At 43.6% G+C, this 72,089-nt stretch overlaps 1 protein-coding gene across 1 annotated transcript; it reads right to left on the bottom strand.

The window, feature by feature from the left end:
• Window positions 1-23,393: 23,393 nt before the first annotated feature.
• Window positions 23,394-49,397, bottom strand: LOC311099352 (CMP-N-acetylneuraminate-beta-galactosamide-alpha-2,3-sialyltransferase 1-like; the record flags this gene model as incomplete). The annotated part of the gene is made up of 7 exons (XM_084140070.1): window positions 49,222-49,397; window positions 44,063-44,400; window positions 38,710-38,903; window positions 33,906-34,088; window positions 33,755-33,800; window positions 24,073-24,192; window positions 23,394-23,561 (listed from the first exon to the last, which is right to left on the bottom strand). Exons 2-7 carry the CDS (start codon window positions 44,351-44,353, stop codon window positions 23,394-23,396), a joined length of 1,002 nt encoding a protein of 333 aa, XP_083996196.1. The 5' UTR covers window positions 44,354-44,400; window positions 49,222-49,397.
• Window positions 49,398-72,089: the final 22,692 nt, after the last annotated feature.

The following is a 72,089-nucleotide window of genomic DNA, read 5'->3' as shown; positions in this document are numbered from 1 at the left end:
TCACTTTCAAACTGTTGGTTATAAAAAATACACTTATAATCACCTTGATCTTCCTGCTGGGAATTGTAAATATAGATACTGCAATCACCCTCAATCTTCATTCTTCTCTCATCATTCAGCAACGCATACTTTCTCAATGCAACTGCTCCTAACAGATCTAAACTCCTGCCATATCTATCTTCCCACTGAACTCTAAATTTCCCTTCACCACTGTTCTCTCTCGTGCACTTACATGGGAGCTGAGCTGACTGTCCCAGAGTTACTGCAACCCTAGTTTTCGTAACGTTTTGGTCTGACTTTTCTCCTAACTTTTAAAAACCATTTCACTGATTTATCCACAAAATCCTTTCCCTCTAATTTTAGAATATGTGATTGGGAAGTCCCCACCTGCTTATGATTTCTTTACACACAGACTTGGCAAACGACCGAGCATCTTTTAGCCTAATTTGACATCTTATGCACCTCTTGGTGTACGAATATAACCAAGAATAACAGTCACCCCTTTTAACATTATTTTTCAGACAGATTGTCCTATAGGAAGGAGGACAATCTTTTCAAGCAAATATGATTCCCAAAAACCCTACTCCTTTATAATCTTCTACCAGACAGCCGTCTGGTGTACATCTTATTATGCAGTTCAATTTACACAATGCATCTCTTCCCAACAATGCAATAGGTATATGTTCTGATACCAGTATGGGTATTTTAATTTTCTTGATTTTTATAGCAGATCTCAATTGGTTCCTTAAGAGTAATCAACTGTTTTACTCCCTCGAATCCCTATCCTAATTAGTTAATTTTACATAGTGAGATGTGTAACCTCTTCAGGCTGAACACAGATAAAAGCTGCTCCGCTATCCGCCATCACTTCTCATAGTCCTTTGTTTTCACTTCAATTGTTGGATATTTTCCCTAATTGGTGCTACCAGCTGACACCCCCCTTCGGATCTTCTAGGCACTCTAGAATCCTTGCTCCTTTAAGGGTTCACCTGTCCTCCAGATGATCTTCACTTGCTCCTGTATCTTCCTCTGAAATTCCCTCTTTCCAGAAACTATCTATGGATATGATAACAACTTGTACCACTAGTTGTGGCTGGTACAATTGCATTTGACCTTGTTCAGTTGAAGCTGTGGCAATGATTGTTGATTTGGTTCACCCTGATTCTGCATAACCAAAGCTTTTCTTCTCCTTCTTATTCTCCACCAGCTGTATTTGATTGAGTTTTCTGAGAGTTTCTTGGTCCTGTTCTTTCTGGTTGTGTTCCTTTTTCCTGTACAGATCCACTTGATGGGCTATATGATCTGTATAGACGCCTTTTGTCATGCTTCCAAGTCCAACCACCTCTGCCAGTTTGCTCCTTACTGGTGAGGGCAGTCCCATCTGCAATTTAGCTCTCAAAACTGACTGCTCAATTTGACTCACATCTGGATCATTACCAGTAATATTTCTCCACACTTGATGGACTCTTGACACATAGGCTCTCGGATTTTCTTGTTGTCCTAGTGGGTCAATCAGAATGTTATCAGGATGCACATTTGTTGGAAATGTATCTTTCAATGCTCTCCACAGACGATTCCTACTTGCAGCCAACAATTCAGGGTCGTTCACTGCAGTCCCCACATATCTATTGAGTCCCGCTCTCTGAAAAATTTCTTCCATACCTGGAATCCCAAGGAGATTAGCCAAAAGTCTCTTAATGTCTCCTATAGCAGACTGTGTTCCCACTGTAATTTCTTCCAATTTTGAAATCCAAGGATAGGCTCCATCTTGAAGAGTAGGCAGGTTCTCAAGTATATCTGACATATCGGTACTTTGCAAAGGCTTATATTCTAAGTTTTGACCTCGAATGATCACTGGCATCATCTTCTTACTGGTGCTCCCTTGTCTTGGCCTTAATGTATACCTCTTCTCCAATTCTTGGGATCCTTTTTTCAGCAGTTTTTTCTTCTGTATCTTCAGCTTCTTGAGTTGTTCTTCCAGTCCTTTTACTTCTTCTAAATCATTCGCTTTATCCAGGCATGATACGCATCGGTCTATATCTCTTTCTATTTCTTCTGTGCTAGTCATTGTAGGATAAAATCCTCTTGAATATGAAGCACCTTTAATCTCCAAATCTTTATCGCTGTCTCCATCTTTACTTTCATCAGAACTCAAATCTCTTGTATTCTTCTTCTTCAAACATCCATCACCCCTTCTTTCCGCTCTGGCCAACCTCCATCTGATCACAGGGTCATATCCACCCATGATCGCTTCTGAATCACTCTGATCATCATCATCATCATCATCATCATCAAGTTCCATTCTCCTGAACCTCATTCTACCCTTAGTTTCCTGACATCTCGGTTTTTTCTTACTTCTGGAGTTTGGATTCATTTTTATGGTCGTTTCTGCTTTTCCTCTCTCTATTATTCGTTCATCTTCATCTCTGATGCAATAATCACCCTCCTGAATGATCACTGGAAGCTGAGGATAGACGTCCTTAAGCTCTACTTCTTTCTCATAAGGTGGGGGTCTTTTTGCTGAATCCGTATGTGAGAAAGGTGTACTGACTTCTGTCATTAGTTTTTCTGTCACCTTCACTGCATTTATAATTTTCTCTATACCTTTGTTTCTTTTATCGCTGGCATCTTTTATCAGTTTTTGTCCTTCATTTTCAAACAACTTAAGAACACCCAGCTCTATTTGTCTCTTTTCTTTACGTTGTTCCCTTTTTTTTCCTTTCTTTTGAACTGCTTTATGAATTGACAGAAGCACTTTCATTATGTTGATGACGTCAGGGTTAAGAGTCCCTTCCACTGGCCATGGTTGTTCAATGTCAGGCCAATGTTTGTTTTGACTCCTGAGTGGCGCAGTGGTCTAAGGCACTGCATCGCAGTGCTAACTGTGCCACTAGAGATCCTGGTTCGAATCCAGGCTCTGTCGCAGCCGGCCGCGACCGGGAGACTCATGGGCGGCGCACAATTGGCCCAGCGTCGTCCAGAGTAGGGGAGGGAATGGCCGGCAGGGATGTAGCTCAGTTGATAGAGCATGGCGTTTGCAACGCCAGGGTTGTGGGTTCGATTCCCACTGGGGGCCAGTATAAAAAAAATAAAAAATGTATTCACTAACTGTAAGTCGCTCTGGATAAGAGCGTCTGCTAAAATGACTAAAATGTAAATGTAAAATGTTCAATTTTCCAGATAACCTTGCAATACCATTAACTAGAGGATTACTATTTTGTACTATATCAACAGGTGTAATTACCTTCATAGTCTTGATGTCCTTTTTCCCCATTGTAACAACTGTATTATATTCCTTTATTGTGAATTATTTCATTATTTTAGACTATATAGCTTATAGTGTCCTCCCCTTTTTTTTTTTTTTTTTTTTATTAAACAATTAATCAATACATTTATGAATAATCAAAAAAATATATATATACATATACATAAATACACATAAATACATATACATACATATGTATGCATATCCTTTTTAAAAATATATTTCCCATTATTACTTTCCAACCCCACCACCCCTCCCCTAATTGGAGTAAACTAGTGAACAACAACGCTTAGTCCTCTACTTCCAGCTTATACATACTATATACATTTTATGGACACAGTCAATTTTACAATAGTTCTATTTTGTTTGTTTTTACTCCTGAACTTCCTCTACCCTCAACCTCTCTGATCATTTTCATGATGTCCATCCGGTTTGCTTCTATATGCCATATCTTTCAAACTGTGCTCTTTCACAAAAGTTCTTAACCTATAACCTATACACTTATTATGGACACAGTATGTTCTACATTAGTTATCTTGTTGTTATTAGTCCCAACCTTCAGCTCCATTCAACCCCTCCCATCTATCTCTTAACACCATCCATATTGGATTTCAATTTGCCATATATTTTTCAACTGTACTGTGATATTTCACAAAAGTTCTGAACCATTCTATTCTCATTGTTTCTACAGATTGTAAATTGAAAATATTTTTTTAACCTAAAAGTATTATTATATTATTGATCGATTGACTATGACTTTTCAGATCACCCAGTAGTGCTATCTGCGTTGGGATTATTAGCGGCTTGTGTCTTTTTTAATATTGAGGAATATTTCTTTGGTCATAGGAGTAACAACATGAATTGGTGCATGAGGCAGAAATAATGCAGTGCGACTTGAGTTTTGCCATCAGCTCGAAGACTTTGTCCTCTTTTCTCAGCGGAAGGAGGGAGAGCGGAGGGACGGTGAGTCTGGTGATGCCGCTGCTCCCTCCCTCCCCTCTCACTGGCCATCAGATGCAGGCCATCAGTCCAGTAAAAAAAAAAAGCTAATTATCACTTAGCTGTGCCTCATAAGTAATACAACAGATGATCTATTACCAGTGTGATCATATATCTACATTTATTAAATATAATTTCTAAATGGTCTGAGAAGAAAAGCATTGTCAGGGCAATTCAAGCATAGCCAATATGCAGTGATAATGTATTGGGCTATAGCTTACTACAAATCTCATTGATACAGAACTGTTTTTAATTGGTTAATGTTGCATAGGATTATGTTTTTTAAGTCATTTTAAAAAATCTGAGCGGAAGATCTCAGATTTCATTTTGACTCAGAAAGTGATCTTGACTCAGAAAGTGATCTTGACTCAGAAAAGGTTGGTGACATGCTCAACAACATCCGTAGAGTATGACCTTTCCTCACACAGGAAGTGGCGCAGGTCCTAATCGAGGTAATTGCCATCTCCCGTCTAGACTACTGTAACTCTCTGATGGCTGGGCTCCCTGCTTGTGCCATCACACCCCTGCAACTTACCCAGAATGCCACTGCCCGCTGTCGATGGCTGAGGTTAATGTGGTGTGGGAGTCAGGCGCAGGACACCGAAGCTTAGTCCAACAAAGTTTACTAGTGCAAACCAAAGCACAATACAATGAACGGCCTCAACAATAAACAGAGGCAAGCGATTACGCAAACTGTGCGTAAACCAATAAAACAATAAACAGAGAAAAACACGCAGCACTAACGGACAGGCGAATAACAACACACAAACTAACCAACACCAAACTGGCAACTTATAGGACACACAATTAGACACAAACGGACACAGGTGCAACAGACAGACAAAAGCAATCAAACATAGAAACATTCAACGGTGGCAGCTAGTACTCCGGGGACAACGAACGCCGAAGCCTGCCCGAACAAGGAGGAGGAGCAGCCTCGGCAGAATCCGTGACAGTACCCACCCCTTGACGCGCGGCTCCAGCCGTGCGCCGACCCCGGCCTCGGGGACGGCCAGGAGGACGCGGACCCGGGCGCGTGGGATGACCACGGTGGAACTCATGGATCTAGGATGTCCCTCCTAGGCACCCAGCACTGTTCCTCCGGACCGTACCCCTCCCACTCCACGAGATACTGGAGACCACTCATCCGGCGTCTCGAGTCCAAGATGGTCCGGACCCTGTACGCCGGAGCCCCCTCGATGTCCAATGGGGGCGGAGGGGTCTCTCCTATCTCATCTTCCTGGAGTGGACCAGCTACCACCGGCCTGAGAAGAGACACATGGGACGAGGGGTTAATATTCTTATAATCAATAGGCAGTTGTAACCTGTAACACACCTCGTTCAATCTTCTCAGGACTTTAAAGGGCCCCACAAACCGCCGACCCAGCTTCCGGCAGGGCAGGCAGAGGGGTAGGTTTCGAGTCGAGAGCCAGACTCGATCTCCCGGTGCGTATACCGGTACCTCACTGCGGTGGCGATCGGCGCTCGCCTTCTGTCGACGGATGGCCCGCTGCAGATGGATGTGTGCAGCGTCCCACGTCTCCTCCGAGCGCCGAATCCACTCATCCACCGCAGGAGCCTCGATCTGGCTCTCGTGCCATGGTGCCAGAACCGGCTGATACCCTAAAACACACTGGAAAGGTGTTAGATTGGTGGAGGAGTGGCGGAGAGAGTTCTGGGCCATCTCTGCCCATGGGATATACCTTGACCACTCCTCAGGCCGGCCCTGGCAATAGGACCTCAGAAACCTACCCACATCCTGGTTGACTCGTTCTACCTGCCCATTGCTCTCTGGGTGGTAACCCGAGGTAAGGCTCACCGAGACCCCCAAGCGTTCCATGAACGCCCCCCAGACTCTGGAGGTGAACTGGGGACCTCGGTCAGACACTATATCCTCGGGCACCCCATAGTGCCGGAAAACGTGGGTAAATAGGGCCTCAGCGGTCTGTAGGGCAGTAGGGAGACCCGGCATTGGGAGGAGACGACAGGCCTTGGAAAACCGATCCACAACGACCAAAATAGTGGTATTCCCCTGGGAGGGGGGAAGGTCTGTCACAAAATCCACCGAGAGGTGGGACCATGGTCGTTGTGGAACGGGCAGGGGATGTAACTTTCCCCTGGGCAAATGTCTAGGCGCCTTACACTGGGCGCACACCGAGCAGGAGGAGACATACACCCTCACATCCCTAGCTAACGTTGGCCACCAGTATTTCACGCTAAGGCAGTGCACTGTCCGGCCAATACCTGGATGTCCAGAGGAGGGTGATGTATGAGCCCAATAAATAAGGCGGTCACGAACCTCGAGCGGAACATACGTCCGCCCCACCGGACACTCTGGGGGAGTAGGGTCAGGTACGCAGTGCCCGCTCGATCTCCGCATCTACCTCCCACACCACCGGAGCCACCAAACAAGACTCCGGCAGTATGGGAGTAGGCTCAATGGACCTCTCCTCTGTGTCATACCGCCGGGACAGGGCATCTGCCTTACCGTTCTGGGACCCTGGGATGTATGTGATCTTAAAAACAAACCGGGTTAGGAACATGTTCCACCTAGCCTGACGAGGGTTTAGTCTCCTAGCTGCCAGGATGTACTCCAGGTTACGGTGGTCAGTCAGAATGAGGAAAGGGTGTTGAGCCCCCTCAAGCCAATGCCTCCACACCTTTAGGGCCTGGACTACAGCTAACAGCTCCCTGTCCCCTACGTCATAATTACGCTCCGCCGAGCTGAGCTTCTTAGAATAGAACGCACAGGGGCGGAGTTTAGGTGGCGTGCCGGACCGTTGCGAAAGGACTGCCCCAATACCGGCCTCGGACGCGTCTACCTCAACTTGGAATGGTAAAGCGGGATCCGGATGCGCCAGCACCGGAGCCGAAGTGAACAAGTTCTTTAGTTTAACAAATGCCCTGTCCGCCTCAGCTGACCACTGCAAACGCACCGGACCCCCCTTTAGCAGGGACGTAATGGGAGCTGCCACCTGTCCAAAGCCCCGGATAAACCTCCGGTAGTAATTAGCAAAACCCAAAAACTGCTGCACCTCTTTTACAGTGGTTGGAGTTTGCCAGTTACGCACGGCCGACACACGGTCAACCTCTATCTTCACACCAGACGCGGACAATCGATAACCCAAAAAGGAGACGGACTCCTGGAAAAACAAGCATTTCTCTGCCTTGACATACAAGTCATGCTCCAACAGCCTCCTCAACACTCGGCGCACCAGGGCTACATGCTCGGCTCCTGTAGAAGAGTACACTAGGATGTCGTCGATGTATACTACCACACCCTGCCCATGCATGTCCCGGAAAATCTCGTCAACAAAGGATTGGAAGACTGAAGGAGCATTCATTAACCCGTATGGCATGACGAGATACTCGTAATGACCCGAGGGGGTGCTAAATGCTGTTTTCCATTTATCCCCCTCCCTAATGCGCACCAGATTGTACGCGCTCCTGAGATCTAACTTTGTGAAGAACCGCGCTCCGCCTAATGACTCCGTCATAGTCGCAATCAGAGGAAGAGGGTAACTGTACTTAACCGTGATCTGATTGAGACTACGGTAATCAATACACGGGCGCAAACCCCCGTCCTTCTTCTTCACAAAGAAGAAACTCGAGGAAACCGGGGAAGTGGAGGACCGTATGTATCCCTGTGCCAAGGACTCGGCTATGTAAGTCTCCATAGCCGTGGTCTCCTCTTGAGACAGGGGATACACACGGCTCCGCGGAAGTGCCGCTCCTGTTTGGAGATCTATCGCACAATCCCCCTGTCTATGAGGTGGTTGCCGTGTTGCCCTAGTTTTGCTGAACACAAGTGCTAAATCCTCATATTCAGGGGGAATGCGCATTGCGGGCACTTGGTTCGGACTCTCCACCGAGGTCGCCCCTAAGGAAACACCTAGACATCTCCCTACACACTGGGCAGACCACTCCATAAGAGCCCTCTGTTGCCACGCAATGGTAGGATCATGGGCGCTTAACCAGGGAAGCCCCAGCACCACGGGATACGCAGGAGAGTCGATCAGATAAAACTGAATGATCTCCTCATGACCCCCCTGCGTCGTCATCTTAAGTGGTGCTGTGACTTCTCTGATCAACCCCGACCCCAGCGACCGGCTGTCTAGGGCATGAACAGGAAAGGGGGCTTCTACCGGCCGAAGGGGAATTCCTAACCTATAACAAAATTCACGATCAACAAAGTTCCCAGCTGCGCCTGAATCTACTAGCGCCTTATGCTGGGAATGAGGTGCCACCTGTGGAAATCTCACAGGTATACACAAGTGACCAACAGAGAGCTCTGGGTAAGTGGGACGCCTACTCACCTGAAATGACTCCCCAGTGCATGACCTGTTGTCCCCTCTCCCAGGAGACCCTCCCCAGCACCTAGCCGCAGTGTGTCCTCCACGGCCACAGTTGGTGCAGGGGACGGCCCCCCTCGGGTTCTCTCTCCTCCTCTCCCTAGCGCCAGCACCCCCGAGTTCCATGGGAACCGGCTCGGAGGTGCTGGAGGGTGGAATGGACGACCCCCACTCGGGACGTCCGCGGGTAGCCAGCAGGGTGTCGAGACGGATGGAAATGTCCACCAACTGGTCGAAGGATAGGTTGGTGTCCCTGCAGGCCAGCTCACGACGAACGTCCTCTCGTAGGCTACACCGGTAATGGTCGATGAGGGCCCTCTCATTCCACCCCGCATCCGCCGCTAGAGTCCGGAACTCCAGGGCGAACTCCTGTGCACTCCTCTTCCCCTGTCGGAGGTGGAACAGACGCTCCCCCGCTGCCTATCCCTCAGGTGGATGATCGAACACAGCCCTGAAACGGCGGGAGAACTCCGCGTAGGTGATGGTGGCAGCGTCTATTCCCCTCCATTCGGCGTTGGCCCACTCCAACGCCTTGCCGGATAGACAGGAGATGAGGGCGGAGACGCTCTCGTATCCCGAGGGCGCCGGGTGTATGGTGGCCAGGTAGAGTTCCACCTGCAGGAGGAACCCCTGACACCCGGCTGCAGAACCATCATATGCCCTCGGGAGCGAGAGCCGAATGCCACTGGGTTCCGGTGCTGGGAGAGGAGGACTGGCCGATGGTGATGGTAAGGTGTGCGAAGGCGTGGGCACCTCTCCCGTAACCAATCGGCGCAGCGTGTTGGACACCTCGTTCATGGCGGCCCCAAGTTGCCGGATCATGGTGTCTTGGTCGCTGATCCGATCCTCCAGCGACTTGGGGGCCGCCGCTGCTCCTGCTGACTCCATAAAGGTGTGTTGTTCTGTCAATGGCTGAGGTTAATGTGGTGTGGGAGTCAGGCGCAGGACACCGAAGCTTAGTCCAACAAAGTTTACTAGTGCAAACCAAAGCACAATGCAATGAATGGCCTCAACAATAAACAGAGGCAAGCGATTACGCAAACTGTGCGTAAACCAATAAAACAATAAACAGAGAAAAACACGCAGCACTAACGGACAGGCGAATAACAACACACAAACTAACCAACACCAAACAGGCAACTTATAGGACACACAATTAGACACAAACGGACACAGGTGCAACAGACAGACAAAAGCAATCAAACATAGAAACATTCAACGGTGGCAGCTAGTACTCCGGGGATGACGAACGCCGAAGCCTGCCCGAACAAGGAGGAGGAGCAGCCTCGGCAGAATCCGTGACACCCGCCTGGTGTTCGACCTTCCTGCAGTGCCTTCAGATAGTATTCATACCCCTTGACTTATTCCACATTTAGTTGTGTTACAGCCGGAATTCGAAATGGGTTCAATATTATGTTTTCTCTCACTGATCTATACACAATACCCCATAATGACAAAGTGAAAACCTATTTTTAGATGTTTTTTCCAAATTGATTGAATGTGAAATACAAAGAGATCTCATTTACATAAGTGTTAACACCCCTGAATCAATACTTTTGTCGTGGAAATTCTTACACAGGGACACTCGAATTTAATCTTAAATGAATCACTGTTTATTGTCAGCGTGCTGGAGAGGTTCCAACAAACTTAATGCATCAAGTACACATGTCGATTAGGAGCTCTAACGGGGCAGTCCCGTTAGTTCCCTTATATACTGACAAGTTATATTTGCATGATTTAGCTTATTCATAATTCATAATTAATGTTTGCTTCATTCATGTGACGACCAATACTGGGTCATGCATGTGACAGACCAATACCTCACGAGGCTTCTTCTCTCTAAGCTGAGACCTTGAAACTGAGATATCCTTTCTCTAAACAAGGTTCTGGGCGTACTGCCAAATTGCAGATACTGATAGTGAGGATTTGTTCAATCAGTCACTTGCATGAACACAGAAATTGGTTATTAGAAAAGCACAAACATAAACATGTCCATCACACTTTGTAGAAACACCTTTGGCAGTGATTACAGCTGTGAGTATTTCTGGGTAAGTCTCTAAGAGCTTTCCACACCTGGATTGTGCAACATTTTCCCATTATTCTTTTCAAAATTCTTCAAGCTCTGTAAAATTGGTTGTTGATCATTACTAGACAACCATTTTCAGGTCTCGCTATAGATTGTCAAGTAGATTTAAGTTACTGTAACTCAGCCACTCAGGAACATTCACAGTCTTCTTGCTAAGCATCTCCAGTACATATTTGGCCTTGTGTTATAGGTTATTGTCCTGCTGAAAGGTGAATTAATCTCCCAGTCTCTGGTGGAAAGCAGACTGAACCAGGTTTTCCTCTAGGATTTCGTTCCATAGCTCTAATTGAGTTCTATGGAACTAAAGGCTAAGCAGATTGACTAAGTGTAACAGCGTAATTCAATTGTTAAATTCCTGCATAAAATGGGTATTATGCCACCTCCTGGTAGATTTGTGTGTTTACATTGTCTAATACACTCAGTGATAAAGGTATGGGATTCAGGGTAATCCACAGCAGATTTATGGAGAATTGCTGTGGGTGAGTTGAAAATTGAATGGTCCCAGGATAGAAATGTATAAAGTTGACATTACATCATAAAATCCATCTTTTACATTGTACATTAGCAATTTATGTTATTAGTAACTACTGTTGTTGGTTTGGCGTCAAATAAGCCACTCTTTATATGTTATTTGCCAAATCTCCGTTTTCCATGTGGGTTTTATGCTAGCTGAAGTTCCCTCTTTGAAGTTGGTAGCTAACTCGAAAATGCGTCTTCTTCGGGAGTGCAATTTACATCCCGTCGACTACTGATCATTCATCCATAATGTGCGTATGTCCCATCATTGCAGGTAATTCATGACAAATGTATAAAGTATATGTTTTATAAACTCTTGAGCACCAGCCAGCGTATTCGCCTGGTTTTGTTAGTTTAGGAAACTGTGGTACATTCTAGCTCTATTATATTCCTTCGCCACAAGGGGCTGACATTGAGTAATTTTTCAGGTTAATTTGGTATATTTTTATACTAAAATGGATGATAGTTTATTCTGATGTTGTAAATATGAGATTACACATGTATTTTTTTTTTATTATAGTAAATTGGGAATTATTAGAAATTGTTCAATCCACTATACGATCACAATGACTTTGATAGACATTTCGATTTTTTTTATTTATATTTTTTTATATTATGCAGCAGATTTATGGAGAATTGCTGTGGGAGTGCTATTTATATCCTGTCACTACTGGTCATTCATCCATACAGTGTGTGTCCCATGATTGCAGCTTTGGAAATAAATGAACTATCCATCCATTGCTCCTTCCTGTGTTGACTCACTGACTTGAGGGACGGGACCAGGAAGGTCACATAAGGAACATTCCATGTGGGTATTTATTTACACACATGCAGCATGGATAAGTAAACATTGCTGTTTTACGGAAACAAAAAAAAAGCTATTAAAGCAGGACTATTATTCACACAGGAGAAGTCTTAACAAGTCAGGTGCAGGGGGTCATATGTTTTACAAGAAAGAGGAAGTGAAAAAGCGATAACATACACCCATCCAGTACCGGGTCGGACCCCCTTTGCCTTCAGAATAGCCTGAATTGTTGGTCCATGCTGACGTGATGGCAACACACAGTTGCTGCAGATTGGACGGCGGTACATTCATGCTGTGAACCGCACGCTCCATCTCATCCCAAAGATGCTCTATTGGGTTGAGGTCTGCGCATAGCCGCAGGAAGTAGGGGTGCTGAGGGTGCTGCAGTACCCCCTGATAAATTTAATTTGAAAAAATCCACAAAATTAGTGAACTAGGCCTTTATTACTCCTGTATGAGCAGAGAAAAATAATCCTGTTTTTCACCTACAGGACTGCCGCTGACTGGATGTTTTTTGTTTGTCGCACCATTCTCGGTAAACCCTAGACACTGTTGTGCGTGAAAATCCCAGGAGGGCGGCCATTTCTGAGATACTGGAACCGGCGCGCTTGGCAGCGACGATCATACCACGCTCAAAGTCGCTTAGGTCACTCGTTTTGCCCATTCTAACGTTCAATCGAACAGTAACTGAATGCCTCAATGCCTGTCTGCCTGCTTCATATAGCAAGCCACGGCCACGTGACTCACTGTCTGTAGGAGCGAACCATTTTCGTGAACAGGGTAATAAACTGTCCGGTGAGTGTAAATACAGAAGTTCACTTAGTAAATATTTGATATTAAAAACAAAGGACAAGGGCACTGCGTGGGTCTGTGTGTGGAGGTGACAGTTGCTCTAGGAGATAATAATCTTTGTCTGCGGTCAATTAAACAGTGTGTCACACCCCGTTCTACATCCCAACCTCTGTTTATACTGTTTAGAAACAACGGCGCTAAACCTTATATTTTAGGTTGTGATGGGGTAAGAGAGTTGAACTAAGCTCATGAGGCAATTATACATTACATTCTTCAAAAATCAATGGCTATATATTATTAATTTAACAATCCCAGAATGCCCCCATAATAACAACCACTACTTTATGTACTGCACATTTTGTTACTGCACACAGTAAAATTGTTAGCTCCATTATTTACCTCTCCCGTTCTCACCCATCACCCTAATAAGGATGCCCTGTTAAAGGTGTCAGCATGCTTCAGTTCGAGCCCTTTGTTGTTACAGACTATCTGTATTTATCTGTTGGCGATGTAATACTGCAATACTGCATGTGTTTGTTTAATGAAGGTGTTTCTTTTCTGTCACCAGGGTCGGGATGGATTACCCATAACCGGATGTTGGCATAAGGTTTCTACAGCAACAGTACATCTATGAGGCTCTGTTTGCTTGGCCTGCTCTGGCCCAAGTGGGTGTTGGGCTGTCTTAAGGAGTCTGCATACTAGGGTCAGTTTGCTCCTAGCAGAACTCGGGTAGGCAAAGTGAACGTCTGTGCCTCGCATACTACCTTAAAAGACCTTCGCTTGAAAAACTGTCATTCATTTTGACGTTTTTTGCTGAAGAGATCTTAATTGCGCAATTTTACATCTAACTAAGATGTTTGGTGTAGTATTTTTCAATGAAAAAATTTGCATGAAACAAGTCGTCTCTCGTTGAGCGACAACAAAAACTTTATGAAATGTAGCCATTCTCAAATTCATAGACAGAATGTTTGCAATTTGTTTGCAATTATACTGTTTAGAAACCATGGTGTAAAGCCTTATATTTTAGGTTGTGATGGGGTAAGACAGTTGAACTAAGCTCTTCAAAAATCAATGGCTATATATTATGGATGTACCAATCCCAGATTGCCCCTTTAAAAACAACCACTACTTTTAATTTATTGAACACCAATTACACAAGATTTTTTGTTCTGGGTTAACCAAGATTATGAACACAGTAAAAATGTTAGCTGCAGTTTGAGGATATTTTTTAACGAAAGTAAAGGACAGTGATGTTTCGAGTGTGGTATGAAGCCCAGGCTTCGATACGCGATAAGATATTGTGTCATGAAAGCAGTGTGGATATTTGGCCTGGCAAAGCAGTTTAATGGGTTGACTGAATGGGAGCTGATAATTATGAGTTAAGACAGAGTAAAAATGTATCCGACACCGGGACAAAACCGAGACACTCAATATGTGGTATCGAGACCGGACTCGAGTACTACAACACTGCTGTACAGTACACAGTAGAACACATTAGAGTTGAGTACACTATAATGTACTGTATTGTACTTTACTGTACTAAACTCTACAGTACTGTACTGCACTGTACTGAACTACTGAACTATACTCTACTATACTCTATTGTACTCAACTCTACTCTACTGTACTGTACTGTACTTTACTCTACTGTGATGTGCCGTACTCTACTGTCCTCTACTGAGCTCTACCGTGCTATACTTTGATGTCCAAACCTGTGAAACTTAGACGTCTATGATTGGTTCATATTTGGTCCGGACCAACCAAATTTGGTCTTGTTTGGGGGCAAAGCTCATTAAAATAATACCCAGTGAGTAGAATAATACCCACAGATGCAAAGGAGGATATTGTATATTTCTACCTTTGTGTACCTGTTCAGGATACATCACCATGAAGAGCATGACTTTCATATTATCATTCAGCGTTTCTGTATAGTACAGATCAGGGACCCAAGATGACATTTCTTTACCGGGTGTAAATCTACTTCACTTACTGTACTTCAATAACCAAAATAGATTTTTTCAAACGGAGGGAAATTTTACAGTAATTCTGTTAACAAACTTTGCATCTGCACAGTTCTTCCAGTGAATGTGTTTTTGTAAAATGTTCAGTATAATTGTTTTTATTTTTTTATATTTTGGGGGGTAGATCAGCTTTAATATTGCAGATAGATTGTGGCTTCCATCAATGTAATTGTCTGCATCATTTCCAATCCCCCATATATTTCTTTGTCAATATATAAAATACAGTTGAAGTCGGAAGTTTACATACACCTTAGCCAAATACATTTAAACTCAGTTTTTCACAATTCCTGACATTTAATCCTAGTAAAAATTCCCTGTCTTAGGTCAGTTAGGATCACCGCTTTAGCCTTCCACAAGCTTCCCACAATAAATTGGGTGAATTTTGGTCCATTCCTCCTGACAGAGCTGGTGTAACTGAGTCAGATTTTGTAGGCCTCCATGTTCGCACACGCTTTTTCAGTTCTGCCCACACATATTCAATAGGATTGAGGTCAGGGCTTTGTGATGGCTACTCCAATACCTTGACTTTGTTGTCCTTAAGCCATTTTGCCACAACTTTGGAAGTATGCTTGGGGTCATTGTCCATTTGGAAGACCCATTTATGACCAAGCTTTAACTTCCTGACTGATGTCTTGAGATGTTGCTTCAATATATCCACATAATCTTCCTTCCTCATGATGCCATCTATTTTGTGAAGTGCACCAGTACCTCCTGCAGCAAAGCACCACCACAGCATGATGCTGCCCCCTCTGTGCTTTACGGTTGGGATGGTGTTCTTCGGGTTTGCAAAGTACCCCCTTTTTCCTCCAAACATAACGATGATCATTATGGCCAAACAGTTCTATTTTTGTTTAATCAGACCAGAGGACATTTCTCCAAAAAGTACGATCTTTGTCCCAATGTGCAGTTGCAAACCGTAGTCTGGCTTTTTTATGGCGGTTTTGGAGCAGTGGCTTCTTCCTTGCTGAGCGGCCTTTCAAGTTTTGTCGTTATAGGACTCGTTTTACTGTAGATATAGATACTTTTGTACCTCTTTCCTCCAGCATCTTCACAAGGTCCTTTGCTGTTGTTCTGGGATTGATTTGCACTTTTCGCACCAAAGTACGTTCATCTCTAGGAGACAGAACGCATCTCCTTCCTGAGCGGTATGACGGCTGCGTGGTCCCATGGTGTTTATACTTGCGTACTATTGTTTGTACAAATGAACGTGGTACCTTCAGGCGTTTGGAAATTGCTTCCAAGGATGAACCAGACTTGTAGAGGTCTACAATTTTTTTCCTGAGGTCTTGGCTGATTTCTTTTGATTTTCCCATGATGTCAAGCAAAGAGGCACTGAGTTTGAAGGTAGGCCTTGAAATATACACTAAGTTGACTGTGCCTTTAAACAGCTTGGAAAATTCCAGAAAATGATGTCATGGCTTTAGAAGCTTCTGATAGGCTAATTGACATCATTCGAGTCAATTGGAGGTGTACCTGTGGATGTATTTCAAGGCCTATCTTCAAACTCATTGCCTCTTCTGACCCACTGGAATTGTGATACAGTGAATTATAAGTGAAACAATCTGTCTGTAAACAATTGTTGGAAAAATTACTTGTGTCATGCAGAAAGTGAATATCCAATGGAAATTGGACATAAATATATAGAGTAACATTGTTAGGGTAGACTAAAATGCAAACAATGCCTTCCAATAAGGAGAAAGTAAAAGTGGACAATGGCATCCCGGTGAACAGACATTATCATGTTTGTTTTGTTTGTTTTTAAACCTTACAATAGGGGTAAAAGCAGAACATTGTTTCAGAGTGATCTGTGTGTATTAGCAGTAGTGATTGAGAAGGTTTGCTTATTGGGAAGAAAGTAAAGGGTCCTAGTTGAAGGAAACAGGTATGGAGGCTAGTGAAAGTAACAAAGACAGTGATAACTAAAGTAAAATGGAAAGATTCATGGTAGTCATGGTTTATCAGTTGATGTGAAATGTAATGCGTGTTGTCAGTATGTGAATGCTGATAGCAGTCTAATAATGCAAGATCTTAGTAATTTGAAGAAGCAAAGGGTTGAATACCAGTTCACATGACGAACATAGGGATTGAGCCTTGGGACTGATATTAAATTAGAGGCTGCCATCTGGTGTTTTGTTGGGTTAAAGATAAGCTTCCTGTGGACCCATAGATAAGAGTGGTACTCACTGAGCTCTGGCTGTAAGGGACACAGTGGGAAACTTTGGAACAGAGGTGTGAATAATTGAATAAGATACATTTTTGACAATTTCCAATTATTATTTCTCAATTCGATAGTGTAAATAACACCAGTGATTTAAGTAAGAAGGTAATGTCATCTAAAACAATCTGTTTCCATTACGTGGAACACTGTCCAAAATTGAAGTAGATCCAAATAAATGTTTTTAGTACCAGGTCTGTGAAACAAAATAAAGCTGATAAGCCAGCACCAACTCTTTGAAGGCCCTAGCAGATTTGTTAAACAACAGGTTTCATATTTTGACTAGTTGATGTCCCAGGGACAGAAAGTACAGAACATAAGCCATACGTAAATGCAACAGGTCTAGACGATACGATTACAAGAAAGGGGCTCTGGGATTGTTTACTTTAGAAGGTGCCCATTTCACTTAAAGTGACCCAGTATCACCAGATGTGTCTCCAGTATGATTGTGTATACACATGGTTTTATCAAGGCTTTCTGCCCAAAATGCAGAAAGCTTGATTGAAAAAGGGAAGGTGGTACATATAGGCATAGTAGTACCGAATATTGTATTCTTAGGACTGATTAAGATTGAGAATTGTTAGGACTGATTAAGATGCAGCAGAGTGAAAACTTAGTACATGTTTATTTTCTCTTCCAGGACTGATGGAATGTCCACTCCCAAGTTTCTGATTAGTTTAACACTGATTCTGTATCTCTCCCTTTGAAAGGCTTCCTTATGCAGATGCCTTGGGAGAGCAGTTAGTGAGACTCTGCAGTCCCACCCGTCTATACTTATGAATATTTGTTAGTGGTGTTAATACCGCGCCTGATTTATTGTGTGGGGTTTTTCTATTTGTGTTTAGTAGGTTCTTCACGGTTAGAAAGAATGCACTTTAAAGGGCACAAAAATGAAATGTACTGAAGTGTCTATTGTCTGAATTTTGGTTGAACACATGTAAGTTCTCCTGGTGAGAAATGTACTGAAAAACCCAATGTGAACCTGGTATAGAGAATGTTTTACAACGAGTCTGAAGTACAGGGGAAGAGAAAGGGAAAACCCCACCCCCTTCCAGAACTCACTAAAACGATCTGACCCTGGACACCGCCCTGTGTTTTATCATCTGCTATCCAAGCACATCTTATCAGGAGACAAGATAACTGCAGAAAAATGTATAGGTGGCACTTCTCTATCCCTGCAAAGTTGCACTTTGGCAGAGCCTAATAAGTTCATTGAGGTTCAGGAGTAAATGGATAAGACAGCAGCCACCTATCTCCAGCCCACATCCCTGACTGAGTCATAAGCAGTAACAAGTGATGTATGTTAAGTATTTGTAAGTGTATGTTCAGTTAAGCATGTTATGTTGTACTATTAACTGACCACATACATACTGCCCCACTCAGCGACTCCAGAGTTTACTTCTCCTGTTCTCACCAATGGACAGAAATGAGGAGGCCCCATCTCTGCGCTGAAAAAAATGCCATTGATTGCATTATACTTTGGTAAAGTAAACCTTGCTGTCTCCCTGTATTGCCTCCCACAATTCCTCCAGGGATTTGACAGGATAGGATAGAATTGACAGGGCTGTGGAACTGTGTAGTGGGGTTGGATCTGTGTATATTACAGTATATATACCTCACATGCTACCCATAATGCAATATGTTAACTAAGTATATTACAATGTATATCTGACTCCATTTAACATTATAGTAAAACCATGTGTAATCAAATATTATGCGTTTAGCTGACTAAGATCAAGGAAGGGTCATGAGAAGCTAATATCAAAGCAAGTGTTATTGAATAACTTTGTAAAATGAATGATTCACATACAAGGCATAAAGCTTAAGTTACAAGGCAATACTGATATTAACAAAACATCATTTTAGGCATATATCCCAAGGTTAACTTACAAGACAAAGCATGAACAAAGAGATGCCTACCAGGCCAGATGCCTAGGAAATAAGAAAATGTCATACAGAATAAGAGAGAGAACAACAGACCTTCATTCCATTTATAACATCAGAGGGTGTAACATTTAAAAACCAAAACCAACCACCAATCAAACGATACCAAGTTTACAGTAACCTGATCACCCAGGCCCAATCTCCACAGGGTGTCACAGCATCTAACGGCTTGTGAGACCAATGTAAATAGACAATAAAATTCCTTTGCATAGAGTAATTTAGGAGAGCATTCATGCTGTACAGATACCACAGAGATCATACATCCATATAGATGGCATGTACTTTCTCCACAGAGGACAAGTTTCAGATAGATACCAAACATGGCTGCTGTAGGATGATTATATCACACATTCCAGTAGTCAGACCCCTGGATAATGTAGAGAAAAATACATTCTGGCCCCTCAGAGGGGGGGAAGGGCGTACTGGCCCTTGGGCATTGTCTTGAGCCATTTGCCATGCGGCTGGTGGTGACAAAGAGCACATAAATTAGGGCCGAACCTACAACTGTACAGCTAAGCAGATGAAATATTGAGGAATACTCATGCTAGGATATTATGGTACCAGCACATGGACATGTAATCATAAAACGTTATTAATTGGACTTTAAAAGTTCCACTTTAAATATTGTAAAAGTTATTTCTGGCTAACTATTATTCTTTGGAACTCTATTTTCAGGACACCGTTTAAGATAGAAATGCCATTCAAACTTTAAAACGTGCAGATTGGTCTGGAATAGGTTGCTTGTATACAACTTTTTTGATAACATTTATACTTTTTAAACTATAAAACTCATCAATTTGTCTGGAAGTCCTTAAACATTCTAACGCTCCCGTTGTTATAAACTCCCATGACTTCCAACATTCTATTCACTGTAAACAATGTAACTTTTGACACAAATCAGCTACTTTGAGCACTTTCCCAACAACTTAGACAAACATTTTAGTCTACTTCTCTGCTATTCAAATCTGAACATAAATATATTCTACCAATCAAATACAGTTGTTTTAGTAACTGCATCAACAACAGTTTATCTAAACTTTTAAAAACAACTGAAATTTTGACCACTTCCTCAAAAACTTAGACAAAAACTTAGAGTTAATGAATTCTTGGTCTACTCTGCTTTTCAAATCTGAAATCAAATAACTTCTACCAATCAAATTATAGCACTGGGGGAGCACATTAGACTGAGTGTGCTAAACAGCTCACATCAACCCACTAAACTAACCCACTGTAACAGTGGTCATCAACCGGTCGATTGCAATCGACTGGTCGAGTTCCAAGGCTTTCTTAGTAGATCGCCAAACATTTCTGTAAAAAGCACAATGATAAAGCCTTCCTTGCATTTTTATAGTTTTTGGGGGGGGTCACTAAGACCTGGTTTTATGACGTTTTCGAACGAAGTATGCTTGATCTGAACTGTCTAGTTTTAGAACGTCTCATGTTGGCTGCTGGAGTTTCCAAGATTCAACATGTCAAATCTTAGCTAAATGCTAGCGATGAGACGGGTCCGTTTATCCAATCAGAGAACTGTGCGCTGACATTCTGTGTTAAGCCAAGCCGCTAGCTAGCTAGCCAAACAGACAGATAGCTAGCCATTTTTGCTGCAGTTAGCTATCCTAGCTTGCTGATATTTATCTGACAAGTCACAAAAGTGTGCCCTGTTTTTGGTGCATGTATTTCATGACACTTGTTTGCTAAATGTTGTTTCAAAGTTTCCTTCACTTAATTGTAAAGAGGCACCGTTACTGTGGAAACGGTCTCAACCATCTTTTTGATCTGAATGCCCCATCTTTAGTCAGCTGTTCTACAACACTGTTGAGGGAAACTCGTTAGAGGAATCAGGCAGATCTCATTTATCAGCAATAAGATGTTTTTTCGAGCAACTGCAAGGAAAATCACCCTCTACGGATGAACCCAGAGAGTAACTTTCAGGACAGGAATTCTCAGGATATACCGGAAAGGAACTCTCAGGCTATACCGGAGAGGGTCTCAAAGATTTTACAATCACACAGTCCTTTTATATACTTAATCTACACAAAGAGCTGCTTACCCCTCCAAGGGGGAAGCAAGCTTACAAAAGAGATAAGGGATAATTGGCTCCACTTCCTTAGAAAAATAATACAAATGAGAACAGGTTATAACCAGTTCTCACAGCCTGTACAGTGCATTCGGAAAGTATTCAGACCTCGTTTTTTTTCTCAGAATGACAAAGTGAAAACAGGTTTTTAGAATTATTTGCACATTTCTTTGAAATTAAAAACAGATACCTTATTTACATAAGTATTCAGACCCTTTGCTATGAGACTCGAAATTGAGCTCAGGTGCATCCTGTTTCCATTGATCATCCTTGCGATGTTTCTACAACTTGATTGGAGTCCACCTGTGGTAAATTCAATTGATTGGACATGATTTTGGAAAGGCACACACCTGTCTATATAAGGTCCCACAGTTGACAGTGCATGTCAAAGCAAAAACCAAGCCTTGAGGTTGAAGGAATTGTCCGTAGAGCTCCAAGACAGGATTGTGTCGAGGCACAGATCTGGGGAATGGTATCAAAAAATGTCGGCATCATTGAAGGTCCCCAAGAATACAGTGGCCTCTGTCATTCGTAAATGGAAGAAGTTTGGAATCACAAAGACTCTGGCCGCCAAGCCAAACTGAGCAATTGGGGGAGAAGGGCCTTGGTCAGGGAGGTGACAAAGAACCCGATGGTCACTCTGACAGAGTTCCAGAGTTCCTCTGTGGAGATGGGAGAACCTTCTAGAAGGACAACCATCTCTGCAGCACTCCACCAATCAGGCCTTTATGGTAGAGTGGCCAGACGGAAGCCACTCCTCAGTAAAAGGCACATGACAGACCGCTTGGAGTTTGCCAAAAGGCACCTAAACAAGATTCTCTGGTCTGATAAAACCAAGATTGAACTCTTTAGCCTGAATGCCAAGCGTCACGTCTGGAAGAAACCTGGCACCATCCCTACGGTGAAGCATTGTGGTGGTAGCATCATGCTGTGGGGATGTTTTTCAGCGGCAGGGACTGGGAGACGAGTCAGGATCGAGGGAAAGATGAACGGAGCAAAGTACAGAGAGATCCTTGATGAAAACCTGCTCCTCAGACTGGGGGCGAAGGTTCACCTTCTAACATTACAACGACCCTAAGCACACAGCCAAGACAACGCAGGAGTGGCTTCGGGACAAGTCTCTGAATGTCCTTGAGTGGCCCAGCCAGAGGCCGGACTTGAACCCGATCTAACATTTCTGGAGAGACCTGAAAATAGCTGTGCAGCGATGCTCCCCATCCAATTCGACGGAGCTTGAGAGGATCTGCAGAGAAAAATGGGAGAAACTTCCCAAATACAGGTTTGCCAAGCTTGTAGCGTCACACACAAAAAGATTTGAGGCTGTAATCGCTGCCAAAGGTGCTTCAACAAACTACTGAGTAAAGGGGTCTGAATGCTTATGTAAACGTGATAATCTTTTATAAATTTGCAAAAATGTCTACAAACCTGTTTTTGCTTTGTCATTATGGGGTATTGTGTGTAGATTGATGAGGGGGGAAAACTATTTAATCAATTTTAGAATAAGGCTGTAACGTAACAAAATGTGGAAAAAGTAAAGAGGTCTGAATACTTTCTGAATGCACTGTATGTCTAAAATAGAGGAGTGATAGGATCTTTATAGCCTAACCAGAGGAAACTAGGTTTCCTCCTGGCTATGTTTTTGCTGCCCGAAAGATAATGAACCAGTAATAAATCACTCCTCTGTGCGGTATGTAAACAGGTTACTGGACAGGTGTTGAAAATTACGAGTGACTAGTACTGTTCAACTCAAGCATTTACAAAGCATTAGACTGTAAGAAAGCCATTTTGTTACCCACAACACAACATTCTAAAACGGACTAGTTTCGTCTCTTCTCGTCTTTCCTTATGTCGGCTTTTGTATCTGAGCCGGGCTTAAAAGAGCTGTACAGTTTGATTGGTAGAACATATTTCTAATCTGATTCCAGATTTGAATAGCAGAGAAGCAGACTACGATTTCTATATGCTCTAAATGTTTGTCTAACTTGTTGAGAAAGCTCTCAAAGTAGCTGATTTGTGTTACGTTTTTGTGATTAGAATGTTGGACGTCATGGGAGTTTTTAACAATGGTAGCTTTAGAATTTTGAAGAAATCCCATAAAAGTGGATGAGTTTTTTTTAGAAGGTCAAAATGTTTAAAAAGTATAGATGTTATCAAAGCAACTTAATCCAGACCGATCTACACATTTTAAAAAGTTTGAATGCCATTTCTATCTTAAACGGTGTAAGAGGAGTAGTGCTCTAAAGAATAAAAAGTCAGAAATAAATGGTGCAATATTTAAAGTGACTGCTGAAGCAAATCCTGTTAATAATCTGGATTAATTATCACCATCCCTTATATATCTCTAGTTTGTGTATTTCTGAGAGCTTCCTGGTGACGTTGTACTCATAGTCTCCAGGGTGTGGTCCAGTCTTTAGCTTTTTATTGGTTAGTGTTTCAAAGTAGTGGTGCCAGTTCCCATTTCTGTCTTTCCCAAATCCATACACATTCACCTGCATTGGAATGAAGTGTTTAGAGAATTAATTTTATAACAGTGTTTACATTAGGTTTTATGTATGGCAATGTGGTATATTGTGTATGCAGCCTATAGGCCTACATGATTCGGGTGTTAGTGTTGTTCTTCTAGATGCATCGTGTGGTGTAGTATACAGTGTGTCTTGTAGTGAGTTGAGAAAGTACCATTCCTAGCAGAGCATGTTTTTGTATTGCTAAATACTGCACAGTTTAAACACTTTGCTCTTCAAATCCTCTTTCCCCCGACACTCGTGTAAATATTGTACTGTAAATTGTTGAGTGCCTTCCTGTATTTATTTATACTTATGAAAATGTTTATTCTATTCTATTCCATTGAGCTTAATTATTTTACTTATTTCTTATTGTTGTTGCGTTATCGAGAGGGAACCTGCAAGTAAGCAATTAATTGGACTGTGTACACCATGTGTATCCTTCGCATATGACAAATAAACTTGAACTTGATGTGTGTTGATAGGTATAATCTCTTACCTCGTCACAAATGTGTAGGGCTAATATCAAAGCCATGAATCCGGTTGAGGGGTATTTGCCGTAATAGTCAAGCCAGACTTCATGAACATATTTCATGAACACAGGATTCAGAACCAATACCTGCATGAAACATATTATACATCAACAACATGATTTAATTAGAAAAATAGGAATGATGACTATTGTGATACATCCAATTTTGAGAACTCACTTAGATTGATAGTGTCTGAGAAAAGATGTCACAATACACTGTTAGTACACTCCAGTTCTGATGCTGTCTCAAACTACATGTATGAGCCAGATCATGACTCGTAGACAGATTTGCCTTTAGGGTCTGTTTTAATCCTAATTATTTCTGACATCACCGCCTCCTTTGTTAGGAAACCCAGAGCCATTTATGATGTTCCGTTTTTGTAATTATGTATTTATTTAAATACACTGCTCAAAAAAATAAAGGGAACACTAAAATAACACATCCTAGATCTGAATGAATGAAATAATCTTATTAAATACTTTTTTTTTTACATAGTTGAATGTGCTGACAACAAAATCACACAAAAATTATCGATGGAAATCAAATGTATCAACCCATGGAGGTCTGGATTTGGAGTCACCCTCAAAATTAAAGTGGAAAACCACACTACAGGCTGATCCAACTTTGATGTAATGTCCTTAAAACAAGTCAAAATGAGGCTCAGTAGTGTGTGTGGCCTCCACGTGCCTGTATGACCTCCCTACAACGCCTGGGCATGCTCCTGATGAGATGGCGGATGGTCTCCTGAGGGATCTCCTCCCAGACCTGGACTAAAGCATCCGCCAACTCCTGGACAGTCTGTGGTGCAATGTGGCGTTGGTGGATGGAGCGAGACATGATGTCCCAGATGTGCTCAATTGGATTCAGGTCTGGGGAACGGGCGGGCCAGTCCATAGCATCAATGCCTTCCTCTTGCAGGAACTGCTGACACACTCCAGCCACATGAGGTCTAGCATTGTCTTGCATTAGGAGGAACCCAGGGCCAACCGCACCAGCATATGGTCTCACAAGGGGTCTGAGGATCTCATCTCGGTACCTAATGGCAGTCAGGCTACCTCTGGCGAGCACATGGAGGGCTGTGCGGCCCCCCAATGAAATGCCACCCCACACCATGACTGACCCACCGCCAAACCGGTCATGCTGGAGGATGTTGCAGGCAGCAGAACGTTCTCCACGGCTGTCACATCTGTTACGTGCTCAGTGTGAACCTGCTTTCATCTGTGAAGAGCACAGGGCGCCAGTGGCGAATTTGCCAATCTTGGTGTTCTCTGTCAAATGCCAAACGTCCTGCACGGTGTTGGGCTGTAAGCTCAACCCCCACCTGTGGACGTCGGGCCCTCATACCACCCTCATGGAGTCTGTTTCTGACCGTTTGAGCAGACACATGCACATTTGTGGCCTGCTGGAGGTCATTTTGCAGGGCTCTGGCAGTGCTCCTCCTGCTCCTCCTTGCACAAAGGCGGAGGTAGCAGTCCTGCTGCTGGGTTGTTGCCCTCCTACGGCCTCCTCCACGTCTCCTGATGTACTGGCCTGTCTCCTGGTAGCGCCTCCATGCTCTGGACACTACGCTGACAGACACAGCAAACCTTCTTGCCACAGCTCGCATTGATGTGCCATCCTGGATGAGCTGCACTACCTGAGCCACTTGTGTGGGTTGTAGACTCCGTCTCATGCTACCACTAGAGTGAAAGCACCGCCAGCATTCAAAAGTGACCAAAACATCAGCCAGGAAGCATAGGAACTGAGAAGTGGTCTGTGGTCACCACCTGCAAAACCAGTCCTTTATTGGGGGTGTCTTGCTAATTGCCTATAATTTCCACCTGTTGTCTATTCCATTTGCACAACAGCATGTGAAATGTATTGTCACTCAGTGTTGCTTCCTAAGTGGACATTTTGATTTCACAGAAGTGTGATTGACTTGGAGTTACATTGTGTTGTGTAAGTGTTCCCTTTATTTTTTTGAGCAGTGTATATTACTCTGCCCATACCTAGTCTCTCATGGACGGACTACGTAAACATAAATGGTACTGTAGATCTGTCAAGAAAGACTATGGTAACGAGCAGCAGTAGTTCCGGCACTTGTGTTTTTCGTCACTGGTTATTTGGATGTATCAGGATTGGGCTAAAGCAGTGCTTCTCAATTATTTTCTGTTGCCCCTAGGAAGAAGTAAACATTTCGCGCCCCCCAACTCTCCGCCGCAACTGGAAATAGTATAATTTGTCTATGAAATTGTTCTAAGTACACCTCTGCATAACATTGTATCCTTATTAACATTAAAGAAAATATAAATAAAATAAAGAAATATAGATCAACTTACAACAAAGAATAACTTTATTAACATTGTTTTTTAGTCTGTACCAGAAAAGACTTAAAGTGCATCAATTTGCCAGAAATTTACCTTATTTAAACTGTAAAAAAAAATTGACCATTTGATACTGAAAAATAAAATAAAATATAATCAATAAATAATAACAAATTAAAATTGATCAGCAACATGAACTCAGGAGCCCAATATATGAAACACTGACCTATAAAACAAAATTGAATAAAACCATTTGTGCTGATTTTTTTTTAGCAAAATGAGGAAGTCAGGATTAATGGCAAAAGGCACGTTTGTCTTTGAGTTTATCTACCAGCTGTTCTTTAAGATCGTTAGCAATGTCATTTATACGTCTGGCGACAGTGTCATTGGACAGAGGGATAGTTTTTATTTTTGCAGCACTTGCGTCATCCAGCATGACAGAGACCATATCTAATGCTGCAGGCAGTATTAGCTCCTCTGCTATGGAGTGTTTTTTTTTGCACTGAGCAATTTGGTACGCCACCTTATATGATGCTAACAGTGCTCGCTGGTTTCCTGAAGTAGCATTCACAAAGCGGGACGATTGTTGGCAATATTCGGCATGTTTTCGCTGAAAAAACTCAAGCGGCTTATCAGCGTGATTGGGGTGTAATGTATTTAAGTGACGCCTTAATTTATTTGGCTTCATGCTGTCCGCTGCCAACATTTTTAGACACAGTAAACATACTGGACATTGATCACCGGATATTCGGCCAGTCAGCACTGCGCGTTATCGACCCAGAACATATCAGTTTTTCCGCCGGCATCACTGAATCACTGGACCTTTAACTCCGGATTCATCGCTACCAGCTGGCTACAACAAAACGGACGTAGCACACGCTAGCCGTGGCCTCTTACTCACTAGCGCTTCACCACCGGACCTTATGATAACTCAGCTATACAGCTGATATCTGCTGGACTGTTCCTTTTTACGGTACTACATCCTGTTTATGTTTAGCCTCAGCCCAAACATGGTTAGTTTATTGTTGTTTCGGTTATTTCTAATTGTACTATATCACTGTAGACCCCCCAGCCTAGCTAAACCTGCCTTGGTTAGCTCCTTTGTCCCTCCACCCATACACTCAGAGACCGACTCAATTGATGCCTCTAGAGATACTATCTCTTTCAGTGTTACCCAACGCTTAGGTTTACCTCCACTTTACTCATATCCTTCCATATCCTTGTCTGTTCATAATGCCCTGAATCTTTTCTATAACACCCGGAAATCTGCCCCCTTTATTCTATGTACCCAACGCACTAGAAGACCAGTTCTTAAAGCCTTTAGCCGTATCCTTATTCTAGTCCTCCTCTGTTCCTCTGGTGATGTAGAGGCTAACCCAGGCCCTGTAGCCCCCAGTATCACTCCTAATCCCCAGGAGCTATCATTTGTTGACTTCTGTAATCGCAAAAGTCTTGGTTTCTTGCACATAAATATCAGAAGTCTACTTCCTAAGTTTGAGTTATTCACTGCGTTAGCACACTCTGCCAACCCTGATGTTCTAGCAGTGTCTGAATCCTGGCTCAGGAAGGCCACCAAAAATTCTGAAATTTCCATCCCCAACTATAACATTTTCCGTCTAGATAGAACTGCCAAAGGGGGTGGAGTTGCAATCTACTGTAGAGATAGCCTGCAGAGCTCTATCATACTATCCAGGTCTGTGCCCAAACAGTTTGAGCTTCTACTTCTAAAAATCCACCTTTCCAGAAATAAGTCTCTCACTGTTGCCGCTTGCTACAGACCCCCCTCAGCCCCCAGCTGTGCCCTGGACACCATATGTGAATTGATTGCCCCCCATTTATCCTCTGAGTTTGTACTGCTTGGTGACCTAAATTGGGATATGCTTAATACCCCAGCCATCCTACAATCCAAGCTAGATGCCCTCAACCTCACGCAAATTATCAACGAACCTACCAGGTACAACCCTAAATCCTTAAACATGGGTACCCTCATAGATATCATCCTGACTAATATACCCTCTAAATACACCTCAGCTGTCTTCAACCAGGATCTCAGCGATCACTGCCTTATTGCCTGCGTCCGTAACGGGTCCGCAGTCAAACGACCACCCCTCATCACTGTCAAACGCTCCCTAAAACACTTTAGCGAGGAGGCCTTCCTAATTGACCTGGCCCAGGTATCCTGGATGGATATAGATCTCATTCCGTCAGTAGAGGATGCCTGGTTGTTCCTTAAAAGTAATTTCCTCTCAATCTTTAATAAACATGCCCCATTCAAAAAATACAGAACTAAGAACCGATATAGCCCCTGGTTCTCCTCAGACTTGACTGCCCTTGACCAGCACAAAAACATCCTGTGGCGTACAGCATTAGCATCAAATAGCCCCCGCGATATGCAACTTTTCAGGGAAGTTAGGAACCAATATACACAAGCAGTCAGGAAAGCAAAGGCTAACTTTTTCAAACAGAAATTTGCATCCTGTAGCACTAACTCCAAAAAGTTTTGGGACACTGTAAAGTCCATGGAGAATAAGAGCACTTCCTCCCAGCTGCCCACTGCACTGAGGCTAGGAAACACTATCACCACCGATAAATCTACAATAATCGAGAATTTCAACAAGCATTTTGCTACAGCTGGCCATGCTTTCCATCTGGCTACCACTAACCCGGCCACCAACTCTGCACCCTCTGCTGCAACTTGCCCATGCCCCCCCCGCTTCTCCTTCACACAAATTCAGACAGCTGATGTTTTGAAAGCGCTGCAAAATCTGGACCCCTACAAATCAGCTGGGCTAGACAATCTGGACCCTTTCTTCCTAAAACTAGCCGCCAAAATTGTCGCAACCCCTATTACTAGTCTGTTCAACCTCTCTTTCATAACGTCTGAGATCCCCAGAGATTGGAAAGCTGCCGCGGTCATCCCCCTCTTCAAAGGGGGTGACACTCTAGATCCAAACTGCTACAGACCTATATCCATCCTGCCCTGCCTTTCGAAAGTATTCGAAAGCCAAGTTAACAAACAGATCATCGACCATTTCGAATACCACCGTACCTTCTCCGCTATGCAATCCGGTTTCCGAGCTGGTCACGGGTGCCCTTCAGCCACGCTCAAGGTCCTAAACGATATTATAACCGCGATTGATAATAGACAGTACTGTGCAGCCGTCTTCATCGACCTGGCCAAGGCTTTCGACTCTGTCAACCACCGCATTCTTATTGGCAGACTAAATAGCCTTGGTTTCTCAAATGACTGCCTCGCCTGGTTCACCAACTACTTCTCAGATAGAGTTCAGTGTGTCAAATCGGAGGGCCTGTTGTCTGGACCTATGGCAGTCTCTATGGGGGTGCCACAGGGTTCAATTCTTGGGCCGACACTTTTCTCCGTGTATATCAATGATGTCGCTCTTGCTGCTGGTGACTCTCAGATCCACCTCTACGCAGACGACACCATTTTGTATACATCTGGCCCTTCATTGGACACTGTGTTAACAAACCTCCAAACGAGCTTCAATGCCATACAACAATCCTTCAGTAGCCTTCAACTGCTCTTAAACACTAGTAAAACTAAATGCATGCTTTTCAATCGAACGCTGCTAGCACCCGCCCACCCGACTAGAATCACCACTCTCGACGGGTCTGACCTAGAGTATGTGGACAACTACAAATATCTAGGTGTCTGGTTAGACTGTAAACTCAACTTCCAGACTCACATAAAGAATCTCCAATCCAAAGTTAAATCTAGAATCGGCTTCCTATTTCGCAACAAAGCCTCCTTCACTCATGCTGCCAAACATGCCCTCGTAAAACTGACTATCCTACCGATCCTTGACTTCGGCGATGTCATTTACAAAATAGCCTCCAACACTCTACTCAGCAAATTGGATGTAGTCTATCACAGTGCCATCCGTTTTGTCTCCAAAGCCCCATACACTACCCACCACTGTGACCTGTACGCTCTTGTTGGCTGGTCCTCACTACATGTTCGTCGTCAAACCCACTGGCTCCAGGCCATCTATAAATCACTGCTAGGCAAATCCCCGCCTTATCTTAGCTCATTGGTCACCATAGCAGCACCCACCCGCAGTCTGCGCTCCAGCAGGTATATCTCACTGGTCATTCCCAAAGCCAACACCTCCTTTGGCCGCCATTCCTTCCAGTTCTCTGCTGCCAATGACTGGAACGAATTGCAAAAATCTCTGAAGCTGGAGACTCTTATCTCCCCCAATAACTTTAAGCATCAGTTGTCAGAGCACCTTACCGATCACTGCACCTGTACACAGCCCATCTGAAATTAGCCCACCCAACTACCTCATCCCTATATTGTTATTTAATTTGCTCTTTTGCACCCCAGTATCTCTATTTGCACATAATCTCTTGCACATCTAGCATTCCAGTGTTAATACTATTGTAATTATTCTGCACTATAGCCTATTTATTGCCTTACCTCCATAACTTGCTACATTTGCACAGACTGTATATATATTTTCTGTTGTATTTCTGACTTTATGTTTTTTTTTTACCCCATATGTAACTCTGTGTTGTATTTATTGCACTACTTTGCTTTATCTTGGCCAGGTCGCAGTTGTAAATGAGAACCTGTTCTCAACTGGCTTACCTGGTTAAATAAAGGTGAAATAAATAAATAAAAAAACCGGTCTTTCCTCTTCTCCCACCGTAGTCACAGTGAAGCCAAGCGCTACATACGCTTCGTCATATTTCCTCGTCTTAGCTTTCGGGAGACTTACGTTTGTCTCATTATCTCCGTCTCTCTCCGCCTTTCTTTTCATCCCTGTTAGATATGTTTCCATGGCGTCTCTTAAGGGTTTGTTATCTGCACTTCATATCTCCTACTCTGTGCTTTTGTTCGGTGCAAATAAAAACTACTCGCTGCGGCAAAAAAAAGCATGTTCCCCAGGGTCACACGCGCCCCCCCGGCATCGCTCCGAGCCCCCCCAGGGGGGCGCGCCCCACTATTTGAGAAGGACTGGGCTAAAGTGATGCTCAAACTGGGGACAGGGATTTGAAGCGTAAAGCTGTCTTGTGTGTGCAGTAGTCAACGTCAGATGTAGGTTCTTAATTTGACCAGTTTCTCACAGCAGGAAAATAATCCTGCAGCAACAGGAAATGTGAATTATTATGTGGATAGTAATTAAATGGACATTTTTGGAGGGGTTGATACGTTTTACATGTTTTTTAAGCTTCTAATACATTACAAGTTTGCTTTTCCTGCAGCGCAGGAAGATTCTCAAACAACAGGTTGATCAAATATTGTGTTGTCATGCTGTGTTGTCATTCTGTGTTGTTGTCTTAGGTCTCTCTTTATGTCGTGTTGTGATTTCTCTTTTTTCGTGATGCGTGATTTGTCCTACATTTAAATGTTTAATTCTAGCCCCCGTCCCCACAGGAGGCCTTTTGCCTCTTGCTAGGCCGTCATTGTAAATAATAATTAGTTCTTAATTGACTTGCCTGGTTAAATACAAATAAATAAAATAAAGGTTAAATAAAATAAAATTAAGATCCTACATCTGTACTGATGGGCCCCTTCTCCTATAGAATTTTCATTAAACAAACATGGCCCAACGGTCTCCAAAAAATATATATGTTGCCAATGACCCCATCCAAGGTGCTTGAATTGTGTCGAGTTTGTGGATCTACTTTCGATGCAATAAGAAAGAAATTCAATTTAATTTTAGAAAAGGTTGAACAATAACACCGGACTACGTTCAAAATCCTCACTCCAATAATAATGGGCATACAACCAAGAAAATGTTCAGAGTATGTAACATCTAGCACTCTGAATCAGGTGATTCAATCCCTGGTCCTATCACACCTAGAGTGCTGTCCAGTTATATGGTCATCTGCAGCAAAGAAATATATAAAAAATCTCAAAATCGCTTAAAACAGGGCTGCCAGATTAACTCTTCATTGCTCTATCCATATGAATATTATCCAAATGCATCAGAATCTCTCATGGCTTCACGTTGAAAACAAATTACTATCCAGTCTTCTGATTGTCTGTAGGAATGTTATATTTGTCAAAAAACACAGTGTTTTTCAGACCAGTTAGTACATACTAGCAACACGCATAACCACCAAACCAGACAGGTAAATGCAGGGCATCTAAGACAACCCAAGCCAAGGACAAATCGCCTTAAATCTGCAGTTTTATATAGAGCCATAGCTGAATGGAACTCTTTACCAATCCATATTTCTCAGGCAAAAAGTAAATCCACCTTCAAGAAAAAAATAGACCATATGACTGGACAGGAAATAGAAAGCATCAACTGAATGTGAAATGTCTTACCTGTCAGGTATTTTAATTGTCTGTATTGTCTACTTATTAAATGTTTGTAAAGTCTTAATTTGTAATTGTTTGTAAAGTCTTATTAATTGGTGTTGGACCCTAGGAAGATTAGCTAACGTTGCGGCGTTAGCTAATGGGGATCCTAGTAAAAATTCACAAATTCACAATAGAGCCCCACAGTGGAGGTGTCATAATACCCATAAAACCTAGTGGTCAAGCAGGGAAATGGTTCCAATAATTTTTCCACCATTCATTTTTCCCATAGGGGATTTTAGAAACAATTAAAATAAGGGCTGTGTTTTGTGTAGGCTTACCCTGGCGTGACATTTTGATAACCATGTAAATCTCTCTCAGACAAAGGTTACTTTTATCAATATATTCGGCTCCCATCATGTAAACCGGATTGTAAGAGACAATGTTCTTTTGGTAAAGCATGTAAACTTTTTAATTGAACTATTATATTAAAGAGGTTGAACGGGATCTTAAGCACTTACAAATTTGTAGCATATTGTACATATAAAAAAATATAAAAAATATTTAAAAAATTGCAGAAATGGATGACGCACAATTTTCAGGGAGCCATTTTGGCTCGTGGGCGCTACTTTCAAAACTACTTGCTGAAATTATACAAAACCTTTATAATGCATCTTTATTATGAGTATTCCCAATAATTGTAGTATTGTGTGCATGTAAACATACTCTGCACAATTCCATGTTGACACTCTTTCACTGCTTTGCGTGTGCCAACACGGATGATAAACACAAGTGAAATTATCAGAAGGGGGGGGGGCTTTGGCTGAGAGTGTCCGTTTACGAGACTTTGCAAATCGTGTTATCACAATTTCTAACATGTCTCACCCGGAATTTAATTGAGCATCTGACCAAATTACGCAAGATTTTAGGGTTAACCGAGATTAGCCCATACCTAACTAACAAACATCCTCAATTACCTACTATCCAAGATATAACAATATCATCAATTTATCATTGACTGTAGATGTATTATAACCATAATAAATGATCATGATCAACAATGTGACTCACCAAATCTTTGTTCGCCTTTATCTTCGCTCTAAGAGGTGCATATGAGCTGTTGAATAAAATTAGACCTACATTTTATCCAGAGTTGCTATGTGATCTTAGAAAATTGGTGTAACAGACTGGTGGACTAATCAAAAGGAGAGTGGTTACTCACAAAGTGATGTGAGATCCATTGGTGATGGCGCCGGGTAGCCACTGAAGGTCCAGAGTCTTGAAAGGGAAAAGCACGAGAGTAGTGGTGTTGTCCAGATCTATGGCACTCTCTGGGTACATGATGTGATGCGTGGTCCGGCTGCCAACATCCTGCTCATAACCAGAGGTGGGAGCCTTGTTCATTCTGGATAACACAGAAAATCCATATCACGACTGCCATAATATTCCAAAACACTTTAATTCAAAACACATAGTCATTCATACCGCCAAGACAAAAAAATTAACACACAAAACCAAACCAATATAGGCCTACATACAGTGGGGGGAAAAAGTATTTAGTCAGCCACCAATTGTGCAAGTTCTCCCACTTAAAAAGATGAGAGAGGCCTGTAATTTTCATCATAGGTACACGTCAACTATGACAGACAAATTGAGGAAATAAAATCCAGAAAATCACATTGTAGGATTTTTAATGAATTTATTTGCAAATTATGGTGGAAAATAAGTATTTGGTCACCTACAAACAAACAAGATTTCTGGCTCTCACAGACCTGTAACTTCTTCTTTAAGAGGCTCCTCTGTCCTCCACTCGTTACCTGTATTAATGGCACCTGTTTGAACTTGTTATCAGTTTAAAAGACACCTGTCCACAACCTCAAACAGTCACACTCCAAACTCCACTATGGCCAAGACCAAAGAGCTGTCAAAGGACACCAGAAACAAAATTGTAGACCTGCACCAGGCTGGGAAGACTGAATCTGCAATAGGTAAGCAGCTTGGTTTGAAGAAATCAACTGTGGGAGCAATTATTAGGAAATGGAAGACATACAAGACCACTGATAATCTCCCTCGATCTGGGGCTCCATGCAAGATCTCACCCCGTGGGGTCAAAATGATCACAAGAACGGTGAGCAAAAATCCCAGAACCACATGGGGGGACCTAGTGAATGACCTGCAGAGAGCTGGGACCAAAGTAACAAAGCCTACCATCAGAAACACACTACGCCGCCAGGTACTCAAATCCTGCAGTGCCAGACGTGTCCCCCTGCTTAAGCCAGTACATGTCCAGGCCCGTCTGAAGTTTGCTAGAGTGCATTTGGATGATCCAGAAGAGGATTGGGAGAATGTCATATGGTCAGATGAAACCAAAATAGAACTTTTTGGTAAAAACTCAACTCGTCGTGTTTGGAGGACAAAGAATGCTGAGTTGCATCCAAAGAACACCATACCTACTGTGAAGCATGGGGGTTGAAACATCATGCTTTGGGGCTGTTTTTCTGCAAAGGGACCAGGACGACTGATCCGTGTAAAGGAAAGAATGAATGGGGCCATGTATCGTGAGATTTTGAGTGAAAACCTCCTTCCATCAGCAAGGGCATTGAAGATGAAACGTGGCTGGGTCTTTCAGCATGACAATGATTCCAAACACACCGCCCTGGCAACGAAGGAGTGGCTTCCTAAGAAGCATTTCAAGGTCCTGGAGTGGCCTAGCCATTCTCCAGATCTCAACCCCATAGAAAATCTTTGGAGGGAGTTGAAAGTCTGTGTTGCCAGCGACAGCCCCAAAACATAACTGCTCTAGAGGAGATCTGCATGGAGGAATGGGCCAAAATACCAGCAACAGTGTGTGAAAACCTTGTGAAGACTTACAGAAAACGTTTGACCTGTGTCATTGCCAACAAAGGGTATATAACAAAGTATTGAGAAACTTTTGTTATTGACCAAATACTTATTTTCCACCATAATTTGCAAATAAATTCATTAAAAATCCTACAATGTGATTTTCTGGATTTCTTTTCCTCATTTTGTCTGTCATAGTTGACGTGTACCTATGATGAAAACTACAGGCCTCTCTCATCTTTTTAAGTGGGAGAACTTGCACAATTGGTGGCTGACTAAATACTTTTTTTCCCCACTGTAGATGACATTAAATCATTAAGTTGGATAAAGGCAGATCTTTACCATACTGTCTTCTGTGACACCATGGTAAAGGCCATTGTGGTCTATCTCTATTTTAAAGTAGTTGATTTCTTCTTATTCTATTTTTTAGTCATTTATTTTAGCAGACACTCTTACACAGAGCAACTTACAGTCAGTGAGTGCATACATCATTATTTTTTTCAGTATGAAAAAGCCCCCCATGGGAATCGAACACACAACCCTGGCGTTGCAAACACCATGCTCTACCATCTCAGCTACATCCCTGCCAGCCATTCCCTCCCCTACCCTGGGCCAATTGTGCGCCGCCCCATGGGTCTCCCGGTCACGGCCGGCTACGACAGAGCCTGGATTCGAACCCGGATCTCTAGTGGCACAGCTAGCACTGCTATGCAACACTAAAGTGTTGACTCTCCCGAGTGGCACAGTGGTCTACAAACTGAAAGGGTGCATATACTGCCACCTGGAGTGTGTTGTCTGAACAGGTATAAAAGCCAAGGTTGGTGATTAACTGCCACATGCAGCTATGGAATGTTCTCGTGGAGTGTGATCTCATTCACTACTTCCCACAAATCTAAAAGCATTGAACAACATTTTTTTTACATTTTTACATTTTTAGTCATTTAGCGGACGCTCTTATCCAGAGCGACTTACAGTTAGTGAGTGGATACATTATTTATTTTTTCATACCCCCCCCCCCCCCCCCCGTGGGAACAACCACGTGCAAGTGAACAAGTGCACACTGAGGTAGGTGTCACGATCGAGGTAAGGAGTAGACCAAGGCGCAGCGTGATGTACAAACATACTTTAATTAGTTAAAGTTTAAACATGAATACAAAACAAGAAACGACTCGTGACGTCCACGGTATCAATGACCGAACACGGAACAAAAACCCACAAACACAAAGGGAAAACAGACAGTTTAAATATGGCTCCCAATCAGAGACAACCAGCCAACAGCTGACACTCGTTGCCTCTGATTGGGAGTCACTCAGGCAAACATAGAATTAAACACAACAGAATTACCAACATAGAAATACACACATAGAATGAACACACCCTGGCTCAACATAATGAGTCCCAGAGCCAGGGTGTGACAGTACCCCCCCCCTAAAGGCGCGGACTGCGACCGCGCCTCAACTAAACAAAACAGGGGAGGGCTGGGCGGGCATACCTCCTCGGCGGCGGTTCTGGCTCCGGCCTTGACCACCACCCTCCAATACACCCCCCATAGCGCCCCTGGTCCAGTCTGGCCCCGCCGGCTGGAGCCGAACTGGACTTAGCAGGAGCGGTTAGCTTCAGCTCCATAGTGGAGCAGTTGACCGGTACCTTACCAGGCACCGGTGACCCAGGCACGGGTTGTGCTGGACTGACGACGCGCACCCCTGGCTTGGTGCGTGGAGGAGGAACGGGCCTTACCAGGCTGACGACGCGCACCCCTGGCTTGGTGCGTGGAGGAGGGACGGGCCTTACCAGGCTGACGACTCGCACCCCTGGCTTGGTGCGTGGAGGAGGGACGGGCCTTACCAGGCTGACGACTCGCACCCCTGGCTTGGTGCGAGTGGCAGGAACAGGCCGGGCCGGGCTGGCGACGCGCACCGTAGACTTGGTGCGAGTGGCAGGAACAGGCCGGGCCGGGCTGGCGACGCGCACCGTATACTTGGTGCGAGTGGCAGGAACAGGCCGGGCCGGGCTGTCGACGCGCACCGTAGACTTGGTGCGTGGAGCAGGGACAGGCCGGGCTGGCGACGCGCACCGTAGACTTGGTGCGAGTGGCAGGAACAGGCCGGGCCGGGCTGGCGACGCGCACCGTATACTTGGTGCGAGTGGCAGGAACAGGCCGGGCCGGGCTGGCGACGCGCACCGTAGACTTGGTGCGTGGAGCAGGGACAGGCCGGACCGGGCTGGCGACGCACACCGTAGGCTTGGTGCGTGGAGCAGGGACAGGCCGGACCGGGCTGGCGACGCACACCGTAGGCTTGGTGCGTGGAGCAGGGACAGGCCGGACCGGGCTGGCGACGCACACCGTAGGCTTGGTGCGTGGAGCAGGGACTGGCCGGACTGGGCTGGCGACGCACACCGTAGGCTTGGTGCGTGGAGCAGGGACAGGCCGAACCGGGCTGTGGAGACGGATAGGAGCCCTGGAGTGAAGAGCGGCCACAACCCGTCCTGGCTGAATGCCTACCCTCACACACTCTGTGTGAGGCATCCGCACAGGACGTACAGGGCGGTGTATCCGTAACCTGGTGGCCTCCAGAATCCGCCCCTCTTTTGCCTCCGTCAGCCCCGTCGTCCATGCCGTGTGCCCCCCCCTAAACATTTTCTGGGGTTGCCTCTCGACCGCCCGACGACGACCCTGATCACGCCGTTGCTCCTCTCTACGGCGCGCCTCCACCGTCTCTTCTCCCGGCGCTTCCTCCCATGTCCAGCCCAAGAGCTGCCCCTGGACACGCTGCTTGGTCGTTGCATGGTGGGTTTTTCTGTCACGATCGAGGTAAGGAGTAGACCAAGGCGCAGCGTGATGAACAAACATACTTTAATTAGTTAAAGTTTAAACATGAATACAAAACAAGAAACGACTCGTGACGTCCACGGTATCAATGACCGAACACGGAACAAAAACCCACAAACACAAAGGGAAAACAGACAGTTTAAATATGGCTCCCAATCAGAGACAACCAGCCAACAGCTGACACTCGTTGCCTCTGATTGGGAGTCACTCAGGCAAACATAGAATTAAACACAACAGAATTACCAACATAGAAATACACACATAGAATGAACACACCCTGGCTCAACATAATGAGTCCCAGAGCCAGGGTGTGACAGTAGGAGGGACAAATGGGACACCCTCTCAGTTGGCCTACCTTATGATGACATCACTGGAGTCGATGAGGGCTCCGTAGTGGGAGCCCTTGAGGTTCCCAGAGTTCCCCACTACAGCACAGGTCCTACAGCGCTCAGGGCCCGCGTCCATGTAAAGGTCAGCCTCAGGGATGACCTGGAACAGCTTCTCAACCACCTCGCTATAGTTGGCTTTGGTATGTTCTTCCTGCAATTTCTGGTTATTTAATTGCACCAGTCAATACATAAAACAGCAATGAATAAACAATAAATACACAACAATGGACAGACTGACACTAAAAGCAGCCTAATGCAAATTACACACCATAACATCTGAGGAAACCCTCACACTAAAGTGTTGACTCCAGAGCCACGTGCTCTTTACACTGAGGTTAGTTGGTGACTACAATAGCAAACCGTTAATCAGTTGTCAGTGACCACGCTTATATTGCAGCCTAAAAACATCAAATAAAATAGTTAATTCTGAATAAAACTCCCTCATATAAACACCAAAATACTCAAATTAAAAAAACACGCAACCACAGTAAACTATTGGAGATTCTTAAAGGGATAGTGTGAGGGTCAGATGAACTAGTGGATACCATGTTTATGTCTCTGCGTACAGTTTGACAGAAGTTTAAGGTAGTTTCTGGAGCGATTGCCAGAGGTGGGACTAAGTCACTATTATTCGAATCACAAGCAAGTCACAAGGTCCAAGTCTCAAGTCGAGTCCCAAGTAGAACCGGTCGAGTCTCGAGTCATGTCCAAGACGTGCATTCTAAGGACAAGTCGAGTCACAAGTCTCAAGTCAAGTAAAAATAATCGATAGAGGCAATCTCGTTCAACTACAAATCTTTGTCTATTTATTGAGGAACCAGACAGCCCTCTTCATTATTTTGTCTACAACACATTTTGATTATGTAATAATCCATTTTAACAACAAATTCCAAAAGCAAGTTTCATAAGTAAATGATACATTTCAAGCCATTTTGCCATACCAAATGACCAGTAGGCCTATGCTAGTAATTGTTGCTTGATGCCCCATTGCTACTGAGCTTGCAAAGTAAACGGTTCATATTCTTGATCACCAAAATGTTTTGGAACTGCATTTTTATTTATGTCAATCCTCTCTCCCTACAATTTGACGTTTGCGCTGCACCCGATCCTACAGCTGTACAGCAAATCAGAAATACAGTGGGGAGAACAAGTATTTGATACACTGCCGATTTTGCAGGTTTTCCTACTTACAAAGCATGTAGAGGTCTGTAATTGTTATCATAGGTACACTTCAACTGTGAGAGACGGAATCTAAAACAAAAATCCAGAAAATCACATTGTATGATTTTTAAGTAATTCATTTGCATTTTATTGCATGACATAAGTATTTGATCACCTACCAACCAGTAAGAATTCCGGCTCTCACAGACCTGTTAGTTTTTCTTTAAGAAGCCCTCCTGTTCTCCACTCATTACCTGTATTAACTGCACCTGTTTGAACTCGTTACCTGTATAAAAGACACCTGTCCACACACTCAATCAAACAGACTCCAACCTCTCCACAATGGCCAAGACCAGAGAGCTGTGTAAGGACATCAGGGATAAAACTGTAGACCTGCACAAGGCTGGGATGGGCTACAGGACAATAGGCAAGCAGCTTGGTGAGAAGGCAACAACTGTTGGCGCAATTATTAGAAAATGGAAGAAGTTCAAGATGACAGTCAATCACCCTCGGTCTGGGGCTCCATGCAAGATCTCACCTCGTGGGGCATCAATGATCATGAGGAAGGTGAGGGATCAGCAAAGAACTACACGGCAGGACCTGGTCAATGACCTGAAGAGAGCTGGGACCACAGTCTCAAAGAAAACCATTAGTAACACACTACGCCGTCATGGATTAAAATCCTGCAGCGCACGCAAGGTCCCCCTGCTCAAGCCAGCGCATGTCCAGGCCTGTCTGAAGTTTGCCTATGACCATCTGGATGATCCAGAGGAGGAATGGGAGAAGGTCATGTGGTCTGATGAGACAAAAATATAGCTTTTTGGTCTAAACTCCATTCGCCGTGTTTGGAAGAAGAAGAAGGATGAGTACAACCCCAAGAACACCATCCCAACCGTGAAGCATGGAGGTGGAAACATCATTCTTTGGGGATGCTTTTCTGCAAAGGGGACAGGACGACTGCACCGTATTGAGGGGAGGATGGATGGGGCCACGTATCGCGAGATCTTGGCCAACAACCTCCTTCCCTCAGTAAGCGCATTGAAGATGGGTCGTGGCTGGGTCTTCCAGCATGACAACGACCCGAAACACACAGCCAGGGCAACTAAGGAGTGGCTCCGTAAGAAGCATCTCAAGGTCCTGGAGTGGCCTAGCCAGTCTCCAGACCTGAATCCAATAGAAAATCTTTGGAGGGAGCTGAAAGTCTGTATTGCCCAGCGACAGCCCCGAAACCTGAAGGATCTGGAGAAGGTCTGTATGGAGGAGTGGGCCAAAATCCCTGCTGCAGTGTGTGCAAACCTGGTCAAGACCTACAGGAAACGTATGATCTCTGTAATTGCAAACAAAGGTTTCTGTACCAAATATTATGTTCTGCTTTTCTGATGTATCAAATACTTATGTCATGCAATAAAATGCAAATTAATTACTTAAAAATCATACAATGTGATTTTCTGGATTTTTGTTTTAGATTCAGTCTCTCACAGTTGAAGTGTACCTATGATAAAAATTACAGACCTCTACATGCTTTGTAAGTAGAAAGACCTGCAAAATCGGCAGTGTATCAAATACTTGTTCTCCCCACTGTATGTTCGCTAGCTCAGTGGTTTTCAAACTTTTTGACCCGCGATCCTTAAAAAGGAGTGGTTCAAAGCTTGTGACCCCCGCGCATGCACATGCACGCATGCACAATCGCTACGCAAATGTAACCTCCCACTGGGCACAAACATCAACTCAATGTCTATTCAACCAGTGTGTGCCCAGTGGGCTGTCATTACAGCCATAAACGGTGATGCATTTTCAAAACAAGATACAGAAATAAATGCAATTTACACCTGCATTTTGAGCTGAAAGTAATTTATGTTAGCGGTCAATATCAACTTGGGATATCATGTCACATTGTCACTTCTCTGGAGTCCAGAGCAAGCAGGATTATACGGCTCGATCGGATGGAAAGCAGGATCTGTCTGTAGCCTTTTTCTTCCTCACAACTATTGTAATAATTTGCCAGAATATGTTACATCTTCATCCCATAAATATTGAAGGTAGTTTGATGTTACAGCTATCTTTAGAAATATAGCCAGTACCACCACTGAGGTATATAATTATAACCCACCCAAGCTAGGCCGATCTGAAATATGAAAATGAAATCAGCAGGTAGCCTATTTGGAAAGGGGAATTGCGTTCAACCGAAATATGTCTTCCACATTTAACCCAACCCCTCTGAATCAGAGAGGTGCGGGGGGCTGCCTTAATCCACGTCATCGGCGCCCAGGAAGCAGTTGTTTTGGGGGCAGATTTTTCAACTTTGCCGGCTCAGGGATTCGAACAAGCAACCTTTCAGTTACTGTCTCAATGCTCTATTTTCTTTAAAATTATTTGATAAAATATAGAATTTGGCCTTTCCTACTATAGCCCATAGAAACACATTGAATGACGCATTCATAAATGGTAAAAAAAAGACAGTCCAAAAAGAAATCATAAGGAAGAAGGTTTTGACGTGTCTGTCCTATAGCTAGCAGATATACGAATGCTCAGGAAATATTTTGGGATTTTTGGACACATATTTAACTCCTTATTTTTGTTGGCAGAACACTACCTCCATACTTCCATTCATTTACATGGGTTGCCTTCAGACGAGTCCCGTGACACTTGAGGGGGTCGTAGAGCAAAACGGTATAACACCATCATGTTCGTGAGAGTCTCCATAGAGTGGGCCAAACCGTTTGGACGCTACAGACGTTTTCGTGAGAAGACCGATTTTTTTGGGATGTCTCATGGTCTGACAAACACCGCTGTAGCTCGGCCACCTTCCACCGCAGATGCAGAAGGCCGACATAGGCGGAGGCGGTAGATTGAGACGCAGCCCATATCTCTAGCTTAATGAGACGCAGCCCATATCTCTAGCTTAAATTGACGGATTTTGATGGGGATGTTTTTATTATGTTACTTAGATTGATACACGGGTGCGTCAGTAGACTCATATCCCTCCCCCCTTTCCTGCAGTCAAATGACCAAATCACCCTCTAGTGGCCTCATGAGTGGAATGTTATTAATACTTTTCATAATTTCATAATTAATCAACATTATTATTATTTTTACGCCGAAAATCTGGTTTTGATATATTTCAGTCTTCTGTGATGTATATAAAGTGTAATATTGCAATGCAAACTCAAAATGGAATACATTTCAACTCTATATCTGACAAGGTACAGGTGTCTTCTTTTTTTAAGACCATAATCGATGTAGTTGAGGTGTATACTTTTTTTTTTCAACAAACAAGAAATACTCTGTGTGACCCTGATTCAGCCCACTGCAGTAAAATATTTTAAGGATGTAAGTAGGCTACTCTGTTTTTGCCAAGAAAACTGGAGAAAATTAAACAAGTGCTCGCTGGTCACTAATCTGGAAAAGTGTGCCCGCTTTTGCATGCCAATGCTGATGACTGGTCATTGGTCAACAGTCAAGACGTGCAATTTGCTGGTTCTGAAGCACAGATTAGATGCTTTTTAAACAAGAATTTGGTGCAATGCCGTAGGCCTAAGTGACCGGATCAAATAAGCAAAGGTATAAACACAAAATACAAAATGGTAAATGATTTGTAGCCTATTAAATATGTAGCGTATTAAAATATATAAATGGTAGCCACTCCAGTTTTCTGCTGCTTTCATGAGGTCATCATTTAAAAAGCCTTACAACCTCTCATTCATTCATTTTCACACTCGCAACCCCCAAAAACTTCTCAGTGCTCTAGCTCACCCGACCTGTGTTGATTGAGGGCCGATCAGAGGGCCTTTGTTTCACTAGCCAATCTGCTTTTTTGCAAGTGTGATACTGTTTCTGGCTGCATGCAGAACAATCCACAGATAATCTGTGCCACAAAATGAGTGACAAAACGTTACAAAACCAGGCCAGATCATTTCAAGTCATCAGTCTCAAGTCAAAAGTCGAGTCCCGAGTCTTGAGGCTCCAAGTCGAGTCTCAAGTTATTTTATTTTATATCAAGTCGAGTCTCAAGTAATTCAAATTTGTGACTCGAGTCAGACTCAAGTCCAAGTCATGTGACTCAAGTTCTGACTGAATATGTGAATATGTGTTGGGTGTGCACTGACAATGCTTTTATTGCTTTAAGATAAGATGTAATAAAAAATAAAAATAAATTACCAGCCACCACGTTCTTGTATCGTTGGAGAGTGTCTTGTACTCTCTGGTCAGAAATGGTTTAAAAGATGTGATGAAGCGCTTCTGAAACCAGAGGTCATCGTCCGGCTGTGTCATACATTTGAGACATCCGCAATTTCTTGGAGAGATGATCCTGTCCAGTGGCCGAAGGGCATTTTTAACTAAATCCACAAGCGAATTGGAGGATAGCTGTCCAGTATAAAACACAACGATAGTAGTGATGCAGAGTAGAACGATGAAACGATAGTCTTTTCTAATCCTGAAGAGAATCATTTTGCCGATAGCATGGCATCTGTTGGGTGTCACAGAATCCTCACCACCTGTGAAGAGATCAATAATAAACTGATAATAACATTGTATATAGAATAGATGTAGCCTATAGGTCTTAATAAAACAGCTGAAGGATGATAGGCAAATTAACATCATATTCAGTCTACATTATGTTTTGTTTTTCCAAATGTTTTACCTGAAAATGTGCATAATAGCCTAATGAAGGCTATAGTTCACATGTTCACAAATTAAGAGGTAAGCTAGCCTTTGTTCTGGTTTAGTCAACAAAAAAGGTGATTTCATGACCATCAAATACCCTCTGGTCTGTCATTGAAATATATATTAAATGAAATACAGTGCCTTCAGAAAGTATTCACACCCCATGACTTTTTCCACATTTTGTTGTGTTAAAGCCTGAATTTAAAATGTATTACAGTTTTTGCCTACACACAATAGCCCTTAATGTCAAAGTGGAATTATGTTTTTCAAAATGTTTACAAATTAGCTCAACTGCCTTGAGTCAATAAGTACTCAACCCCTTTGTTATGGCAAGCCTAAATACGTTCAGGAGTTCAAATTTGCTTAACAAGTCACATAATAAGTTGCATGGACTCAATCTGTGTGCAATAATAGTTTTTAACATGATTTTTGAATGATTACCTCATCTCTGTACAATTATCTGTAAGGTACCTCAGTCGAGCAGTGAAAGCTCAAAGACCAGGGAGGTCTTCCAATGCCTCACAAATAATGTGGCAAAGCAATTAATTTTTTGTCAAAAAGTTACGTTACTGATTACAACTTTGGACAGGTAACTAGTAACTGTAACGGATTACATTAAGAGAGTAACATACCCAACCCTGGTTGTCGGTAACTTTTGCTGTAACACGCAAGTGAGAGAACAAGGGGTAAGTTGACATATAAATACGTCCCAAGATTTATACTAATTGGCTGAGAGACAGGAAGGTGATTATTGCACGAGTGCAGGCATAGGTTTTTCAGCAGGTGTGGTGAATTTGCATTATTGTGCCGTGCTCATAGGCTATAAAGGTGAATGACATTCCGCACATGGCTTATAGTACAAGATGAGGAGAGACATAATGCTATGCTGATAACGTTTGTTAACACTAACATACAGTGTATTCGGAAAGTATTCAGACCCCTTGACTGTTTCCACATTTTGTTATGTTACAGCCTTATTCTAAAATGGATTACATTGGTTTTTCCCCTCATCAGTCTACAGACAATACCCCATAATCACAAAGGAAAAACAGGTTTTTAGATATTTTTGCATATGTATTAAAAATATAAAATGGAAATATCACATTTACATAAGTATTCAGACCCTTTACTCAGTACTTTGTTGAAATGCCTTTGGCAGCGATTACAGCCTTGAGTCTTCTTGGGTATGACACAGCTGTATTTGGGGAGTTTATCCCATTCTTCTCTGCAGATCCGCTCAAGCTCTGTCAGGTTGGATGGGGAGCGTCGCTGCACAGCTATTTTCAGGTCTCTCCAGAAATGTTATATCGCGTTCAAGTCCGGGCTCTGGCTGGGCCACTCAAGGACATTCAGAGACTTGTCCCAAAACCACTCCTGTGTTGTCTTGGCTGTGTGCTTAGGGTCGTTGTTCTGTTGGAAGGTGAACCTTCGCCCCAGTCTGAGGTCCTGTGCGCTCTGGATCTCTCTGTACTTTGCTCCATTCATCTTTCCCTCAATCCTGACTTGTCTCCCATTCCCTGCCGCTGAAAAACATCCCCACTGCATGATGCTGCCACCACCATGCTTCACCGTAGGGATGGCATTGGCCAGGTGATGAGCGGTGCCTGGTTTAATCCAGACGTGACGCTTGGCATTCAGGCCAAAGAGTTCAATCTCGGTTCCATCAGACCAGAGAATCTTGTTTCTCATGGTCTGAGAGTCCTTTAGGTGCCTTTTGGCAAAATCCAAGCGGGTTTGTCATGTGCCTTTTACTGAGGAGTGGCTTCCTTCTGGCCTCTCTACCATAAAGGCCTGATTGGTGGAGTGCTGCAGAGATGGTTGTCCTTCTGGAAGGTTCTCCCATCTCCACAGAGGAACTTTGGAGCTCTGTCAGAGTGACCATCGGGTTCTTGGTCACCTCCCTGACCAAGGCCCTTCTCCCCCGATTGCTCTAGGAAGAGTCTTGTTGGTTCTAAACTTCTTCCATTGAAGAATGATGGAGGCCACTGTGTTCTTGGGGATCTTCAATGCTGCAGACATTTTTTGTACCCTTCCCCAGATCTGTGTCTCGACACAATACTGTCTCGGAGCTCTACGGATAATTCCTTCGACCTCATGGCTTGGTTTTTGCTCTGACATGCACTGTAAACTGTGGGACCTTATATAGACAGGTGTGTGCTTTTCCAAATCATGTCCAATCAATTGAATTTACCACAGGTAGACTGCAATGAAGTTGTATAAACATCTCAAGGATGATCAATGGAAACATGATGCACCTGAGCTCAATTTCGAGTATCATAGCAAAGGGTCTGAATACTTATGTAAATAAGGTATTTCTGTTTTTAATTTGTAATAGATTTGCAAAAAATTCTAAAAACCTGGTTTCGCTTTGTCATTATTGAGTATTGTGTGTAGATTGATGCGGGGGGGAAAACTATTTAATCAATTTTAGAATAAGGCTGTAATGTAACAAAATGTGGAAAAAGTCAAGGGGTCTGAATACTTCCCCTATGCACTGTATACAGAACATTCCAACTATGACCATAGAAGAGGAAGCAATGTGTTGTTTTTATTGTGCTTACTGAATTAAGTGAGCTGCCCACTCAGACCAGCCTTACTTATTGAGCTTTCTTTATAAACTACATTAGTGTTCCAAAGAATAACTATAAAAAAAGTCCGAAATAAGTTGTACAATACTGCTGATGCAAGTCCCATTAACTAGAAAAGTAAATGTCCTAAAGATGTGTGTGGTTGGTAGCTTGTCTTAAAGTTGTTAAGGTTGTAAAATAAGAAGTGGTGAAAGTAAGGCAGTAAGGTCCGGTATGTCAGAGGCATGAAAAATGAGCAAATGGACTTGAAAACAGGTGGTATGTAATGCAATGTGGTTCAACAAGAACACTGATATTTTGCCAAGGCAGAGATGAGTGGCCGAGGCGCGCGGACAGAAGTGGAGGCATTAATTCTGGCATAATGACAATGGCCAAATGTCATTACACTTTTTGGTGTTTTGTGTAACAGATGTCTCTTTCCATTCACCACTGTTTGGAAGCTGGAAATATGTTGCGAATGGATGAATTCGCGCGAGTAGCCTAGTAAAGGAGCCCTTTGAAGTGATTGTTTGACAATCAGATGAAAACATCATGACTGGTTGTGTTTATGGCACAATAAAAGGTAATACATTTTTTTATACAAAATAATGACAAATCTTTATGGCTAGGCCCACAGAGATGCTATTGAATAAATGGGGATTCTAAAAAATAATTATATGATTAGGCGGCCCGCCCGCCATTTAGGTAGAGCGGCAGTTTGACGAGAGCGGCATTTTCCGAGCTAAACTCACCAAGACGTACCTCCAACAACACATAACACCTCACATTATTCTGCCTAAATGCAATGATAACAGCACTAACAGTGCCCACTTTGCCAAGGGCAAGGGCGCAAAATATTTAGCTTGTCCATGCCCAGCGCGCCTCTCCAGGGTGCTGTTGGAGAGACGCAGCGCTGCAGCGCTCCACCAACGCTCCATTAAATTAATTTAACATAAATGATATAGCCTACGGTAGAAAGAGTAGTAGCCTATGTGGTTTTTCTGTAGCCCATAGACTGGAGACCAGATGTATTACAATTTCATGAGACATACACTTTTTCAATCATTGACTTAGTGCGGGAGCAACGAAACTAGTTAACCAAAGTCAACTAAAAAGGCAAGCGGTTAGACATCAGTTTTGGAGCGGATGCGGCATAATCCAACAGAGGTGGACAGCAAATTGTGCTGAAAGTAATTCATTTGAACAATTGTCTTCATTTTAATTCGACCTCACTAACAACAAGAGGGCTTTGTTGGAGCCTATTTCTTCTTATAAAAAAATAAGAGGTAGGGCTACCTGTTTGATAGACGCAATTATGCTATCCATAGATGTCGGTATAGCCAAATCCCCCAATACTGTCACCATGCACTCCTTAAATACCTCCATGTCTGGGAGCGGCTTGGTGTGTTTGGTTAAACCAGGGCTCACATTAAGTCAGGGTATGCCTCTTTGTTAAAGACAAGGTGGTCCTCTGTAGCTCAGCTGGTAGAGCACGGCGCTTGTAACGCCAAGGTAGTGGGTTCGATCCCCGGGACCACCCATACACAAAAAAATGTTATGCACGCATGACTGTAAGTCGCTTTGGATAAAAGCGTCTGCTAAATGGCATATTATATTACAAGGGCAAAAAAAGGATACCTATTGTTAGCTTTATTTTTTGAAATAAATCAATTAAAAGTATCCAGATAATATAAAGCATTCTATAACAATGCTTAACTCCGTGATGCCTTATTATAGAAACAAGCTTTAAAATGCCCACAAAATACGTGACTCTGATGCATATGGAGATATATTGATTCCTTCGTATCATGGATGAAGCCTGAGCTGGAATGTGAAGCTAGCTAAAGCTAGCCAATTCAATAAAAACCTGAGTACATCTTAGCTAGATTCTTATTATATACCCCTCAGGGTTAACAATAACATTTATTGACGTTTGAAAGGACAACACACCATTACAGATGTCAGCAAGCAAAACATTTAAGTAAACAAAACACAGAACATACATGAAAATCAAAAGGTACAAGTCAAAAAATTACAATCCTCCACGAGTCGGGTCTGAATTATTTTAAATATATACACACTTACCTGCAGAAAATGTAGATGTTGCACTTCTCTAACCCTGCCTCATCTGGCAAATTGTAAATCGGAGTCAGAAGGACACCAACAGTAACCACCGGCAGAGAAAACGTTTATTTAAGTTCAGGAGTAAATAGATGAGAAATGTGACAGCAGTCATCTATCTCCAGTCCACTTCCCTGAATGAGTCATAAACAGCAACAAGTTATGTATATTAAGTATTATTAGGTATTAAGTTGTGTATTTTCAGTAAAAATGGTTATGTTGTACTATTAACTGACCAAATATACACCGAGTATACCAAACACTGAGTTGCAGAACAGCCTCGATTTGTCGGGGCATGGACTCCACAAGGTGTCGTAAGCGTTTCACAGGGATGCTGGCCCATGTTGATTCCAATGCTTCCCACAGCTGTCCTTTGGGTGGTGGAACATTCTTGAGACACACAGGAAACTGTTGAGCGTGAAAAACCCAGCAGCTTTGCAGTTCTTGACACACTCAAACCAGTGCGCCTCGCACCTACTACCATACCCAGTTCAAAGGCACTTAAATATATTGTCTTGCCCATTCAATTGTCTAAAGGCTTAAATATCCGTATTTAACCTGTCTCCTCCCTTTCATCTACACTGACTGAAGTGGATTTAACAAGTGACATCAATAAGGGATCATAGTTTTCACCTGGATTCACCTGGTCAGTCTGTGTTTTGGAAAGTGCAGGTGTTCTTAATGTTTAGTATACTCAGTGACTCTAGAGTTTACTTCTCCTGTTCTCACCCATGGCCATGACCCAAATTACAGAAATTAGGAGGCGCTGATAGAATGCAATTTATTGCATTATAGTTTGGAAAAGTAAGCCATGCTATCTCCCTGTATTGTCTCTCTGTATTGCCTCCCACTATTCCTCCAGGGATTAAACAAGGCAGAATTGACAGGGCTGTGGAACTGAAAGGCTAAACAGATGGAATACTGAGGAATATTTGAGGCTGCTCAGAGGAGAAAGGGGAGGCCCATCTTCCTCAGTGAATTTCAGAAAAATTAAATAGTGACACATTAAAAAAGTTATCCTTTAAGATACAACTATTAAATATATCATCAAATAAATTGTTGGGAACACACTGTTTTGCAATGAAGGTCTACAGTAGCCTCAACAGCACTCTGTAGGGTAGCACCATGGTGTAGCCGGAGGACAGCTAGCTTCTGTCCTCCTCTGGGTGCATTGACTTCAATACAAAACTTAGGAGAATCATGGTTCACACCCCCTTCCATAGACTTACACAGTAATTATGACAACTTCTGGAGGACGTCCTCCGACCTATCAGAGCTCTTGCAGCATGAACTGACATGTTGTCCACCCAATAAAAGGATCAGAGAATTAATCTAGTACTGAAAGAACAAGCCATATCTAGCTAGCACTGCAGTGCATAAAATGTGGTGAACAAATTAATTTCTTCAAAGATGAAGGAGAATCGAGAGGAGAGAGAGAGAGCTAGCTATATTTCATATTTCTTTTTCACATTCACTTAGATAGCGAATGCAGCCTACTCAAACACACGGCTCAAACAGAGAGGGATGCTATGTTAGCTAGCTGGCTTTGGCTAGCTTTTGGCTTTCTTAATTAATTGCCACGGTGGCCCGCCGGTGTAACTGCTAAACTGCTTGCCGACTGTACTGCATGATTGTAGCGGGTTTACTAACACATTAGATCTAGTAGCTATGTTGACTAGCTATGATGTTAGCTAATAGGGTGACATTAACAATGTAGCGGTTATGATTTGAAGGTTTGGCTTGGAAAGGTTTTTTCGTCTGGTCACAGACAGCTGATGTGTTGTGCACAGAAGTCCACAAGCGAAGGGAAGAGGTGAGAGGAGGAGAGTGCGTCTATGCAAGAAGGAATTCTACAACAAGCAAAATGATCATGCTGTTTGTATGTGACTGATATGAAAGTGAAATTTTTTTTTTTTTTTTTTTTTTTTTAGTTATTTAGCAGACGCTCTTATCCAGAGCGACTTACAGGAGCAATTAGGGTTAAGTGCCTTGCTTAAGGGCACATCGACAGATTTTTCACCTAGTCGGCTCGGGGATTAGAACCAGCGACCTTTCGGTTACTGGCACAACGCTCTTACCCACTAAGCTACCTGCCGCCCTATCTGTTTGCGTGTGATCAGCGGTGTATTCCTTCTGCCAATTCTGTTGAAAAACATTTCTTAAACGGAAGCAAACGGAACGAAACAGGGATAAACATAGCTGAATTTGTCCAATAGAAACTATCGTTTACAACTGTTGGACTAATGATTACACCCTAGGTCAGTTAGATGCAGGCAAGAAGAGTGTGTAAGGCGGTATTGAATGTGTCACTGTCTGTCACCTTGATTACTCTTCATTTTTCTCTTGACCTATGCACCTACATTGTAAACATTTATTCATAGGCTAGGCTGTAGCAACCTCATGATGGGTATAGGGAAAATGTGAGTATCATGTTGTAGCCTAAACTTATCGATGTTACATTGAGCTGGGTGAATGGATTATGGATGACAGTCATCCAATATGCTGTAATAGAAATAAGGCCATGCTCATAAAAATAATCGTCCTCCCTCATCTTAAATGTCACCGACCGCCACTGATTTACACTAGGATATTTTTTTTTGCTACCACCAGTACATGGACATTGTAATCATAAAACCTAGCTATGGTTATTACACCAAGTTTATATGTATGGTTTATATTATACATTATTGTATAATGTAATAAAGTTCGCATTAACTTTCACCTACCAACTCATTGACATTGTAGTCATGTACTATGATAAGAAGAGCAACAAGATTGATGTAATAAAAACCTGTTATGAAAGCAGATACTGTAGTATTAGGAGACAAGGGATCATCAACAACTGTCTACACCTGTGTGTGTGTGTGTGTGTGTGTGTGTGTGCGCAGCCTATTATCTTAAACCTACAGTACACTACCGGTCAAAAGTTTTAGAACACCTACTCATTCAAGGGTTTTTCTTTATTTTTACTATTTTCTACATTGTAGAATAAAAGGGAAGACATCAAAACTATGAAATAACGCATATGGAATCATGTACTTACCAACAAAGTGTTAAAAAAATATATATATTTTATAATTGCGATTCTTCAAATAGCCACCCTTTGCTTTGATGACAGCTTTGCACACTCTTGGCATTCTCTCAACCAGCTTCATGAGGTAGTCACCTGGAATGCATTTCAATTAACAGGTGTGCCTTAAAAGTTAATTTGTGGAATTTCTTTCCTTAATGTGTTTGAGCCAATCAGTTGTGTTGTGACAAGGTAGGGGGGTATACAGAAGATAGCCCTATTTGGTAAAAGACCAAGTCCATATTATGGCAAGAACAGCTCAAATAAGCAAAGAGAAATGACAGTCCATCATTACTTTAAGACATGAAGGTCAGTCAATATGGAACATTTCAAGAAATGTGAAAGTTTCTTTAAGTGCATTCGCAAAAAGCATCAAGCGCTATGATGAAACTGGCTCTCATGAGGACCGTCACAAGAATGGAAGACCCAGAGTTACCTCTGCTGCAGAGGATAAGTTCATTAGAGTAATCAGCCTCGAAATTCCAGCCCAAATAAATGATTCACAGAGTTCAAGTAACAGACACATCTCAACATCAACTGTTCAGAGGAGACTGTGTGAATCAGGCCTTCAAGGTCAAATTGATGCAAAGAAACCACTTCTAAAGGACACCAATAATAAGAAGAGACTTGCTTGGGCCAAGAAACATGAGCAATGGACATTAGACTGGTGGAACTGGAGTCCAAATTGGAGATTTTGGATTCCAACCGCTGTGTCTTTGTGAGACGCGCTGTGGCTAAAATGGATGATCTCCGTATGTGTATTTCCCACCGTAAAGCATGGAGGAGGAGGTGTTATGGTGAGGGGGTGCTTTGCTGGTGACACTGTCTGTGATTTATTTAGAATTCAAGGCAAACTTAATCAGCATGGCTACCACAGCATTCAGCAGCGATACACCATCCCATCTGGTTTGGGCTTAGTGGGACTATCATTTGTTTTTCAACAGGACAATGACCCAACACACCTCCAGGTTGTGTAAGGACTCTTTTACCAAGAAGGAGAGTGATGGAGTGCTTCATCAGATGACCTGGCCTCCACAATCCCCCGACCTCAACCAAATTGAGATGGTTTGGGATGAGTCAGACTTCATGTGTGTGAAAGAAAAGCAGCCAACAAGTGCTCAGCATATGTGGGAACTCTTTCAAGACTGTTGGAAAAGCATTCCAGGTGAAGCTGGTTGAGAGAATGCCAAGAGTGTGCTGTCATCAAGTCAAAGGGTGGCTATTTGAAGAATCTCAAATATAAAATATATTTTGACTTGTTTAACACATTTTGGGTTACTACATGATTCCATATGTGTTATTTCATAGTTTTGCTGTCTTCACTATTATTTTACAATGTAGAAAATAGTACAAATAAAGACAAACCCTTGAATGAGTAGGTGTTCTAAAACTTTTGACTGGTAGTGTAGATGCACTAAAACATACACCAACTTGCAGCCCCTCTAGCTTCTTGGGGTTTTTCTAACCACTCACAGTATCTACAATACTGATAAACACACCAAGGGCCTAAAAGAGGACATAAAGGTAGGCTTCACAGTTCTTTATTGCCTACAGAATACTGTATATCACTGTTTATTGGATTCGATCCTATAGATTATAATTCAAAACATTCTATCATTTTAAAATAAAGCATTCCATGTCTATTTTTGTTCTTCTTCATTTTAAAGAATCAATCACAGTTAAGGCAGAACTATAAAATCTGTAAGAAAATAAAACATGGATCAACAAGAAACACACTGCCAACAGGACCAAGAATCACAACGACGGGCAGTGCGGGCACAGGCGGCAGAGCGGGCACATGCGGCAGAGTTAGCAAGGCAAAGAATGCAGGCTGAATACAACAACACGTTGTCCTGCTGGAAGACCCACAACCTTCGTCAGAAACACCGTTTTTGAATACTGGGTTGAACATTGCACTCCAAAACACCTTGGAAATCTGCCCATCTTCATGATGTCTTGCACATGTTCAAGGTCCCCAGTAGCAAAGTAATTCCACAGCATTAACAAACCTCCCCAATGTTTGATTGTAGGGAAGGTGTTATTTTCTTTGAAGTTGGTCTCCTTTGAAGGTTGTGGGTCATCCAACAGGACAATGACCTATAACACACATCCAAAAGCACCCAGGAATGGTTCAAGAAGAAACGTTGGACTGTTCAAATCACATTTTATTGGTCACTTCTGGAAGTATTCACACCCCTTGACTTTTTCCACATTTTGTTATGTTACAGCCTGAATGTAAAATGGATTAAATTGAGATTGTGTGTCAGTGGCCTACACACAATACCCCATAATGTCACAGTGGAATTATGTGGAATTATGTATTTATTTATTTTCTCAGTGTAATTCTTATGTTTTATACTCCTGAATTTATTTAGGCTTACCATAACAAAGGGGTTGAAAACTTATTGACTCAAGACATTTCAGCTTTTCATTTTTAATTAATTTGTAAAAATACGTAATATCATATAATTCCACATACGTTGCAAGGACTGCAATAATAGTGTTTAACATGATTTTTGAATGACTAGCTCATTTCTGTACCATACACATAAAGTGAGGGAAAAACGTATTTGATCCCCTGCTGATTTTATACATTTGCCCACTGACAAAGAAATGATCAGTCTATAATTTTAATGGTAGGTTTATTTGAACAGTGACAGACAGAATAACAACAAAAAAATCCAGAAAAACGCATGTCAAAATGTTATAAATTGATTTGCATTTTAATTAGGGAAATAAGTATTTGACCCCCTCTCAATCAGAAAGATTTGTGGCTCCCAAGTGTCTTTTATACAGGTAAAGGGAGTGCGCCTAACCTCAGCTTGTTACCTGTATAAAAGACACCTGTCCACAGAAGCAATCAATCAATCAGATTCCAAACTCTCCACCATGGCCAAGACCAAAGAGCTCTCCAAGGATGTCAGGGACAAGATTGTAGACCTACACAAGGCTGGAATGGGCTACAAGACCATCGCCAAGCAGCTTGGTGAGAAGGTGACAACAGTTGGTGCGATTATTCGCAAATTGAAGAAACACAAAAGAACTGTCAATCTCCCTCGGCCTGGGGCTCCATGCAAGATCTCACCTCGTGGAGTTGCAATGATCATGAGAACTGTGAGGAATCAGCCCAGAACTACACGGGAGGATCTTGTCAATGATCTCAAGGCAGCTGGGACCATAGTCACCAAGAAAACAATTGGTAACACACTACGCCGTGAAGGACTGAAATCCTGCAGCGCCCACAAGGTCCCCCTGCTCAAGAAAGCACATATACAGGCCCGTCTGAAGTTTGCCAATGAACATCTGAATGATTCAGAGGAGAACTGGGTGAAAGTGTTGTGGTCAGATGAGACCAAAATCGAGCTCTTAGGCATCAACTCAACTCGCCGTGTTTGGAGGAGGAGGAATGCTGCCTATGACCCCAAGAACACCATCCCCACCGTCAAACACGGAGGTGGAAACATTGTGCTTTGGGGGTGTTTTTCTGCTAACAGGACAACTTCACTGCATCAAAGGGACGATGGACGGGGCCAGGTACCGTAAAATCTTGGGTGAGAACCTCCTTCTCTCAGCCAGCGCATTGAAAATGGGTTGTGGATGGGTATTCCAGCATGACAATGACCCAAAACACACGGCCAATGCAACAAAGGAGTGGCTCAAGAAGAAGCACATTAAGGTCCTGGAGTGGCCTAGCCAGTCTCCAGACCTTAATCCCATAGAAAATATGTGGAGGGAGCTGAAGGTTCGAGTTAATAATAATATAATAATAATATGCCACTTAGCAGACGCTTTTATCCAAAGCGACTTACAGTCATGCGTGCATAAATTTTTGTGTATGAGTTGCCAAACGTCAGCCTCGAAACCTTAATGACATGGAGAAGATCTGCAACGAGGAGTGGGACAAAATCCCTCCTGAGATGTGTGCAAACCTGGTGGCCAACTACAAGAAACGTCTGACCTCTGTGATTGCCAACAAGGGTTTTGCCACCAAATACTAAGTAATGTTTTGCAGAGGGGTCAAATACTTATTTCCCTCATTAAAATGCAAATCAATTTATAACATTTTTGACGTGCTTTTTTCTGGATTTTTTTGTTGTTATTCTGTGTCTCACTGTTCAAATAAACCTACCATTAAAATTATAGACTGATCATTTCTTTGTCAGTGGGCAAACGTACAAAATCAGCAGGGGATCAAATACTTTTTTCCCTCACTGTACAGGTCCCTTAGTCGAGCTGTGAATTTCAAACATAGATTCAACATCAAAGACCAGGGAGGTTTTCCAATGCCTAGCAAAAAAGGGTACTTATTGGTAGATGGGTAAAAATAAAAAAGCAGTCATTGAATATCTATTTGAGCATGGTGAAGTTATTAATTACACTTCGGATGGTGTATCAATACACCCAGTTACTACAAAGATACAGGAGTCCATCCTAACTCAGTTGCCGGAGAGGAAGGAAACCGCTTAGGGATTTCCCTATGAGGCCAATGGTGACTTTAAAACAGTTACAGAGTTTAATAGCTGTGATAGGAGAAAACTGAGGATGGATCAACATTGTAGTTACTCCAGAATACTAACCTCAATGACAGAGTGAAAAGAAGGAAGCCTGTACATAATACAAATATTCCAAAACATGCATCCTGTTTGCAATAATGCACTAAAGTAAAACTGCAAAAAATGTCCTGAATACAAAGCGTTATGTTTGGAGCAAATCCAACACAACACATCACTGAGTACCACTCTTCATATTTTCAAGCATGGTATTTTGGGGGGTATTTTATTAGCTGTTGCGAAAGCAGCAGAAAAAAGTTGGTGGTGGCTGCATCATGTTATGGGTACGCTTGTCATCGGGCTAGGGTGTTTTTTAGGATAAAAATAAATGGAATAGAGCTAAGCACAGGCAAAATCCTAGAGGAAAACCTGGTTCAGTCTGCTTTCCACCAGACACTGGGAGATTAATTAATTCACCTTTCAGCAGGAGAAAAACCTCAAACACCAGGTGAAATATACACTGGAGTTGTTTACCAAGACGACATTGAATGTTCCTGAGTGGCCTAGTTGCTGGTTTGATTTAAATCGGCTTGAAAATCTATGGGAAGACTTGAAAATGGCTGTCTATCAATGATCAACAACCAACTTGACAGAGTTCAGAATTTTAAAAAGAATAATGAACAAACATTTCTAAAAACATGTTTTCACTTTGTCATTATAGGGTATTGTGTGTAGATGGGTGAGACAAAACATTTCTTTAATCTATTTTGAATTCAGGCTGTAACACAACAAAATGTGGAATAAGTCAAGGGGAATGAATACTTTCTGAAGGCACTGTACACTCTTAGAAAAAACGGTTCCAAAAGGGTTCGTCGGCTGTCCCCATAGGAGAACCCTTTTTGGTTCCAGGTAGAACTCTTTTTGGTTTCATGTTCCACAGGGATGCTGGCCCATGTTGACTGGCTTTCATCAGGATGCCCACTCAAGAGAAAGCTTCAAACTGTGACTAGTGCCTGCAACCTGGTTCAGGTTATCAGTCAACCTTCCAGGGTAGTTACAAACAGTACAGGAATGAAATCATCAACATGTATAGCTCTTTTTACAGCTCTCTAACCAATTGTACTATTATGTGTGTTTTTTCGCGTTATTTGTAATTTATTCTGTACATAATGTTTCTGCCACCGTCTCGTATAACCAAAAAGAGCTTCTGGATATCAGGACAGCGATTTCTCACCTCGTATTGGACAAAGATTTTTTCTTCAACGAGTCGGACGTGAAGGATATCCTACAGACACCCGACAAGGCCCAAATCCCTGTCATTCGCAGGTGAAAGAGACAGAGATATCGTGGACGTAGGTCGGGGTCCCTTGTAAGGATCCGACGGCGAGCGAGTAAACTGCCTCTTCCATCAAACCTATTAGCCAATCTTCAATCATTTGAAGATAAATTAGATTACCTAAGATTACGGTTATCCTACCAACAGGACATTAAAAACTGTAATAACTTATGTTTCACCGAGTCGTGGCTGAACGACGACAAGGACAACATGCATGTTAAATGTGCAGCCAGAGGGGAAAAAACTCTAGACCATCTTTACTCCACACACAGAGACGCATACAAAGCTCTCCCTTGCCCTCCATTTGGCAAATCTGACCATAACTCTATTTTCCTGATTCCTGCTTATAAGCAAAAACTAAAGCAGGAAGCACCATATATGTGTATGTGTGTATATGTATGTATATATATATGCATATATATATTTGCGAGGGGAATAAAACATATGGGGGATTGGAAGTGATGCAGACAATTACATTGATGGAAGTTACAATCTATCTGCAATATTAAAGCTGATCTACCCACTCTGATGCTCGTCGGATGTGGCAGGGCTTGAAAACTATTACAGACTACAAAGGGAAGCACAGCCGCGAGCTGCCCAGTGACACAAGCCTACCAGACGGGCTAAACCACTTCTATGCACGCTTCGAGGCAAACAACACTGAAGCATGCATGAGAGCACCAGCTGTTCCGGATGACAATGTGATCACGCTCTCCGTAGCCGATGTGAGTAAGACTTTTAAGCAAGTCAACATTCACAAGGCCGCAGGGCCAGACGGATTACCAGGACGTGTACTCTGAGCATATGCTGACCAACTGGCAAGTGTCTTCACGACATTTTACATTTACATTACATTTTAGTCATTTAGCAGACGCTCTTATCCAGAGCGACTTACAGGAGCAATTAGGGTTAAGTGCCTTGCTCAAGGGCACATTAACGTCATTTAGCAGACGCTCTTAGCCAGAGCGACTCACAAATTGGTGCGTTCACCCTATAGCCAGTGGGATAACCACTGGGGGGGGGGGGGGGGGGGGGGTTAGAAGGATTACTTTATCCTAATCCTAATTTTCAACATGTCCCTGACTGAGTCTGTAATACCAACATGTTTCAAGCAGACCACCATAGTCCCCGTGCCCAAGGACACTAAGATAACCTGCCTAAATGACTACCGACACATAGCACTGACGTCTGTAGCCATGAATTGCTTTGAAAGGCTGGTCATGGCTCACATCAACACCATTATCCCAGAAACCCTAGACCCACTCCAATTTGCATACCGCCCCAACAGATCCACAGATGATGCAATCTCTATTGCACTCCACACTGCCATTTCCCACCTGGACAAGAGGAACACCTACGTGATAATGTTATTCATTGACTACAGCTCAGCGTTCAACACCATAGTGCCCTCAAAGCTCATCACTAAGCTAAGGATCCTGGGACTAAACACCTCCCTCTGCAATTGGATCCTGGACTTCCTGACGGGCCGCCCCCAGGTGGTAAGGGTAGGTAACAACACATCTGCCACGCTGATCCTCAACACGGAGGCCCCTCAGGGGTGTGTGCTCAGTCTCCTCCTGTACTTCCTGTTCACCCATGACTGCATGGCCAGGCACGACTAAAACACCATCATTAAGTTTTCCGACAACACAACAGTGGTAGGCCTGATCACCGACAACGATGAGACAGCCTATAGGGAGGAGGTCAGAGACCTGGCCGTGTGGTGCCAGGATAACAACCTCTCCCTCAACGTGACCAAGACAAAGGAGATGATTGTGGACTACAGGGGGAAAAAAGAGGACTGAGCACACCCCCATTCTCATCGATGGGGCTGTAATGGAACAGGTTGAGAGATTCAAGTTCCTTGGTGTCCACATCACCAACGAACTATCATGGTCCAAACACACCAAGACAGTCGTGAAGAGGGCACGACAAAGCCTATTCCCCCTCAGGAGACTGAAAAGATTTGGCATGGGTCCTCAGATCCTCAAAATGTTCTACAGCTGCACCATCGAGAGCATCCTGACTGGTTGCATCACCGCCTGGTATGGCAACTGCTCGGCCTCCGACCACAAGGCTCAAATTCTAGGAGAGATTGACTTCATCACTACTTGTATTTGTGAGAGGTATTGACATGTTGAATGCACCGAGCTGTCTGTTTGAACTACCTGCACACAGCTCAGACACCCATGCTATACCCCACAAGACATGCTACCAGAGGTCTCTTCACAGTCCCCAAGTCCAGAACAGACTATGGGAGGCACACAGTACTACTTAGAGCCATGACTACATTCCACATCAAGTAACTCATGCCAGCAGTAAAATTAGATTTAAAAAACAGATAAAAATACACCTTATGGAACAGCAGGGACTGTGAAGCAAATCAAACATAGACACGCATACAAACACACGATAACATACACACTATACACACATGTACACATGGATTTTGTGTTATAGATATGTGGTAGTAGAGTAGAGGCCTGAGTGTACACACTTAATACGTTGTGAAATCTGTTATGAATGTATTGTAATGTTTTTAAAATGTATAACTACCTTAATTTTGCTGGACCCCAGGAAGAGTATCCTTGGCAGCAGCTAATGGGGATCCATAATAAATACAAATTCATTTTCTTCCCACAGTCAAGTCGGATGGTAGTGGATCTCTACTCCGAATAGCTCGTTCCATCTCATCCCACAGATGCTCAATTGGATTGAGATCTGGTGACTGGGCAGGCCATTGCAGTAAGCTGAATTCACTGTCATTTTCGTGGAACCATTCTTGGACAATCCTAGCCTTGTGGCTTGGGGCATTATCCTGCTGAAAAAATCTATTTGCAGATGGATACAATGCTGCCATGAAGGGATCCACCTGATTGGCAATGATGTTCAGATATCATGTGGCATTCAAACGTTGCTCTACTTTTATTAAGGGGCCCAATGTGTGCCATGAAAACACACCACACACCATCACCACCACCAGCCTGCAATGTTGACACGCGGCATGATGGATGCATGTACTCATGTGGTTTTCTCCATACCCTAGTCCTCCCATCGTTGTAAAACAGCAGGAACCGGGATTCTTCAGACCAGGCAATGTTTTTCCAATTCTCCAGTGTTCAGTGTTTTCGTTCCTTAGACCACTGCAACCACAGTTTCTTGTTTTTAGTAAAAAAGAAGTGAAACTCTGTGTCACGCTCGTTGAAGGACGGGTCAGACCAAGGCGCAGCGTGAAATGCATACATGTTTATTATAAAGAATAAACACACTAACAAAAACAACAACGTAACGTGACGTCCTCAGGCTAAACACAAATACAAGCCTCTACACGGAACAAGATCCCACAACCAAATGATTGCCAATAGGCTGCCTAAGTATGATCCCCAATCAGAGACAACGAGCGACAGCTGTCTCTGATTGGGAATCACACCCGGCCAAACATAGACATAAAACGCCTAGAATGTAAACATAGAAATAGCAACATAGAACTCCACACCCTGACTCAACATACTAGAGTCCCATAAGTCAGGGCGTGACAGTACCCCCCCCCCCCCCCCCCCAAAGGTGCGGACTCCGACCACACCAACCTGACATAACAGGGAAGGGTCCGGGTGGGCATTCCGCCTCGGAGGCGGATCTGGCTCCGGGCGTGACGACCACATTCTCTCAGCCTCCCCGTTACGCCCCTGGTCTGGTCTGGACCTCGGCGCGCTGCTTCCCCTCTCCTTCCTTCCACGATGTAACAAGCCCTGTTTGGACCCTGGTGTGGGAGACCCCAAACCTGGAGAGGGGCTGACGTCTGGGTCTGGACTGGAGCCGCTGACCGGAGCTGGACTGGGCACCGGTGGAGCGGACTGCTCTGGCTCTGGACTGGAGCCGCTGACCGGAGCTGGACTGGGCAATGGTGGAGCGGACTGCTATGACTCCGGAGTGGAGCAGCTGACCGGAGCTGGACTGGGCACCGGTGGAGCGGACTACTCTGACTCCGGAGTGGAGCCGCTGACCGGAGCTGGACTAGGCAACGGTGGAGCGGACTGCTCTGGCTCCGGAGTGGAGCAGCTGACCGGAGCTGGACTGGAACCCGATGGAGCGGACTGCTCTGGCTCCGGAGTGGAGCAGCTGACTGGTGCTGGACAAGGCACCGGTGGAACGGGCACGGGCCGTGCCGGACTGGACACATGTACCACAGGTCTGGTACGAGGAGCAGGCACGGGCCGGACCGGACTGGGAACACGCACCACTGGCTTGGTAGAAGGAACAGGAACGGGCCGGGCCGGACTGGGAACACGCACCACTAGTCTGGTGCGAGGAGCAGGAACGGGCCGGGCTGGACTGGGGACACACACCACTGGCTTGGTGCGGGGGAGCAGGTACGGGGCGTACCGGGCTGGCGACACGCACCACTGGCTTGGTGCGAGGAGCAGGAACGGGCCGGGCGGGACTGGGAACATGCACCACTGGCTTGGTGCGGGGAGCAGGCACGGGCCGGGCCGGACTGTGAACACGCAACACTGGCCTGGTGCGAGGAGCAGGAAAGGGCCGGGCCGGACTGGGAACACGCACCACTGGCTTGGTGCGGGGAGCAGGCACGGGCCGGGCCGGACTGGGAACACGCACCACTGGCCTGGTGCGAGGAGCAGGAACGGGCCGGGCCGGACTGGGAACACGCACCACTGGCTTGGTGCGGGGAGCAGGCACGGCCCGTACGGGACTGGGAACACGCACCACTGGCTTGGTGCGAGGAACAGGAAAGAGCCGGGCCGGACTGGGCACACGCACCACTAGCTTGGTGCGAGACGCAGGCACGAGGTGTACCGGACTGGGAACTGACGTTAGAGATCTCCGACTGTACCAGTCTTTCACTCTCCATGCACAGTCCTCCTCCCGTGAGGACTCCTCCCTGAGCCCCCACGAGTGCAGTGGTCGGGGCTCTTCTCAATCGATCCCCGACCACCTTTTTAGCCCCCCCAAAAAAAATTATTGGGGCTGTCTCTCGGGCTTCCTCCTCGGCCGGCGCCTTCTGTGTTGCCGTTGCTCCTCTCTAAACCGGGCCTCCACTGCCTCCTCCCAAGGACGGCGATCCATCCCAGCCTGAATCTCCTCCCATGTCCAGGATCCCTTTCCGTCCAGGATCTCCTCCCATGTCCAGGATGTCTGCTCCTGGGCACGCTGCTTGGTCCATTTTTGGTGGGATCTTCTGTCACGCTCGTTGAAGGACGGGTCAGACCAAGGCGCAGCGTGAAATGCATACATGTTTATTATAAAGAATAAACACACAAACAAAAACAACAACGTAACGTGAAGTCCTCAGGCTAAACACAAATACAAGCCTCTACACGGAACAAGATCCCACAACCAAATGATTGCCAATAGGCTGCCTAAGTATGATCCCCAATCAGAGACAACGAGCGACAGCTGTCTCTGATTGGGAATCACACCCTGCCAAACATAGACATACAACACCTAGAACGTAAACATAGAAATAGCAACATAGAACTCCACACCCTGACTCAACATACTAGAGTCCCATAAGTCAGGGCGTGACAGTACCCCCCCCCCCCAAAGGTGCGGACTCCGACCACACCAACCTGACATAACAGGGAAGGGTCCGGGTGGGCATTCCACCTCGGAGGCGGATCCAGCTCCGGGCGTGACGACCACATTCTCTCAGCCTCCCCGTTACGCCCATTAGTCCCATAATTCAGGGCGTGACACTCTGTAAGGTTGTCGGCTGCCATACACCATTTGTGTCAAGGTACGACGAGTTGTGCACCCTTTTATGGGTCTTTGGGCACCAATGTTGTACTGGACTGTCAGTTGACTAACTGTAGCCCGTCTGTTGCTCTGCACAATTCATGTCAGCTTCCATTGTCCTCTTTCATCTATTACCCATTTTGACCACTGGCCTGCTGTTGGTTGGATGTTCTTTGGGTGGTGGACCATTCTTGATACACACAGGAAACTGTTGAGGGTGAAAAACCAGCGTGCTGGCCCATGTTGACTCCAATGCTTCCCACAGTTATGTCAAGTTGGCTGGATGTCCTTTGGGTGGTAGACCATTCTCGATACACACAGGAAACTGTTGAGCGTGAAAAACCCAGCAGCTTGATACTTTTTATTTAACACTTATTTGACTGAGACGTTCTCATTTACAGGAACGACCTGGGGAATAGTTACAGGGGAAAGGAGGGGGGATGAATGAGCCAATTGGGCAAGACAAAATATTTAAGTGCCTTTGAACGGGGTATGGTAGTAGGTGCCAGGCGCACCGGTCAAGAACTGCAACGCTACGGGGAAACTGTTGAGGGTGAAAAACCCAGCAGCGTTGCAGTTCTGACACAAACCGGTGCGCCTGGCACCTACTACCATATCCCTTTCAAAGGCACTTAAATATTTTATCTTGCACATTCACCCTCTGAATGGCACACATACACAATCCATGTCTCAATTGTCTCGAGGCTTATAAATTCTTCTTTAACCTGTCTCCTCCCCTTCATCTACAGTCATGGTCAAAAGTTTTGAGAATGACACAAGTATTGGTCTTCACAAAGTTTGCTGCTTCAGTGTTTTTAGATTTTTTGTCAGATGTTACTATGGTATACTGAAGTATAATTACAAGCATTCCATAAGTGTCAAAGGCTTTTATTGACAAATACATTAAGTTTATGCAAAGAGTCAATATTTGCAGTGTTGACCCATCTTTTTCAAGACCTCTGCAATCTGCCCTGGCATGCTGTCAAATAACTTCTGGGCCACATCCTGACTGATGGCAGCCCATTCTCGCATAATCAATGATTGGAGTTTGTCAGAATTTGTGGGGTTTTGTTTGTCCACCCGCCTCTTGAGGATTGATCACAAGTTCTCAATGGGATTAAGGTCTGGGGAGTTTCCTGGCCATGGACCCAAAATGTCGATGTTTTGTTCCCGAGCCACTTAGTTTTCACTTTTGCCTTACGGCAAGGTGCTCCATCATGCTGGAAAAGGCATTGTTCGTCACCAAACTGTTCTTGGATGGTTGGGAGAAGTTGCTCTCTGAGGATGTGTTGGTACCATTCTATATTCATGGCTGTGTTCTTAGTCAAAATTGTGAGTGAGCCCACTCCCTTGGCTGAGAAGCAACCCCACACATGAATGGTCTCAGGATGCTTTACTGTTGGCATGACACAGGACCGATGGTAGCGCTCACCTTGTCTTCTCCGGACAAGCTTTTTTCCGGATGCCCCAAACAATCGGAAAGGGGATTCATCAGAGAAAATCACTTTATCCCAGTCCTCAGCAGTCCAATCCCTGTACCTTTTGCAGAATATCAGTCTGTCCCTGATGTTTTTCCTGGAGAGAAGTGGCTTCCTCGCTGCCATTCTTGACACAAGGCCATCCTCCAAAAGTCTTCGCCTCACCTGTGCGCTCAGATGCACTCACACCTGCCTGCTGCCATTCCTGAGCAAGCTCTGCACTGGTGGTGCCCCGATCCCGCAGCTGAATCAACTTTAGGAGACGGTCCTGGCGCTTGCTGGACTTTCTTGGGCGCCCTGAAGCCTTCTTCACAACAATTGAACCTCTCTCCTTGAAGTTCTCAATGATCCGATAAATGGTTGATTTAGGTGCAATCTTACTAGCAGCAATATCCTTGCCTGTGAAGCCCTTTTTGTGCAAAGCAATGATGACGGCACGTGTTTCCTTGCAGGTAACCTTGGTTAACAGAGGAAGAACAATGATTTCAAGCACCACCCTCTTTTTAAAGCTTCCAATCTGTTATTCTAACTCAATCAGCATGAAAGAGTGATCTCCAGCCTTGTCCTCGTCAACACTCTCACCTGTGTTAACGAGAGAATCACTGACATGATGGCAGCTGGTCCTTTTGTGGCAGGGCTGAAATGCAGTGGAAATGTTTTTTGGGGATTATGTTCATTTTCATGGCAAAGAGGGATTTTGCAATTAATTGCGATTCATCTGATCACTCTTCATAACATTCTGGAGTATATGCAAATAGCCATCATAAAAACTGAGGCAGCAGACTTTGTGAAAATTAATATTTGTGTCTTTCTCAAAACGTTTGACCACAACTGTACAGTTGAAGTCGGAAATGTACATAAACCCCTACAACTCATCCAGAACGCTGCAGCCCGTCTGGTGTTCAACCTTCCCAAGTTCTCTCACGTCACCCCGCTCCTCCGCACACTCCACTGGCTTCCAGTTGAAGCTCGCATCTGCTACAAGACCATGGTGCTTGCCTACGGAGCTGTGAGGGGAACGGCACCTCTGTACCTTCAGGCTCTGATCAGTCCCTACACCCAAACGAGGGCATTGCGTTCATCCACCTCTGGCCTGCTGGCCCCCCTACCTCTGCGGAAGCACAGTTCCCGCTCAACCCAGTCAAAACTATTCGCTGCTCTGGCACCCCAATGGTGGAACAACCTCCCTCGCGACGCCAGGACAGCGGAGTCACTCACCACCTTCCAGAGACACTTGAAACCCCACCTCTTTAAGGAATACCTGGGATAGGATAAAGTAATCCTTCTACCCCCCTTACCCCACCCCCCAAAAAATATATATATATATTGTAAAGTGGTTGTCCCACTGGCTATCATAAGGTGAATGCACCAATTTGTAAGTCGCTCTGGATAAGAGCGTCTGCTAAATGACGAAAATGAAAAAAATGAAATGAAATGAATGTTGTCAGCTCTTGCCTTGACATAATGAAAGAGTTTCAAGTTCTGTCATCCAAGGGTGACTTTGATAAAAGAGTGCTTGATCAAGCTAATGACTATGTAGTGTGTTTTGCATTGTCATCTTTGAAGGAGGAAGATAAACACCTGGGAGACTTGGAGAACTACTGGCTGGAAGAATCAGAGTGCTGGTTCTCAGTTGCCTTACAACCCCAACATAGCTGAGAAATCTGGTGCAGAAAAGTGGTTTCACTCTGGTGAGGTAACCACCCTAACCAGACAAACCATATGCCTGTTCCTGGACTTCAAATAATGACACAAAGTATTGTATTCTGCATTGCACCAAGTCCAGACAAACTCATCACTGCATCCTCCATCCATGTCTATGAGAGAGGGACACTGTTACTCACTACCACTAGCCAGGTAACCATCAGGAGTTTGGACCCCTATAAAGACTACCGCTTCAGCTGCAGGGCAGTGTGTTGACCTTGCATGACCCTCTCTGATGACTGGACAGAATACTCCAGGACCCGCCCATGTAGCCCCCCTGGACCAACCAGAGAGAATATTCTAGAATCTGAAAGTATCAGAGTGAACTGGGCCATTCCTACCATGGAGGGGGAAGATGTTTTGGTCATTGGCTATGAGGTTGACTACAGAGAGTGTGCGAAGGCTGTTGACAATAAGACGTGGCACACCATCAAAACCACCACCAGAGAGTGCACACTGGAAGGTCTAAAGGCTGAAACTGCATACAGTGTCAGAGTCTTTGCTAACTGTGGTGAGGTTGGAAGTTTGCTCAGTCCTGAGACTGAATTGAACACTGTCAGGATGTCTGACTCACCAAAAGTAAAACATTTGACGGATGCAAAAAGTGAGAAATTACTCGACCAATCAGAGACGTTGCAGAAAGGCAGCCTCTCAATCCATAAACTGAGGAAGATACCTGAGGAAGAAAAATGTGTTGATAAGAGTTTTCGCCAGTACATGAGGCAAGTGGAGAAAGCAAATAACAAGGTAATACTTTTACTTCTCGGGGCCACAGGTGCAGGAAAAAAACTCTGGTCAATGTCCTGCTCAACTACTGCTCAACTACATTCTCAGGGTAAAGTGGGCAGACCGCTACCGCTTTAAGCTCATCCATGAGGTGACCAACAGGTCACAGACTGAGAGCCAGACTTCAATCGTAACATCATACGAGCTCTACAACCAGCCAGGCTTTCAGATTCCTTATTCACTGACCATTATTGACACAACAGGGTTCGGAGACACCAGAGCAGTGGTGGAAAAAGTACTCAATTGTCATACTTGAGTAAAAGTAAAAAGTAAAAGTAAATGCTATACATCAAATTCCTCATATTAAGCAAACAAGACTGCACAATTATTATTATTGTTATTTACGGATAGCTTAGGGCACACTACAACACTCAGACATCATTTTCAAATGCAGTGTTTGTGTTTAGTGAGTCCGCCAGATCAGAGGCAGTAGGGATGACACGTTATTATTGATAGGTGCGTGAATTGGACCATAATTCTGTCCTGCCTGAGCATTCGAAATGTAACGAGTACTTTTTGGTGTCAGGGGAAAATGTATGGGTGTAAAAAGTGCATATTTTCTTTAGGAATGTAGTAGAATAAAAGTAAAAGTTGTCAAAAATATAAATAGTAAAGTACAACCCCGCAAAACTACTTAAGTAGTAGTAGTGTTTTTACTAAAAGGAAAACTCCACCCCAAAACGATATTCTGGTATTTGTTTCATTAGTCCATTGTTGACATAGTCCCAAAATGTTTTGCTTCAAGCAATCAAGTGTTCAAGATATGTAACTTTCAAAATACATAAATCACCCCAGTATGATGCATTTTGCATCATATGATGCTGCGTTTAGCTCTCATGCTAGAAAAGGTTGGAGACCCCTGCTTTGAACCAAATACAATGCTTTTGGTTTTAGATGTGTTCAAGACAAGTTCATTGTTAATTACCCATTCTGACACTGACTGTAACTCCTTGGTAAGAGTCTCAGGGAGCTCACTGGCTGTAGGTGCTGATGTGTAGAGTACGCAATAATTGTAGCTTCTTGTAAGACATGTGGCAAATCATTTGTAAAAATAGAGAAGAGTAACGGCCCAAGGCAACTGCCCTGAGGGATACCGCAATGTACATATCTGATGTTAGAGAAGCTTCCATTGAACAATATTCTGAGTTCTATTGGATACGTAAAAATGTATGCACACATGACTGTAAGTCGCTTTGGATAAAATGCGTCTGCTAAATGGCATATTATATTATTATTTATTTTGTTAAGTTTAGTCACAACATTTCTCAATTGACAATATGTCAACCAATCAACTGAGCAGCCTGACATGTTTGCCACCTTTTTTGCATCTGTCACGTCATCTACAGCTCCCCCTCTCCGGCGCTCGACATCGCCGATCTACTAACCACCGGTCCTGGCAACCCATCATTATGCACATCTGGCAACCTTCAATACACACACCTGCGCCTCATTAGGCACACCTGGACTTCACCACCTCCCTGATTACTTCCCCTTTACATAGCGTTGTTATCACCCACCAGGCAATATTGTTTTTGTTTCCATGTTAAGATGCTTTTCTTGTTTTGTATCGCTCAATGTTCTTCGTCATTAAACTCACTTACTGCACTTGCTTCCTGACTCCCTGCGTCTACTTTACAGCATCATTTCTTTGAACCATATAATTTTTCATTTCATCATCGATCCAGGGGGCTCTAACAGTTCACAGTTAGTTTTTAGGTGATTTGAGATCTGGGGCCTTACGTATGAAGCATCTCAGTTGGAGTGATGATCTAGGATCTCAATTGAATTTCTGCTAATCAACAAGATTACAATGTACAGATGGGGCCTGAGTCGAAAAATAGTGAAACAATAAAAAATGTATCGTTTTTAGATACTAAATATGTTAACGTCACCAAATAATTGATTAAAGCACACTGTTTTGCAATGAAGGTCTACAGTAGCCTCAACAGCACTCTCTGGGGGTATTACCATGGTGTAGCCGGAGGACAGCTAGTTTCCATCCTCCTTTGGGTACATTGACTTCACTATAAAAGCTAGGAGGCTCATGGTTCTCACCCCCTTCTATAGACTTACACAGTAATTATGACAACTTCAGGGAGCACGTCCTCCAACCTATCAAAGTTATTGCAGTATGAACTGACATGTTGTTGACCCAATCAAAGGATCAGAGAATTAATCTAGAAAGCATAAGCTACAGCTAGCTAGCACTGCAGTGCATAAAATGTGGTGAGTAGTTGACTCAAAGAGAGAGAAAGACAATAGTTGAACAGTTTTGAACATCTTATTTTCTTCAAAAATGAAGGAGAATCGAGAGGAGAGAGAGAGGAGAGAGAGCTAGCTATATTTCCTTGTATTATTATCTTTTCACTTTCACTTACCTAGCTAGCGAATGCAGCTAGCTAGTTTAGAATACTCAAACAGAAAGGGATGCTATGTTAGCTAGCTGGCTATGGCTGTCCAACACTGGAACTCTTCCAAGTCAATCGGGAGGAGAGAGAAAGAGAGCTATCTACACTACCAGTCAAAAGTTTGGACACACCTACTCATTCAAGGGTTTTTCATTATTTTTTCATTGTAGAATAATAGGGAAGACATCAAAACTATGAAATAACACATATGGAATCATGTAGTAACCAAAAAAAGTGTTAAACAAATCAAAATATATTTTATATTTGAGATTCTTCAAATAGCCACCATTTTCCTTGATGACAGCTTTGCACACTCTTGGCATTCTCTCAACCAGCTTAATGAGGTAGTCACCTGGAATGCATTTCAATTAACAGGTGTGCCTTATTAATAGTTAATTTGTGGAATGTATTTCCTTCTTAATGAATTTGAGCCAATCAGTTGTGTTGTGACAAGGTAGGGGGGAGGGGGGTATACAGAACATAGCCCTATTTGGTAAAAGACCACGTCCATATTATGGCAAGAACAGCTCAAATAAGCAAAGAGAAATGACAGTCCATCATTACTTTAAGACATGAAGGTCAGTCAATACGGAACATTAAAAGAACTTTGAACATTTCTTCAAGTGCAGTCGCAAAAACAATCAAGCACTATGATGAAACTGGCTCTCATGAGGACCACCACAGGAATGGAAGACCCAGAGTTACCTCTGCTGCAGAGGATAACTTCATTAGAGTTACCAGCCTTTGAAATTGCAGCCCAAATAAATGCTTCAGAGTTCAAGTCACAGACACATCTCAACATCAACTGTTCAGAGGGGACTGTGTGAGAATCAGGCCTTCATGGTCGAATTGCTGCAAAGAAACCACTACTAAACGACACCAATAAGAAGAAGAGACCTGCTTGGGCCAAGAAACACAAGCAATTGACATTAGACCAGTGGAAATGTGTCCTTTGGTCTGGAGTCCGAATTTGAGATGTTTTGTTCCAAACGCTGTGTCTTTGTGAGACGCGGTGTGGGTGAACGGATGATCTCCATATGTGTATTTCCCACCGTAAAGCATGGAGGAGGAGGTGTTATGGTGTGGGGGTGCTTTGCTGGTGACACTGTCTGTGATTTATTTAGAATTCAAGGCACACTTAACCAGCATGGCTACCACAGCATTCTGCAGCGATACGCCATCCCATCTGGTTTGGGCTTGGTGGGACTATCATTTGTTTTTCAACAGGACAATGACCCAACACACCTCCAGGCTGTGTAAGCGGTCCTCTGTAGCTCAGCTGGTAGAGCACGGTGCTTGTAACGCCAAGGTAGTGGGTTCGATCCCCGGGACCACCCACACACAAAAAAATAATAATAATGTATGCACGCATGACTGTAAGTCGCTTTGGATAAAAGCGTCTGCTAAATGGCATATTATATTATAAGCGCTATTTTACCAAAAGGAGAGTGATGGAGTGCTGCATCAGATGACCTGGCCTGCACAATCCCCTAACCTCAACCCAATTGAGATGGTTTGGGATGAGTCGGATGGCAGAGTGAAGGAAAAGCAGCCAACAAGTGCTAAGCATATGTGGGAACTCCTTCAAGACTGTTGGAAAAGAATTCCAGGTGAAGCTGGTTGAGAGAATGCCAAGAGTGTGCAAAGCTGTCATCGAGGCAAAGGGTGGCTATTTGAAGAATCACAAATATAAAATATATTTTGATTTGTTTAACACTTTTTTGGTTACTACATGATTCCATATGTGTTATTTCATAGTTTGATGTATTCACTATAATTCTAAATGTAGAAAATAGTAAAAATAAA

The sequence above is a fragment of the Coregonus lavaretus genome, assembly GCF_964263955.1.
Source record: "Coregonus lavaretus genome assembly, chromosome: 24".
NCBI classification, from domain to species: Eukaryota; Metazoa; Chordata; class Actinopteri; order Salmoniformes; family Salmonidae; genus Coregonus; species Coregonus lavaretus.
The sequence above is the reverse complement of the archived record's forward strand: the minus strand, read 5'-3'. Positions and strand labels throughout refer to the sequence as shown.